Genomic DNA, 55,340 nt, shown 5'->3' on the forward strand with positions numbered 1-55,340 from the left:
TGACAGTGAGTGACTGGCGGTTACTGTATGGGATCGTGTGTGATAAATTTGTTATAATAAATATAATGTTAGTTGTTTGCAGTTTTAAACATGTTTATTAAATTTATTACATAATATACGTATATTATGTAATAAATTTAATAAACACATTTAAAATTGCGAACACCTAATATCAAATTTATTACAACTCAAATTTATCATACACGATCTCATACAGTAACCGCCAGTCATTCACTGTCTCGTCTATTATAAATCGTTCCGAAATTCAAACGCGTCCCGGATATCCGGCACTCGTTTTAGTACCGGCCCTTATCACTAATGGCGCTGCAAATCGACCAAGAAAAACCTCTGAGTTGTACACCCGTGGATTGGATAGGATAGAGTGGAAACAGCCACGGATCTGTATAACTGAATACGGTATATCACCATTGGCTGCTTCAGAAGACACACCGTTGCATAACCGTTGAGTGATTTCACTAGATTTGCTTCCGCTCATCCAATAGGGTGTAGCGTTCAGAGTGAAATCTAGTGAAATCACTCAACGGTTGCGCAACGGTGTGTCTTCTGAACACAGCCAATTTATCAATTTCTTCAGCATTAAAGTCACCTTGTTCTAGATTTTCTAAAAACAATAAAACAACTATAATTTTAATAATTTCACATATTTTGTAGACAGAACATAAAAATTCTTTGCATAGGTGAGATGGAATTTTTATACCTCCTTGTCAATAATTATATATAGGTAATTTATAGTCACTGATATGTATAAACACATGGATACGGGATGGGGTATATGGAGTTGCTGCATTTTGAAGGTACGGTGTGAGGAGTGTGAGGACTTGCTCACAAAAAGAGGCCACGGCGCCCCAAGACCTCTCGTCGCGAACCATGGCTTCCACCACGGCCGCGGCGAGAGATCCCATTCACCACCATTCACTCGCTTCATCTCTACCATAAGACCGCGTAGTCTATTATATGTATATGTCTATGGCTCAGAAGTCCCCATCCCGTATCCATATATACAGACACCGATCAGTGTTTATAGTAAATTAAAAATATTATTACCTTCCATTGTTTGTTATTATAGTTGCAACATAAAATATTCAATGATAATAACTTTAATGCTTAACAATAGAAAACAACTCAAAACCATCTAAAAATTCACTTTAAATAATTCTTTTCAAATTTATTTTCTTTTATGTTACAATACTTTATTTAGGTTATGATCGAATAGATTTATTTTATGACTTTGGTTATGTTAAAATTACGTTACTTATGTAATTTACATGTAATTTACGTGTAATTTACACATAACGTAAATAACTTGGTTTTATGGGGATTTACCCATCACTGGCCCGGGGTGATCTTCAGGCAGAGATGGATAAAAAGTGTAAAATCATAGCGACTTTGATTCGTTGATTCTTATATAGCTGCCGAATCTACCTTCACTTTGTAAGAATCACCAATCAAAGTCTTGTATGATAATTTTGTTGCGGTCCCCGCTCATGTCACGTAGCGGTGTATGTCATAAGCTTCACAGGCGCGAAGTTTGAATCGAATAACACATGTAATAGGAAAGGAGGGTAAAGGTGAAGTTGACACTGATTTGAAGAAGTGTGAAATCTGTTAGAGATCCTTTTAATAAATGCATTTCAAGATTATAACATACTCAATATTCACTTAGAAACGAATGTTTAAACATTTGCCAGTTGCCTTCGCCTCCTATCTTAACGCTCAGAATCATTGCAAATACGTAAATCGCTCGTTATCAATAACCGGGAAGAAACGCATCAACGAATCAGGTTAAATCTTAGAAATTAATAATTATAGGATTGGTCAGTAGTAACTAAGGACATTTTGTAATTAAACAAAATGATATACGAAGGGAAATGAAAAGACATTCCATCCCACCGCTGTCACCAATTTTGTTGCGTGGGCCCTCAGGAAATCCTGAGTCTCAAAGTAATTAAAGTTTGAAACACGTTAGTTTTATAGATACTTTTGAATAAAAAGGAAATTATAACGATAATAATAAAGAACAATAAAGATTTAAATTAAAACTTTGAAAACTATATTTAAACTATTTAAATAAACGATTTTTAACTAATTTTAAAGGAAAACAAATTTAATTGATAAAGTAATTTTTATACGTCCTTTCTATTACAACGTTGTCGGTGGAATGGAATGTCTTTTCATTTCCCTTCGTATATCATTTTGTTTAATTACAAAATGTCCTTAGTTACTACTGACCAATCTTATAATTATTAATTTCTAAGATTTAACCTGATTCGTTGATGCGTTTCTTCCCGGTTATTGATAACGAGCGATTTACGTATTTGCAATGATTCTGAGCGTTAGGATAGGAGGCGAAGGCAACTGGCAAATGTTTAAACATTCGTTTCTAAGTGAATATTGATTATTTTATAATCTTGAAATGCATTTATTAAAAGGATCTCTAACAGATTTCACACTTCTTCAAATCAGTGTCAACTTCACCTTTACCCTCCTTTCCTATTACATGTGTTATTCGATTCAAACTTCGCGCCTGTAAAGCTTATGACATACACCGCTACGTGACATGAGCGGGGACCGCAACAATATCTATCCATCTCTGCCCTCAGGTGGTCAAATAAGGTAGACTGCTATTTCGACTACATGTAACATGTGATTCTTACGTTTATATATGCAATTTTTCCCGTGGACTACCTAGTACTTCATTATTTTTAAGATCTATGCTTTGAAGATGGGAATGAGTCGTGGTTTCAACGGTGTTGAAAATATCGAATTGTGATATGTTAATGTGACGTAACAAAGTGGTGAGCAAAGTGTGCGTTTTACTAATCCAATTAATAGTTTTCACATGTAATGAATAGTCTACATGAAAATTCATGGACGTGGATAGAGTATTTGATGGAGACAATCAATAAACTGACATATGGCTTAGTGGATTTAGTATCTAACACTTTTGGGTTAACGTTTGATTCTACTAATTTTGTTGTTACCGATGAACTCCGAAAAAAGTTCTCTGATTGTTTTCATGAATTTGTAGCCTTGTTAGCGTTCGACGATTTTCAATTACAATTATTAAAAGTTTTTTCGTTCACATTTATTAGTACGGTGGCCCTGATTTTCATCGCTTGGCATATATACGGTCCAAGAATTTCTGAACAATTTATGGAACCATGTAAGATACTTTACATTGTTTCTTTTCATGTGTATGTATGTGTATGCTGCTGCGTTGCGTGTATTATTACAGTAAATTGTGAAAATTATTTTTATTGTTATTATACTGATAATACGTTTTGTGAGATTTATTTTACATTTACTATTACTTCTTTCATTCATTCTCATTAAATACCAAGTTTTTAGTAGAAAAATTAATCATCTTGATTAAAATTAATCATATTGATTATTTGTAATTAATTAATTAGCTAAATTATTTTCTTTTTACATTGAATTTTATCTTAAATGAAACTTAGCCTGTTTGATTAATCGGTCACTTAATATTTCTGTTAGAGTGATAAAACAAAATCTTTTGAAAGAATACATTTTGAACAGTATTTACTTACTTTACTTACTTTATCGAAATATAATGATATATTAGCATTTATTTAAAATGTACAAAATGACTGATGTATTTTGAAATATTTTAAATATTGTTATAAAAGCTTAAGTAGAATAAAAAATGTTCACATTGCATTAATAATGCTTTAACATTAGTGGTATAATCTTGGAACAGAGAATGTTTTTATCAGAAACAATTACATTCAAGTAATGTGACTCGATGCAATGTAAGAGTCTTATAGATATGTGTGGTAACTGTCGGGTCAGGGTTTCTCACGAAGTAATAATATAAAATTAACCAAAGACAAGTGGCTTGTCATGTAATACAAAACATTTCCTATATTGTTTTGGAAGGGTTTAAGGCTAAGCCAATGCTAAATGGTATATTATCATAAATTGCTCTTTTAGGTGCTAGTTGGTTATTGGGCCATTTAGAACAGCAGATTACAATGAAGTCTCTTGGACTGTATTGTATCTATGCACATCTCAGAACTTTTCTACAATTGTCTCAAGGTTGCCATGCTTTTGACACTATTAAGTATTATAGTACATTCGATTAAATTTTGTCATTTAAGCTTTGTCCTGAATAAACAGCTGTCTCGATTAACCAATAGCCCAAATAAACAAAATCCATTGTATTAACAGTATATCATAGATAAATGGTATTAAATTTAAGTAAAATCAAGAATAGAAATCAGTTATTTTGTCTATTATTGTTTAATCTGACTCAAATATTTCCATTTTTTTATGTATAGCAAACAATACTTTGTGTGAAGATTAAAGAAAATACCATAATTTATTTTATTTTAGGCATTGTATCTGAAGATTGTGACTCTTCATCAGAAGAATGATTTATTTTATGTGAGCAATTTATTGAAATAAAATTATATCATGAGTAAACTAATTATAATTATATTTACTTTTATTACAATGAAAATGCATAAAATTTGTTTTCTTGTAGGTTTCATTAGAAAAAAGAAAGGATTATTTAACAGAATTATTAAATAATCAACAAGTATGGCAGATAAAATAAAATCATTTCTTCAAAAGAAGGTGTTGAATGCAAAATTTGCGAATGCTGGAAAAGGATACAAGTAAAGCTTGTTATATTATTCTTATTGTAATTGTTGCACATCTGTTTTTACTTTTATTGTTAAAATAAATGTAGTGAAGTACAATAAGCCTTGTGGTACTACAATAATTTTTTTTAAAACTTTCTACAGTATCTAATACAAATTGTTTGATGACATTAAACCTGCCTATTAACTAAAATCCACAAGGGTTTATCAAAAACAGCCCCAAGGTAATTACACTTATAACTATGTAGATTGTGGTGACACCCGGATACATTAGAATAAAGTTCTATTTGTATTCATGTCCGCACATGCATTCTTGATTCTTCTAGCCTCATATTGGCTCTCATTTCCTCCTCCATAGGCAATAACATGTTCGCCATATGAAAAAAAATAAAATCTTCCATCTTCTAACATAGAAGTACTTTTGTATATAGAATCATCTCCTTTGGGCTGTAACATCAGTTTAGGGACACCCTGTGTATGACTATCTATGAATTGGTATCACTTTAGTTTCATTAAAGATATTGAAATTTGAAAATCTTAGGTAACAAAAATGACATTTTATATTGTATCAATACTATGGTATAATTGTATTAAGTTAGCTACCATAGTCATTTAAAAAGTTGAAAAATGAAGGAAATTAGGTGTGTCCTAATTTTGATTAAGTAAATTTTATTTCGATCCTCAGGGTCATAGTGATGCTAAGGTGATAATAATTATAAAATTTTTCAGTAGTAACTTGTCTATATAATAGAAATTACATATTTTTATTTAATACAAAATTATGTGCAGACTAACGGAATCAACAAACAGTGGTGTATCTACTTCAAGAGTAGAACCAGTAGAAAGAGTAGAACCTACAGTAGAAGCTAAAACAGCTGGCCAAGCTGCATTGGCAAGATTAGAAACAAAAACAAATAATAGAAGTAAATATAAAAAGTAAGTTGTATATTATATAGGTATTCATTGTTTTCATTATTGTCCTACGAAATTATGTTTCTTGTAGATCGTACGAAGCTATAAAAGCACAAGTAAAACTTGAGTTGGAACAGGAAAAGAAGGCACAACAGAATGATACAGAATTAAAACACGAAACTGAAGATAAAGTCAGAGACAATTCATTGCTAGCTGTAACCGATGTATATTTTCGTTGTCCATACTTATCTAATGAAATATTACCAAGAGATGAATGGAAGAAAAAGATAAAGGAATTTTTGTATGACCAGTTAAAAGGAGAAGAAGCTGGTCTAACAGCATGTTTAGTTATACAAAATTGTAATTCTGGAAGAGAAAAAATTAACAACTGTGTTGAAACACTTGGAAAATATTTAGAAAATATCATAAATAATCCAGAGGCAGAGAAATATAGAAAAATCAGAATGCATAATAAAATATTTCAAGTAAGATTCATCTTTTACCAGCAAATTTGAAAGGAAAGAGTACTTAATGAAAGTCTTTTATTTTCTTGAGCTCCTTGCTCTGTACGCATAAAAATGGTTTAATATCTTTCTTTAAAACTTTTATAAGTACCACAAATTAAATTAAAGCAAGTGAAAATGCAAGTGAAGTGTCTAGTATGATATTTTGTTAATTAATTATTAACTATACTCTCACTTTTATTTTAATTTAAGTGATTAAAATATACAATATATATTTCATTTGTTTTAATTTTGCACAAAAAGAAATTGAAGATTTTCATTAGGTTTCCTTTGTTATAGATACCTACAGGTAATTAACAAAATGATGTATTTAATATTTTAAAGGAGAAAGTGCTCCCTGTAGAAGGCGCGTTGGACTTTTTACATGCTGCTGGCTTTCGTCAAACAAAGTTGCTGCATAATGATGTAGTAGAAGATTTCTTAGTTTGGGATCCAGAGAACTGTGATATTGTGAACCTTACCATGCTATCGGAAGCATTAATATCTGCAGAAGTTATCCCACTTGAATTAGATAGAAACCTCCAAGTATTGTTGCCTATGCAAGCAAGTCAGAGAAGTGAATTGCCGCCAAGCTTTTTTAATTTAACACCGGAGGAATTACGAAGAGAACAACAACTACGGTAATAATATTTATTTAAATGAAATATAAAATGTAGTCAATCAGTCTTGACTTCAAAAAACTTCTTTTCTATTAACATTTACAGAACTCAAAACGTTGAAAAAAGTCAAATGCTGAGAACAAGAGCTATGAGAGAAACAGAGGAGAAACAACAGCGACTTAGAAAATATAAATACGCTTTGATTCGTATCAGATTTCCAGATGATATTATTCTACAGGGAACATTTTCTGTACATGAAAAGTTTCAAAATGTAGTCGATTTTGTTAGTGAAAACATAGTAAACAGTGAGACGTCTTTTATGTTAAAAGGTTTAATTGGAGAAACATTTAACAAAAAATGTTTAGATAAAACTTTACTTGAACTGGAATTGTTTCCTGCTGCTCTTTTAATATTTGCTGTTAAGGACGAGTCGAAGAAACCGAATGATTCTACAGGGTATTTGAAAGAAGAAATACTCTCTTATGTTCAGTCCATTTAAAATTATGTTTATTGTAACTATTAATCATTGTGTATTCTAAGTCTATTACAATGTAAAAACGGTAAACAGTTTATGGCCAGGCCTACATTTTTCTAACATAACGGAAATATTATTCAAATTGTATAGTGTTATCAGAATAATTTGTAATCATTCCAATTATCAGACACACATAAAATTTCTAAAATTGGTTGCAGTAGTTTTATATGTAAATTTATTAGATGAAATTTTTTTAAAATACTTCCAATACTTATGCATGTTGTATCTCTTATTTGAAAATTTTTGTTTATTTATATTGCATATATAGCATTGTATGTAAAATTTTATTTATTCATAGTAAAATTTCAATGTATCCAATGATTTCTTTTACAATTTCCTTATATGCAATACAGTTTGCTACTTTGAGTTACGAGTATAAAATAAAATAAAATAAAATAAAAAAGATTATACTTACAAATTGATATTACTTTTTTATTGTACAAATATAGAGTTATTGAGGATACATTACAATCAAATAAAAATCAAATGGGTCCTTTGAAGTAATATTCTTTACCTTCGTCTGTATTGAAATAGTAAAATTAATGTTCTTTATGTTACATGCCCAATCATCTATGTAACATTAAAACACGCAAGTGAGATTATAATTCACCATGCAAGTATATTAATTTTGCATATTTGTATATCTTGGCACTTTGGTTGTCCTATTAATATTTTATATCAGTCTTTTTACATTCTTATGTACTTTTTAAAATCTACTCTGGAAATTTATATTTAACAGAAATACTGTAAGAATATAGTATACATGTATCGAATAATGTATGTGATATGTATAGTGTATCCAATCAATTCACGAGGTAAAATACGAAAATAAATCACGAGGTACATAAAAGTTAATTATGTGTACACGTAGTATTTACTATACAATTGTGAAAAACTGAAACAAATGAATATTAATAAATACGAACGAGCTATTTTCATTGTAAAAAGATTGCTAGTTCAATAGTTATGAGATAATAAAATAATATATCAACAAGAATATATTTCAAGTCTAGATAAAATCTTTTTTATAATGCCAACGACGCCGTAAATTGTAAACGAATTCATCTTGTTTCCTGAGACGAATCGTTCGAAGAATGACTTTTTGTTTCGACAGGTAAAGCGAGTGTAGCTGCAGCAGCACATAATGCTGTCACAGCGTATACCGTCATTGCTCCAGTTATAGACCATTGGAGAAATACTTGTGCTATGTATGGCGTGATCATCGCACCAATTCTAGCCATGGCACTACAAGTACTAACTCCAATACTACGCAAATGTGTTGGATATACTTCCGGTGTATATACATAAGCTGCTTGAAAGACACCAGCAATTAGGCCTCTGGCTAGAAAAATTGCGAGCGTCAAAGCTATTCTGTTCAACAAGCAGGCTCTACCTAACAAACAGATTAGCATGGCAAACATTACTAGTTGAAAAGCCATTGTTTTTCGTCTGCCAATTTTTTCGATCGCGAAAATTGTGGAAAAAATTCCCGGAAATTCCGCTAGTGTTGTCCAAAGAAGATCAATGTAATCGCTACGTTCTAAGCGACAATCTAATTGACATGTATCTTCTTTTTTATTTTCCCACGAGCTACATTGCTCCGATGATGTATGAAACAGTTCTGTTGTCATTAGTACTACACCATAATAACAGAATGCTGTGCTCATCCTAAAAGTATTATAATGTATGTATATTGTTCTTGAAATGTGTAATTTTCATGCTTCAAGGACACAAAGTAAACTGAAATATTTACCATACAAGCCAAAGTAAAGTAGATGTTCTGCACATTTCTTTGTTTAGTATATCTTTCAATTTACCACGATTCACTTGATAAAAACGATCCATAACTAATCTTCCTGGAGGCAAGGGTTTTTTATTTTCTCTTGCTACTCGTTCTAACGTGGAAACAGCTTTATCCATCCTTCCCATTGACAGATCAAATATCATGGACTCTGGTAACCACTATCGGAATATATGATAAAGGCCATATACAACTTTCATAATATTTTCATCTATATTTTACTCACTGGAGTGATAATAGCAAATACAAGAAGCGGTATTGTTGACAGAATAAGGAGCCACCTCCAACCAAAGTTTGGCATTATTGCCAATGCTATTGCGACCTCGAAGCAAGCACCAAGTGCCCAAAAGCACTGTTAAACAAACAATTTTATGTATGGTCAAGTAACAAATATCAACTTTATTAATGTTTATTCATTTATACTTACATCCAATAAAATAACACATTTTGCTCTTTGTTTTGCTGGAAGAAACTCTGCATACAGCGTTACTCTGAAATAATAATGAATTAGTATTACTTCGAATGTATGTGTAAAATGTTGCTTTCATTTACAAAACTTACCAAATACTTACGATTGCGGTACACACCCAATAGCAAAGCCAACTAATCCTCTAAGTAACAAAATCCATAGGAAATTTGGTGCGAAAGAACTCAAGAAAGCATAGTAAAATAATAAAATTGCACATAGCGTTAGGGATTGCTTACTACCATATCTGTCGCTCAAATTACTCCAGAATGTAGAACTCAGCATCATACCTAGAAAGACAACCTACAAACGATCATTGTAACATATACATATGTGCATTTATATATTATCTATAATACATATTAAAATTATTCTAACAACTGTATTAAGTATAAATGTTTTACTGAATAATGAATACTACCGTGGTTGCCAAAGCTTGTTGATATCTAGTGATACCCCAGTCGCAATGCAAAGATGGACTTAAAATACTTAATATTGTTATTTCCATACTGTCTACCATCCAACAAAGACCCGTAAATAAGGATAATTTAACTTGAAATTTTCCAAATCCTAATGCATTGATAGCTTGGATTACTGTAAACGTATCTGTCAATGAATATTAACATAAATATCATATTGTAATAACATGTATTACTATGTAAGCAACCAAATTATATTAAAAAGAAAACAATATTGTCAACGATTTATTAGCATTATATATGATTGTAATGAAAAAGAAAGTAAAATAGAAAGTAGTTGTATAATCTTATATATATACTGCACTTTTTTATAAAATGATTTTATCTAGAAAAATACAATTTCATGTTTCTGTTGTACATGGAACTACATTATTTAAATATATTTACAATCTATATACACTATGTATTTCTGGTGAAAAGAATATAGTTGGTATTAAATTTGTCAATGTCAGTTCAATATGTATCTCAGAGAAACAAACGAATTACAATGTTTCAACTCTTGATTTAATTATCTTATTGGTTTTCTTTAGATTCTAATTATTGCAAAAATTCATTACATGTGATAGTTCTGCCTCTGATAAATATGTGGCATATTATAAAAGGTGATTCTGGAAAGGAACAATGGATACAGCTCTAGACCTGTTGCATCAATAGGTACTAAACTTTCAATGTCAAATTTATACTGCATCATATCTTTTTCATTAAGAGTACCAAATGTAAACAATACCTGACATTTTCTATCAAACATTTATTAAGAACAGTTTAACCATTCTAGTTTAATTTAGTGTTTTTATTACTTTTAAATATATAATACATATATTTAAACTTTGTTAATATATTTTCATAAATTATAGTTCAACATACAAATAAGAGATCCGCAATGTTCATAACTAATATGAGAATTCAAACAGATTTTAAATACATATTGTTTGAATATTTCAATAACTTTCGCTCAGAGAATTTAAAAAAATGTAGATATATTTTTAAAGGTATAATTACATTTTATAGACAAAATAAGACAATAAAAATTTAATTAAAGGAACAATTTTTTCCTTCTGTATTTAATTTACCATATGTATATTTACAATATTTGTTAATTGATCTTAAATCATTCAGATAACAGTACACACATTCAGCCTTAAAATGTTAACTACAATATAATATGTACATTACAAAATGATAGAATAATTTATTAATTAGAATTAGTTTTGTAAAAGTAGAAAGAAATATTTTAATTACCCTGATAACCAGTTGTGTACAAGTTTCGTGCAAATTGCCAACAATAAATGACAAAAGTTGTATAAAAAACCATAGCTATCTGTTTCCATATTTGACTTAGGTTTTGTAGGCAATGCCAGCTAACAAAGTGGTAAAGCAAATTGGCAGAAAGTCTTGCAACATGACCTATGCCAAATCAGTGGCAAAACTGCAACAAGGTTTGTGCAAGCCAATTTACTGCATATGCTGTTGTCAATGTGCGCGCAAGTTGTTTATAGTAAATCTTGCATCAAATTTGTAGCCATAAATTTATAAGAGGCATTGGACAAAATTTAGCTTTGCAAGTTTGACTGACTGGATACTTAAATAATATAATTAATATTCTTATTCCATTGTATTGCTAATATGAATTGTTAGTAAATTTCAAATTCATACCCAGGTAGAAACAAAGTACATTGCATTAAGAACCTTGTAGATAGTTGGTTTCATTCATAACACATATTAATTAAAACAACCCCCTTAAATCCGAGTTATATTTTCATGCATAGTAAGATATTTACACAACTTATAGTTACCCACTCCTCTATAAAATAGAGTTAAGCAGATCACCCTGCACATAAAAAACTGTCAGTAACATTATAAAGAGACATTAGAATAATTTGCATATTCGGATAATTTCAATATTTTTATATGAACTGTATCTGCATATATTTTATAAAACTGATATACCATCTGGAATTACTACGACAGAAGACAATTCCATAGAACGTTCGACATTGTTTCCTAAATTTCTGCTACATCTTGAAATATTGCCTGGATAAACATTTAATTCGGAACTACGTAACTCTAATTCACGATACGGTTCGTTAGATTTTTGACACTGATCAGACGACATGATTGTTTACTTATCATTTACATACACAAGACACAATTTCAAAAAAAGGAAACGTTTCAAGTACTTAAATATGTCACTAACAACACAATTAATTAATATAAGAAGTTAAATAGAACGAGTAACTGATGTGTATATAAATTTTGATTAGTATATATTTAGAGTGTGACAGTTCTATAATCGAAGTAAGGTTAGTTTCAGTTAGGTCTTAATCACGGTCGTATAAACAGGCCCAGAAATTCCCGTGGTGGGGGTGATTCTTTAATGAAGACCAAAAGTTTCATGAATCTTCCGCTAGCCACATAGCGCTGCAATCGATGCGTCCGTACAAAAACGCATGCTGATGCAGTGCACGGTCGTATACACCGTGCGCATGCGGAACACAACTTGTGCGCGCTGCCAGTAGAGAGCGTGCCACGTAAGTAGCATTCGTTTCCTGCACTAGTCTGGGCTGTAGAGAGCCAGAATTCCAGGAATCGTACAGGAATCGGTCACCAATTACCCGAGCGCTTTCCCCACCACTCGGCCGTTCAGTCGTGCGACACAGCTGCATATAGGGTGGGCCGGATATGCGCACTTTACGATTAAATTAATTGTCTCCGTTATTTTTAGAGATATCAGAAAAGTTTATTCACAGAAGTTATTCAGTATGAAGAGGGCTATTACTTAGCAGTAACAAGTTTTTCGTAGGTGGAGTATCTTCTAAATTCTAAGTTTTCAAAATTAATTATGTTATTTTTATTAATGATATTGAAATATGATGAAATAAAATACTTTTATTACATAAATCGATTCTTCCAAATATTCTGCGTGATAGAGTATTAAGATATTATGTGAAAAAGGTAATAATTCGTGACATATTTTAGTAACAAATGTCTAGCATGGTTAGCATCTTTCACCCATTACGTGTGATCCACGAGACAAGAAGCAATCAAATTACCACCAATATTCATTCCACCAATAAAAACATTATTAAAACAGTATTATATACATTTCACTTTCTGTGATGAGATATGCGTGTTAAACGCGACACCGTATGTGTTTCGGCCTGGGCGTGCTGGACGACAGATAGGGTTCATTCAAAATACAGTAGACATTTGTTTATTGTCGACCCTTTTATTGTAGCATGGGAACGCCCTTCGCTCACACGTATTTCTCACAAAAGTGCGCACACATAGTATATATAGACAGAGCATGAACTAAGCGGGGGAGTAAGATTCGCGGTAGGTGGGTGGTTAGTTATAAATCGGGTAACTTCGTTTCTTTTCGGTGCTATTCGGGTATACAATCACGTTACATATATGTAAGCTATGAGAGATGAAAAGAATATGCTTGTTAAAAATTCCGTATTTCATGTAGTTTGTATAGATATATGTATTTCCACGAGAGTTTCTGGACCTATATATATATACGACTGTGGGTTGTAATAAGAAGAAAGTGTATTGTTTTAGAAAAGACAGCATATTTTTTTATTTCTGTGTGAGTAACACTGATCTGTATATATGGATACGGGATGGGGGCTTCTGTATTTATTTGTTGTATATAAAGAACATGAAGTGTGAACGATAAATCAGTGAGAAACTGGTTGAGACAAGTACTAATAGTATATAGTATACTATAATAGTATATGTGAATAGGTATACATGGAATGGAAAGCGTTAGTTACCATTAATCTATGTAGGCGGCGCAGTTGCTTTATTCTCAAAGATGGCGTACTTTCAAAATACAGCAACCCCATATACCCCATCCCGTTATGGGATTCCCGTATCCATATGTAGGTATAAGCCTACCAGAGGGACAGGAACAAGACTGGAATACGTAGTTATAGTTGTAATACTGTTTTATTGCGTACGTGCGTTACGCTCGTGTGACTACACTGACTGACTCGTGGTTCGGTCAGGACGCCAAGAGTGCCTCGGGTAAAATCCCCTAGGTCATCTCGTCGCCTAATTGCTGTCAGTTGGCAGCGGTGCCCCTGCGCCATCTGCGGGAGTGCTAGGGAGTTATACTTTGCTCCCTACACATTATATAAATCAGTGGTGGGTAAATAGTAGAGTAGTTTCTCTACAATTGCATATAGTTTCAGGATATTTACGTTACGATTGATATTTTGACGCGACGCATTAATGATTGTTGAAGTACGAGGAAGTGCCTGTAAGTTTGCACAATGAAGATGACATCGGATGGATAAACAACTTCGCAAATAGGAATATCATACAAAAAAATTAATAACGAAGAATGTGAAAAATCTCGATGATATTCGATGAGCATCATCTCACGTATGTTACATCGGAATAACTGTACGTGATATTTACACTTGAATGTTAAATGAATGGTCTGTTTATGGTCTAATTACTCTTAAAATATGAGCGTCGATAGTGAAAATAAATCAAACGAAGCTATAGTTCCATTTACACCGTCGATAGACCAAGAAAATACTGATAATGGAAATATTGAAAGAACCCCTGTAACCCCAGAAATGGTGCTGCGTTTATCTACAATTACCGATAGTAAGACAATTAACTTTTACTACGATATATATACATTGATAATAAACAAAAAATCAGACAGCAGGTTATTATTCTTTTTATTACTATTGTGTATCATATAAAATGATAATTCATTTTGTTTCAGAATATTTATGTTCTCCAGAAGCAAATATTTATAACATTGATTTTACAAGATTTCAAATTAGAGATCTAGAAACAGGAGCAATATTGTTTGAAATAACCAAACCACCTGCTATTGGTTAGTAGTAGTTAAAATATATTCTATTACCTTACGTAAACATTATAATTTAACATATAACAGAAATGTTTTATTTATATACTTTAGAAGGTGATTCTGCTCAAGATGTTGAACCAGATTGCGAAGAATCTGGTTGCGAGGATGCAAATACTGGCCGTTGTGTACGATATCAATTTACACCTCAATTTCTTAAGCTGAAGACTGTTGGAGCAACATTAGAATTTCTCGTGGGTTCCAAGCCAGTAAATAATTTTCGTATGATTGAACGTTACTTCTTTCGAGACAGGTTGCTAAAAACCTTTGATTTTCAATTTGGGTTTTGTATACCGAACAGCAAGAATACTTGTGAACATATTTACGAGTTTCCTACCTTGCCTGCTGATCTGGGTAAGTGATAAAACCGACTATTGAATTAATCTTGTATTACATCTTTATTAAAAATGACCTTACAGTTTCTGAAATGATTGCAAACCCATTTGAAACACGCTCAGATTCATTTTATTTTGTGGACAATCAATTGGTAATGCACAATAAAGCAGACTATGCATACAATGGTGGACATACACATGATGTACTTTAGTATGCGATTTGTCGAATAGAACATGAACAGAAATTAGAAAGGAATTTGCACTTTGCAAAGATCATTGTGATAATTGTAACACACACTTAGCTAATTTTAAATTGTACCTTTATTTCTTGTACACGAAATTGCAATTTTAAATTTTTACATTAATTCTTAAATACAAAATTTATACATAGTTCCCTTAATCTGTTTGAATTGAATTTATATATCTTGTTGAACACTTTTGCATCGAAATCATAGTTGATTAAGCACATGATGTTTTAATAATATCTAAAAGTGTTATTAGAATTTCATTTCATGGATAACTATTCTTTATTCAAGCATGGCCTTGTACAAAACTATTTTTTAGTTATGGTTTTCAAGCTGAAAAATATTAAATATACAGTTTATGAAAATGTAACGAATAAGGAGCAAGTATAAAATGTTTAAATTTCGTAAGTTCTTACCTGACACAGAATTCACAATGTGTTTACACTGTATACAATTATATTTTACCTTGCTATTTTTCACTTATGATCTGTAATGTTACAAATTTCACATAAATACATATATATGTTTACAAAGTGCATTGTGTTTTTCTTATACTAGTATAATAATTACAATTATGTTTGATTAATGAAATTAATAACAATCTTCAAGAATTCAGTTGGTTTATCTGCATGAACCCAATGATTAGCACCATTTATATAGAGGAATTCCGCAGAAGGAAATAATTCTTTAATTTTATTATGATCTTCTACTTTTATGTAATCACTTAATGCACCTCCTACAAATAATGTTGGTCCCTTATAAACCTGTGATTCTATATGTGGGAAAACTGCTATTTGTGTTGTAAAATTTTCCGCGAGTACAGGTAAATTAACTCGCCATTTATATTTTCCAACATCAGCTTCCACTAGGTTCATTATTAAAAACTGCAATGCAATTTAATTTTAATATGTGCAAAAAATCACTAAATAAATTAGAGAAAAGGGAAAAGATAATTATTTACCTGACGGAAAGTCAGAGATTTAATAGTATCTGCAAGCTGTTCCTCTGCCATTCTACGCGCCTTTGTTAATGTTGGGCTTCCAGTCAATTTTACCATACGCATAGCATTAAATATTTTTTCTATCTCCATGAGTTGAGGACTGGTCCTCACTGGAGACATATCTACTACTATTAATTTTTCTACTAATTCTGGATAATGTAAAGCTATATACATCATCGTTGATCCTCCCATACTATGTCCAAGTAATACAGATTTCTCAAACCCCAAATCATGCATAAGCTGAGTTATATCTTTCGCCATATGTCTATATGTCATATGTGTAGAATGTGGAGAATCTCCATGGTTCCTTGCATCTACACTTATTACCTATAAACACATTCCAAGTATTCTTCATATTATATAAATTCCATGTATCTACCTTACGATCTGTTTGCTGATGTATTGTTTTTGATAAGGTGTTCCAGTTATTCTTTGAACCAAAAAGACCGTGCATTATAATAATAGGATACTTAGAAGCATCTTTATTTCCCTTCATTGATTCGTAAGATGCATATGCAAGTTTTACTGTTGGTATACTTGAGTGAAAATATATAAAGATAATACCTGACAAGTAATAAATAAGGTCACTGTGCATATATAGTCAAATTCAAACTTACGAAGTGGAATTAATATGTATGTATTTGGATGATAGGGACGAGGTGATAAAATCTTGTCTCCAATGTTGCACAAAAATATTTCGTGATATACAATAATGAAATCGTATACCACACATCTTTTTTTGTTTTTTTGGTTGCAGGAGCAATCTACGAGAATTCTTATTTATGTATCAAAAATTTTCTTAACATTTCCACTGTTTAAGAGGATAAGTATTTCACGTTATTTTTTGATAACGTACAATTATGAAATAGTGTCTGATAATGATTGATTGCAAAATAATATTATAAGTCAGAACACAAATACTGATCGTCTTATTGTATAAGAACGTCACTTCGACCTAATTCAAATACACGGTCATCCAATAATATTGCAACTGCATGTATCCGGGTCTGGACTACTTTGGACACAATGTATTATTTTGTTAACGCGAACAGTACCCTCTAGCGGATTGATTTAGCAACTAAATTGCTATAGGCGGGGAATTTGAAACGTAGGTTTAGTACTCCAGTTAAAGTCATTAAAGTTCAGCAACGACTGAGATAAAATTTCTACATAACTAAAGGACAGTGTCTTGTTCTGCGAGGTTGTGCCGAAAAACGGAAGGGGAATCGATCGTCAGCCATCTTGTGAGGCTAAATTTATAGTGCACTCTGCAGGCAAGTTTAATTATTTATTAATACTAACGTGGTTTGGTGTTACTTGGCGTGTTTTAGAGTACACTTGATTTATTTATAAATCTAATTATAAAAATGGCATCTTGCATTGTAAAATAACTGTATAATTATAAAATACACCTCAGAAAATGCATCATACAACATTATATGTTAAAGTAAGATATGACCATATGTCTAAATAAAGTGAACATACTTCACACACTAAAAGATCCTATTTTAATAAACTTATCTTGTTTTCTGGTCACTAAATTTCTTGTGTTATTATTGACCGTATATATTAAAACTTTAGAGATGTATATATTATTATAAAAATAAATATATATTATTTATAAAAATATTTGTGACTTTCTAAAACATATCCTTGATGATAAAACTTAACACGTAAAGATAAAATTATTATCTAATTTACAGTTACATAACTTAAAGCATATTGCCGCGACATGATCTAGGTGGCAACACTTAGTTAGCGGCACAATATGGCTGAACATGGAGTACCCATAGACATATATAATAGATGCGCGGTCTTATGGTAGGGATGAGTTTGGTTTGCCCTGCGGGGGGCGCGATTTATAGGGGTCACAGCCGCGATGACTCCTTGCGTCGCCCGCAGGGCAACCGGGCCTAGGGGGTGGTACTGGGGGTACCACCTCCTTTCGCAACCGGTCCACGAGAAGACAGTGTCGAGGGGTCACTTAGTCACTTCTCGACGCTGTAGGTAGGAGTTGAAGGGACGGCACAATAGCCGTCCCGAGGGGAGGGGAGCAATCGCTACCCGCCCCCCAGAGAAGGGCTTTCCTTTAAATATTCATAGGGAGGTCATGGGCGGTACTGGTCGCGGTGCATGCCGAATGTACCTGTTGCCAGCCCCTACGCCTGAGGGTCACCGGAGAGTTTTTAGTGGGTGAAATCCCACATTGGCCGTCTCCACCCCCAACGAAAACGGTGCACCTTTTTCAAGGTTTTCCCCCGTGTTAAAAAAAAAGGGATCAGGTGGGCAGTAGAGTGAGAGGATAATACATGGAGTCACAGACTTTTCTTTCTAATGGGGCTGTTGATGGGGAATCTCCTATGCTGTGTGGAGGCATTACATGCGTGCAGCATTCCTTCTTCTCATCGCCCACCAGTCGCTTTCTCCCCTCTCTCTGCGATGTGCGAGCGAGAGAGGAATGACTCCATCGCTACTTCTGTACTTCGGTCTTGCTTCATCCCTACCATATCACCGCGCAGTCTACTATATATGTCCATGTACCACAGCCGATTCTGCGGTGTGATAATAGACTGCGCGTCGTATGGTAGGGATGAAGCGAGACCGAAGGACAGAAGTATCCTGATAACCAGTTGTGTGCAAGTCTCGGGCAAGTTGCCAGCAATAATGTACAACTGTTGTCTACAAAACTGTAGCCATCTATTTTCGAATTTGACTACGGTTTTGTAGACAACGCTTGATGTCAACACATTTACACAAGTTGCACGCAACTGTTGTAGGTAGGATAGTTGAGATTGCGGTAGATCTGTAGATTATGGACATAGTAATAAAAGGAGGGAGTATAAGCTGAATGGTTGCAAAGCGTCTTCCGGGGAGCGGGGAACATGGTCACGTGGTATTCTGAGCCATATTGGCGATTGGTTATGATCGCGCAAGCGCATGGTGCAATCTTGTTTTCATCGAGTAAAAGTGTACCCAGTGTAACCAGTTGAGGTGAGGTAATTATTTTGGACAAAAATATTTATATCTCTAATACAGACGAAGTATAGGGGTAGACATTTCATCTAATTTATTTTTTTGGTCCACTTTTCTGGGGCGACGTCGCCCCCTTTCAATTTTAGTGTCACTACCCACGACAGATTCACCGTTCTCATGATGTAGAGGTCGCTAAAATCACAGGCTGTTTAAGGTGTCGGTATTACAGTTTAGGTGGATCACCTACTCTCATAAGATGAAAAGTCTATTCTTATACCTTGTTATACTTATTGTTGTATTAATCGCTTTTGCTTCATTAAGCGAGGAAATTAAGGTTCAAAGAACACAAATTGAATCCTAATTGTTCTTATACATTCCTAAGTATGTATCCGTGCATACATACAAAGTTCGATGATAACGCGTTTGATAGTAATTTTTAGATAGCGGAGACAGTCGACACATGCCTATTATCAGTATATTGTAAATTTCGTAATGATTAAAATATATTTAATATCATCGTCTAATACTTAAACAACTGCTGAGATTAAAAAGAATTAAAAGAAATTGGTAAAAATGGTAACTATAGTGGCCAACATAGACGACATCAAATTAAAGGCTTTGGAAGCGTTCAAGAAAGAATTCGCTGAAAATGCAGATATTTGTGTATGTGCACCGGGTCGCGTGAATTTAATCGGAGAACACACTGACTACAACGAGGGTTTTGTATTGCCGATGGTAAAATTCCGAATATTTAAATAAATGTTGCACTTAATGTTATATAGAAATGAAACCATAGAGTTTCTAATTTTTTTCACTTTTTCAGTGGAAAGTGGAAAATGTACTTTATAAACATAATATTAAAGGAACTATTTTCAGTTACTATTTTGATCAATAGCTGTATTGCATCATCGTTTAAATCCGTGATGATTAACCTTTTTTTGCAGTAGGCCACAAAAAATTGAAAACTTAATACAGAGTAATCAGTAAGGGCCGTTGTAACGGCAACCTTAAGAAATTTAACTTATTAATTTATTGTAACTTTTACTTAATGGTTTTCACTTTAGCTGATTGAAGTGGGCCTAGTGATGGGCACCATTGACTAATGACTATTAGTCGATAGTTTTTAGTCGACTGAAATTTTGCTTTATAGGTTATGTATAGATTATATCATCAACTTTTCAGCACCATTGGTGTATTTACCTTTTGGAACTGTATTAGTTCATAGATAGAATTACAAAAATATAAGTGGTAAACAAGTTTTTTTAAACAATTACTAATATTCGATTTTTTGTAAGCTATTTAATATTGGCACTTAAAAAATTAAGTGCTCTAAATTTTTTATGAAAATCAATTAGGTTATAAGCAATAATTTAGCAAAAAAAATATATGGAAAAATTACAATTAGTTCGCATCGCGAAGAAAATAATCAAGATCCAGTTAATAGCGATCAATAGCTCGATAGTTCAAACGACTAAATGTAGTCGACTGAAGGTAGTCGTTGATTACTATCGACTTAGTCGATAGTTTTTAGTCGATGGTGCACAAAGAATTTGGGCAGATCGCGGGTTCATCATTCGTTTGAATTATTAATTAACATTTTTTGGAACAATATCATACTGTTTCGTTATTAATTTATAGATTATTACTATGTAATTTTGTTATTTTATTTAACGTTTCAATAATAGCCGTACTATTATTGGAACATTAAATTAACGTTAAATTAACCAATTGAAATTATTGATGGTGAAGTAAATGGAAAATAACGTATCATATTTTTTCTAGAATAGTATTTCACTTACTCATACAACATATATTTGGTAATTATTTAGAAGTTTGACTTCTTCACAGATTTCAATGATCTTGAAATTTGTTGTGAAGGTCATCATTCTAAACACCTTTTTCCTATCTGATAACGAGTTGTGTACATGTTTCGAGCAAATTGCCAGCAAATAATGACAAAAATTGTCTAAAAAAACCATAACCATCTGTTTCTGTATTTGGTTTGGGTTTTGCAGGCAACGCCAGCTGACAAAATGGTAAAGCATATTGGCAGCAAGTCTCGCAACATAATCTGTGTCAAATTGTGGGCAAAAACGGAACAGAATCTGCGCGAGCCAATTTGCTGCATATGTTGCTGCCAATGTGCGCGCAAGTTGTTTATACCAAATCTTGCATCAAACTTGTAGTTATAACTTTATAACAGGCATTGAACAACATTTGGCTTTGCAGGTTTTGCTGACTGGAAATTATTTTATGATAGATTTCTCAACAGTAAATAATTGTAATAATAACATGAATTTATAATGAATTGAATAAATACTAAAGAAATAAATTATATAAAGTCAAAAAGTAAAAAAAAGCGGCACAAGTGTATAAAATTAGTTCTTTCATGTCTATATATATGATCAACAACAATAAACTAACAAGGGAACCCCGCGGTGACTGATACACGCCGATACTGATCCAACTTTGTACACATGTTCATTAGATGTACCTAAAAATTTAGCCGTAAATTGTTCATACGCGTTTTTTACGCTAAGGGAGAAATCAACCCTTGTATGTAAGTGTTTATAAATCTTAAACCACAAAAAATATAGAAAAAACTGTTTAAATAAGAGTTAGACTATTTCTTGATGCCTATAAATCTGTGCGAAAAATTTGTTGAAAAATTAATTTTTTTATGAAAATCAAATTGACCCCTCTTTTCTTGTGAAATTTTCGGCACAGATTTATAGGCATTAAGAAACGATATAACTTTTATTTTAACAATTTTTTATATCTTTTGTGGTTGAAGATTTATAAGCACTTACATAGAAGGGTTGTATTCTTTCTTAACGTAAAAAACGGGTGCAAACGATTTGCAGCTAAATTCTTAGGTAAGTCTAATGAACATTTGTACAAAGTTGCATCAAAGTCTGGAAAATATCCAAAATTATTTCTCTCCATTGGAACACGAATTGTTTAATAGAAACAAATAAAAATATATTATCAAATGAACCGATTACTTTTTTAGGCACTACCTATGGTCACAGTGGTAGCTGGAAAACGAAGTAACACAAAAAAATGCAAGATTATCTCCCTCAGTGAGACACTAGGTTCTGAAAATTGGGTTGAATTTGAACTCATCACCAGAGAAAGTATAAAACCAGGTGAACCAAAGTGGGCTAATTATGTGAAAGGATGTATAGCACACTTTGTTTGTGAGTTTAACCCATATATTTTCATTATATTCCCATTATATTTTATTGAAAAATAATTAATTATATGTGATTGAATTATAATAAATACTATTTCTAGGTGATATACCAGCTTTTAATGCTGTAGTTGTATCCTCTGTACCCGTTGGAGCTGGACTAAGCAGTTCAGCTGCTCTAGAAGTGGCTACATATACCTTTTTAGAAGTGTTAACTGGACTGCAGTCAAAGCCAGAAGACAAGGTATATCAGTTGCAATTTATTTATTTTATACTATTTCATTGAAAAGAGGTAGAAGTTAGCACATAGTACGTTTCAGGCCTTGGCATGTCAGCGTGCTGAGCATGACTTTGCCAAAGTTCCATGTGGCATAATGGATCAATTCATTTCTGTGATGGGTAAAGTAGGGTATGCTCTGCTCCTAGATTGCAGAGATTTAACTACCAAGCAGATACCTATGTCACAAGCAGAAGACTATGTCTTTCTTATCACTAATTCAAATACTCCCCACAAGTTAAGCTCCAGTGCCTACTGTGAACGAAGAGAGAGCTGTTACCAAGCTGCACATAGGCTTAACAAAAAGAGTTTGCGTGAACTATCTGTAGATGACATTCAAGGTAAGAAAGTAACTTAAATAAGAAGATATTGCTTTATTAAATTGTTGTAATAATTGTAATCTATCATTTTCAGTGTTGCAATCACAGAATGTGTCTGAGGACATGATAAAAAGGACTCGCCATGTAGTTACAGAGATTCAGCGGACGATTGATGCAGCAGTGGCACTTGAAAAGGGAGACTTTGACATGTTTGGGAAATTAATGAATGAAAGTCATGATTCACTGCGAGATGATTATGAGGTTTCTTCTGTCGAACTTGACACCTTGGTGTCAGCAGCAAGGGAGATGAAAGGTGTTTTGGGTAGTCGTTTAATTGGTGCTGGTTTTGGGGGCTGTACAGTAACCTTGCTACAAAAAAATGTGACCAATGAAGTCATTAGTCATATAAAGTCTAAGTAAAATGCTGTTCCCTTTTTAACACTGTTAGCTTTACTGACTGATGATGTTCTGAAAAACATATTGTTTTTGTACAGGTATCCTGGACAAGCAACATTTTACATCGCACAGCCTACAACAGGAGCAAGAATACTGTACAGAGCTTGAATGATATACTACTAAAATAAAAAAAAATGAAAAGTAAAGGATCCTTCAGACATATGTAACATTGATACAATGTAAAGAAACGAAATAATAATAGAGAAATGATTTATTTATGTAATAATTTTGGTAATCGAAGTAATAAGTTTGTCGCAATATAATATACGTATATGTACGTATTATTTGTATTAGTATAGTAATCAAGAATGCTCTGAATACACACTCAAGTATTGTATAAAAGAAAATTAACACTCATAGTATTTTTAACAAATCGCAAAATAAGTGTATAATTTCACTGAAAATTTAATTTTTATTGTCTAGAATTTATATTACATATGAAGTAAAATAAATGAAAATGTAGTGCCTTGTATATGTGACAAAAATATATAGTTATAACTGGACACTATTGCCACATACACGTGTGTATATCTGGGATATGAAACAGGTATTCGTACCTGTGCAATGCCAGTTGTACATTATACAAATTACTTAAGATGTAGTTTTCCTACTTTGTTGAGTATCTTGATGCTTCCAATTTAAGAACTCATCTAAAAATGCTATTAACAAAGGGTTCCCCCCCAATCGTTGAATCTCGTTCCTCGCTTTCTTATCCAATTCTTCGAACACTGCTCTTGTATAAGCGAAGGAACCAAATTTTTCTAACAAGTTAACACAGTATCGTTTCACTTCGATATCCTTGGTTCGTTGTCGCAAAATGTCTTTATATCTGTTCATTAAGGAATAATGCTTCTGTTTATCGAAATACCCTGGAAGAATATATGGGCAAAGGATACTCATCAGCTGTCGGTCCTCTGGATGGCTCCGTATAGCATGAATGATGGGAAAACTAAATTTCCCTTCCGACAGATCCTCGCAGAAACTTTTGTTCTCAAAGTACTGTAAAGATCGCTACAGTATACTAAAACATTAAGACTCATATTAAACTACACTTACATCCTTGAGGCAAAGATTACAATAATCGTCACGAATCTGAAAGTAGAGCCCTAAGATTCCAGCTAGAGGTGTATAGTCCTCTTTGCAATCTGAAAACAACTGCATTAAACGGACAGCCAAATTGAAGAGTCCACCCGTTTCTGTAACACATTTATTAGTTATAATGTTCATGCCTGTTACAAAGAAGTGAGATACTCAAAATCATTTTTAGAATATTGTTACTTCTTACTCTGAATAGTCATCTGCTTGTAGGCAGTTTCAGATGGACAAATGTAGTTGTCTCTCCAGTAAATTTCCATACCCTGACCTCTATGAAGTTCCAACAACTGTTCTAAATACACTTGTGTAGCCTGACAAGACAGAGAGTATTAAACTGAAAGTTTTTATAGGAGAAAGGATTGTATTGATGCTATTTACCTCTGGATGATTCAAAGCAATAACTCTTTCCAATGCAATAAAAATCGCATAATTCGCAGCATTTATTGTACTAGCTATCCCATAAATATTATGGGTTACAGGAATACCTCTCCTTAGAACTGAATTGTCTTGAATGTCGTCAAGTCTGTAAAAGTGATACCAATTTTAATTGAACAGTAATCAAGTGAGAACAAATGGTATCTTATCAACTTACAAGAGGCTAGAAGTGTGAAGCATCTGTATTATATCTCCAACTGCTTGTAGCTTATCCTGTGGTATCTTTAACCAGTAATTTAAAGCATGTGCTAGCTTTGCCCTGATATCTTTACCAGGAACTTGTAGAATATAACTGATAGGTTCCAGTAATATCTACAAAACATAAAATTCTAAGTGCTGAAGCACGAAATCGTGTTAACATGAAATTTTTATTCCCCAATGATAAGTCCCATCTATGTTTGTTACAATAACTTAAAACATTATTCAAAATGCATAGAAAGAAAAGGCAAATGAAAGTAATGTAGACATTTTTATCTCAAATCTTATTCAATGAAATAACTACTTATCTGAATACATTAAATAAATGTTATATTTTATGTATGTTTAAAATAAGTAGTACTTCATCTATTATCAAGTATTTCATCTGGATTATGAAGCTTCTATGGAAAACTCAAGTGAGTCTGAAATTTGATGCGACCACACTTAGACTTCTTTGTTTTTCAATTTTACCAACTGAACATAAAGGAAAACTACCTTGAATACAGATCTTATATGGACAATAATACTGTGAGAATGTATTAATGAATACTCTACTACTCTTATAATAAAATTTACTTAAAAAGAACTTGTTTTCCTTACAATAAACGTTATAAAATATATAAAATTCATAATCAGTAATTCAGAATTGTCAAAGTAAAACTTAAAATAAAAACAGTAAATGTCTCTTTTATGCAAGGGCAAATTGATTGATAAATCATTGATCAAAATAAGCTTTTGTAACACAGATCAAGGTTTAAGCCTCAGAAGGCTAATGTAATGAATATGACATGGTGAACATACCCTGATAACCACTTGTATGCAAGTTTGGAGCAAATTGCCAGCAAATAATGACAAAAGTTGTCTAAAAAATCATAGCCATCTGTTTCCGCATTTGACTTGGGCTTTGCAGGCAAAACCTGCTGACAAAATGGTAAAGCAAATTGGCAGCAAATTAGCAGCAAGTCTTGCAATACAACCCAGGCTAACTAAAGTATGTCAATTTATAACCTAGGCTATATTGCAAGACTTTCTCCTAATTTGCTGCCAATTTCCGTGCAAGTTTTTGATAGCAGATCTTGCATGAAACTTGTAGGCATGTTGAGTACGTAACATTATATCAGGCATTGGACAAAATCTGGCGTTATAAGTTTGGCTGCCTGGGTAGATTCATTTTGATCCATAGCAAAAATTTCATCGTGTATCATTCATTTTGGAAATGAAATTATGCACAAAATTGATATACAACTAATATATATTCTATATATATAATATACATATACCATGTAGCGTTTATTTATTTTTTTGGTATAATAGATGTTTACATTTTCAGTGTATAATTATAAGATAGTAAGTATAATAAAAATCTAGAATTAATAGAATAAGAAACATATATAATAATATTTCATTATCCGTTTGTTTGTTTCCAATAATCTTTTCATACTTTATAACAAAGAATATAATGATAATCATTGCCATTAGGTTCAAATAACGCTGCACCTGATAGGCAATGTTTAATTTAAACGAGAAGAGATGATCGTAAAAGTTAATAACTGTTATTTGTAGATGTTAACAATTTCGTGTCGTCTCTGTTATTAATTTTCCTTCAAAATTTCGTTTTACGGATTTTCATATTAATGCAGGCCATAAACTGAGTCTGATGGTATTGCTTGGAAAAAGAGCAACTAAAATAATTTAAGAATGAAAAGATAGTTTCGTTTGTTGTCACTTTGACAGGTTGCTTTTGACCCAGTTTTTAGGGAAATACTAACCTCATCTTCCTCCTTGTCGCCGGTCTTGGAATACGGAATATTTCTTTTCTGCTCCATGTTCCGGTTTGAACCAAACTAGCAAATTTGTAGCCACTGTTGTTATATATGAAATAGATCAATTATTAGTGCTTGCGAAAAACAAAGTTTTTGTCGTATTTTAATCACTCGATATAAATGACGGCCGTCGTCTGCTAGGCGGTCACGTTGCTGCAAGGTTCGATCATCGATGTTGATCGATGTTAAGGTGGTTTCTTAGACTCAGTGCCCCGAATTAATAATCGTACTAGGTAGTGTGATATATTTATTCATGAATAGATTGTGAATATTTACATAAATGCAGATTTTTATAGACTAGTTTATAGGAACTGAAATCAAGTAAAAATTGATTTACTGTATTACATAGGAGTTTCGTAAGGTTTTAACCTTACGGCTGCTGTCGTCGGGCGCGTCGCACAGTGGGAAAAAGTGCGATTGTAGCTAGACATAAGTGACAAAAGTCATTTTTTCTCAGGTATCCCACATAGGCATATGCCATATGTAATAGACTGCGCGTGCTAGAATAAGTGGATTTTACAACAAGACTGGGTTCCGGCGCATTCGGCCCAATTGACAATGAGAATGTGCAAAGTTCTGTTTTCGGAGGTCTGGGATAGAACGATATGGCCATCAAATTCACCCGATCTCAACGCAACGGATTATTCAGTTTGGTCAATTTTGGAGCGAAAAATGTCCTCTAAAAAATACACCACCGTAGAACAGTTAAAGTCTGCTTTAGAAAGAGCCTGAAATCAAATTATTACTGAAGAGTGTGCTAGCATAGCAAATAATTTTAAGAAGCGTCTCAGAGCTTGTGTGAAGGCTAAAGGAGGACATTTTGCGTACTTATTGTAAAATTTTATTTAGCGTTTTGTATTCTTTAAAATAAAATAAAAATTGTTTTAATTCGATGGGTTTTCATAGAGTTATCGTTCTTCGAAAGTATTGCGGGTATTTCATTGTCACCCTTTACACTTAAAAAATTAATTATTTCTTAAGCTACAATAGTTGTAGAATTATAGACAGGTTGAATTTTTTAAATATTTCATATATGTAATATTTATAGGAATAATCATTTAAAACAGTATTATTGGTTCACTTTTACTTTGTACTATATTAATAAGTTATGTATTATTACACCCTAGACATGATACGAAGTGTAGTTGATTATGACTGAAAATATCTATGTAAAAATATTGAAACATTTTATGAAAACGATATTCTATACACCACACATTCTGTGATGAAATATGCGAGTTAAACGCAACACCGTATGTATTTCATCCTGGCGACAGAGTGGGGTACGGGCACGTGTGTGGGGAAACGTGAGAGTGAGGGGCGTTACCAATATACAACAAGAGGGAGTCCGATTAACGAGCGGCCACTGTAAATATTGTTATCTAATAAAACTATATATCCGCTAAATTTTTCGATCGGTGGCGCTACCCGTGGTAATTTGCTAAAACAGCTAGCCAAATATACCGACAAGTGAGTGAAAATTCCTATGTACAGTGGCCGCTCGTTTATTGTATATTTCGGGGCTGTAGAGGGCCAGAATTCCAGGAATTATACAATAAACGTGCGCCAATTATCCGAACGCTTTCCCCACCACTCGGCCATGAAGTTGCGCAACGCAGCTACACATGTATAGGGTGGGCTTGGTATACGCAGTTTACGATTATGTTAATTATCTCCGTTATTTTTAGAGATATCAGGAAAGTGTATTCACAGAAGTTTTTTAGTGTGGGGAGGGCTATTACTTACCAGTCACAGTTTTTTTAGTAGGTGAAGGATCTTTTGAGTTCTCAAAGTTAATTATGTTCTTTTATTAATGATATTGAAATACTATAGAATAAAAATACTTTCTTTTTTACATAAATCGATTCTTCTAAACATGCTGCGTAATAAAGTATGAAGGTATTATGTGAAAAAATTAATAATTCGTGACATACTTTAGCGGCAATTGCGTGTGATCCGCGAGATAAGAAGCAATGAAATTGCCGCCAATATTCATTTCACCAATTCATTGTACCAATAAAAACATTATTAAAACAGTATTATATACATTTCACTTTCTGTGATGAGATATGCGTGTTAAACGCGACACCGTAATGTTCCGGCCTGGGTCCTGGGTGTGCTGGGCAACAAAGTAGGGTACGCGCACGTGTGTGAGAAATACGGCTGAGCAAGGAGCGTCGCTTCCGTACAGATAATGGTAGCGCGGGAATTGAATGTCTACTACACTAGGAATTTTCATTCACTTGTCGGTATGATTGGGTAGCAGTTTGAGCGAATTGCCACGGGTGATGCCACCGGTCGAAAAAATAGTGGTATTCCGCGTTAAATACGATTTTAACAGTGTTCTGGTCGTTTATTGTCATGATCAATGACAGAGGATTAATCTACGTTCTTTCAGCTATAAATCCAGTGCTTTATCTAGAATCTAGACGAATGCTATCCGTATAACAGTGTAAGAGCTGTCCGAAGTGAACTAAACGAGCAGCGTATCACGGGAAGCAGTGACTATATGTATATGTATGCAGAATGCAGGCAGATACATAACATATATGTACAGATAAAAATCACTGATCACAATTTTTCACCGCTGAGATTAAGTACATTGTAGTATGAGTGATCAGGGAACCTGTCCAATTCAATGTAATCAATTTCATCGAGTAGAAGACCTTCTGCCAAGCCAACGAGTTCCCCGAAAGATGGCCTGCATGCTGGATCTTTGTCCCAACAGTAGTACATTATGTTGTACAGTTCTCTCTTACAGTGTTCTGGTCTGTCCAACCTATAACCTTCTTTGATTCTTCTCATTACCTACAAGAGAAACATTATTTTACTTTAACAAATTTTACTTGTACAATTATTCTGACTATGTTAACATTGAGAACTGCACCTCAGCGGCTGCCAGGCCAGGATAAGGTGTGGATCCCAAAGTTACAATTTCCCATATCAGTATGCCAAAACTCCATATATCCGATTTAACGGAAAATATATTGTCGTACAGACTTTCCGGCGCCATCCATCGAATAGGCAACCGGCCTTCGGACTTTCTTTCGTATATTTGATTGGCAGCTATGTCTCGAGCAAATCCAAAGTCCGCTACCTTGCACACACGATTTTCATCGATCAGTATATTCCTGGCAGCTAAATCTCTGTGTATAATTCCTTTAGACGCCAGATACTCCATACCTTTGGCAATCTACGAAATATAAACTATTGAGATTTTGAGATTCGCAGAGGCTCAGAAACTGAGTCGTGGTAGGAGATGACATAATTTATGGTACAAGTTGTATTATTTTGTTTGATACACTGAAACATTACACCCATACCTGATAAACAAATCCAGTTAGATCTCTGGATGTCAGTCCAGGCCCTCCATGATTCCGTTCTTCTCTGGATATCCTCAAAAAGCTTTGCAATTTTCCTCCGCTGATATATTCTAAGATAACGAACATGGGTTCGCGTTCTGTACAGCAACCTAGTAATCTGACGACGTTAGGATGAGGTTCCATATTTTTCATGACTCTTAGCTCCTGTGCTAGATCCAAACGGTCTCTTTCTGTGGCATTTTCTTTAAGAGTTTTCACAGCGACTATCTTCGTTCCAGACTTCTCGTCGATGTCCAAGGCTTCGCATTTCCAAACTTGACCGAAGCAGCCTTCTCCAAGAATATTGAAGACCTGTGATAAATTAACACGGTAGCTGTTTAGCGGTTGTTATTTTGTTTCAATACTTATCGTTAATAACAATGAAAATATGTAAATTTCACCAGCCTTCAGTCGATGTCGAGGAAATTCCCACTTATTTTCTGGTTTGTTCTTTATGCCAATGTGACTGTCCTTTTCCCAAGTTTCATATCGGTTGGTGTTAGCTTTTGGACCACGCCATCTTTTCAGAACAAGGGATGGGTCGTCCGATATGTTCGAGACTTTGACCGAAGCGTGTTCTTTCTGTAAGGAAAAAGTGACTCTTTGAATGTTACTGGGGACGTCCTTTTAATGTGGCAGACAGAATGTGGCTGGCTTTTGCTTCCATACTTTGTAAATTTTATAAAGAATAAAAAGAAATCCTTTCCATTGTAAATCTTCCTTTCTGCATAGTAGCTTGCATAAACTTATCGATGAACTACTTCTTTACTGATTTTAATGTCCTTAAAATAAATCGTTCAACATTCTGAGCACTTTTTCTTGTACATACAACTGGCGTACGAGTTTGGTTTCAGAGATACAGATGTATGGGAAAAAAATACTCAGAATATTGACCTTGATGTAGCTTATCGACAAGGTTACCGTAACCCGTACCAATACTGTCATCGTAAACTTATCATACCATGTCCTTTTTGGACCTCCTATGTCCACAGAATTTATTTCGCAGAGACCAGGCGCCCATCCCAAGAACCACCACAAGTACACAGACTGCAATGACGGGCACCAAAATCATGGCGATATCTTGAGAAGGCGGTGCCTCGGTAGGTGTAATTTTCGAGCTGAAAGGCGGTCCCTCAATCTCATTCTGCTCCTTTGATGCTTCAGATAGTTTGATAGTACTAGTGTTATCCTCGCTCGGTTTCACCTCTTCTGGCTGTAACTTGGTTGTTTTCGGTATACTGACCGGCGACGAAGGTACCATTGGTTTATAAGGTAATCCCGGCCTGGGATACCTCTGCAGATTAGGTAAGGCCAACAGAGACGGTCGTATTCTGTCGGCAGATACATGTTGGCCAGGAAACGGGTTCCTACAGAGGGAAAATCAACAGAATTAAGCAATGTTCGGTAGTAACGAATTTGATAAAAACTTGTCCCACCCTTCAGCCGGTTGTGAATCGATTTATCCAAATTCCGTAAGTTTGCTCTCAAGGCTGTCGGATTGTTTCGTATAAAAAGTACACAAACCAGATCTTGCCGAAGCTGTGTTCAACTGGGTTTGATTAATTCTATCCCAACCTCCGGTTATTCTATTACAATCAGATTTGACCGGAGCCAGAGTGAAAAACTACGCTATCAGAAAACCATAAAGGTGATTCGACCGCTCGATATTATTACTACACGTTATACAGGATATACAATATTTCTGCCAAAAATAATGTTTGCTATTATTAAATTAGTTCAATGAGTTTTTCCAACGAATCAGTTCAGCTCGATTGTCCCACTCTGATGTCCTCTATGGATAATTTGGATAACCCACCTAGTTTGTCCACCATTGGGATCCGAAGTATTTTTTATAGTGACGTAGACCTCGGTCTTTGTTGTGAGTTGACCGTCGGAAACGGTTACGTAAAGGAACAGGCTCTGCCCTCCCTGGAAACAAGAAATAGGAAACGTCGTTCAATCTCAAAACACTGACCATACGCGGCTCATATTACGTTCTCGTCATCCCAAAAGGAATGCGCGTACTTTGTCCCCGTGTTACGACCAAAACTCGTACGCTTATATGTATACATTATACCTTTCTAAAAATGCGATTCAAGGGACCCTGTAGATTTTGACGAACGGCGAATACTAGTATTATTGTATTAGACGCGAAATAATAGACTCTTTAATAATGTTACTTTCATCATTCAGTTTTAAACTGTTATTGTCAATTACAATACAATAATATTTTTACGAATACGTAAAAAAGTCACACACCGTTATATGTATCGTATCGTATCAGTGAATAATACCGATAGATGATATGATTCGAGGATACACGACACGTGGATACCCACCTTTTGTAACCATTAAATCGTGGATTTTCATTTTTTAGGAAAATTTCAAACTACATTGTATTTATCAGTTGACTTTAAACAAATGTTGTCAATCACAATAATTTTTGTAATTAACTGCAATTAGTGTCTTTAGTTACGCTCTTGTTCAAAGCGAAATAGACCAACGAGAGTCACGTAAATCGATCTCCTAACGAATCAAGTATTTTTATAAGGACCGTCAACATAAATAATTAATCGACAACTGGGATTAAAATAATGCCTACCCGGTCCTTGAGTGTGTCATTAACGTAAATAATGCCGGTACTATTGTCAATGAAAAAAGGAAGCGGTGACTGCTGTTTGTCGTCACCATTGAAGTTGTGCCCAATGAGTTCCAGACCGTAGGTTAACCGGTCCTGTTCGTTATCCTCGGCGCGGGCTCTAGTTACCACACTTCTCAACGGCTCAGTATCCCAAATCAGAAGGTTTCGATCAATGTACATTACAGGTGGCGTGTTGTCACTGAATTGATTTTCTGAAATGTAAATTACCAATTATGACTGTATTTCCATTACGTCAGAATGAAAATGGCAAAGCTGCTGTTTATGGGTCCCACCCGCAATGACCTTGACCTTGACACAGGTTATCAAGATCACCCTTCTCAGTGAAGGGCATTCAGATGAGAATCAACTACCACTAATTTTCCAGATGAAATTTTGAAAATACGTACTTTTATGTCGTTTTTTTTACGCTGAATTCAATTATGTATATAATGTAATTCTTTCCAAAGTTTAAAAAAAATTTGTTGAAAAAATTATGGGATCGTAAAATTCATACTCTTATCTGTGTAATACTACTTACATACATTATAAACAAAATTTCAAGCCAAAATCTTCATTTTCATCGAGCTTATAACGTTTTTCATTTTTATGTTAGGTGGAAATGGTAGTGAAAGTAGGCGCATGAGGGCTCCTACGCTAGACAGCACTAGTCTAACCATTATGTATTGTATGTACACAGTTAGATTTGTATAGGTACTATACACACACCAGTCTGGGTTTACTATGCCAATACAGAAACATGAGTTTGTGGTCTAATAAATGTAGAAATACAAGTCTGGGTTAGGTCTGGACAACATACAGATAACGTATTATATATTAAAAATACCTATTATATTGACAATATTCACGATGTATTATCAATATCTTCTCACGTATTAATAATATACATATATCAAAATAAATTAATAATTATATAATATATACCTATATTAAAATAAATTTTCTCCGAGTTATTTCAATCAGAACTGATTGATTCTAAGCCGTATGCTTTTAAAAAATGGCCATTTTACATCGAGTACTTCGAATTGAACCGACTCAACTGTACTTTCGAATCGAATTGTTTCCAAGGATTATGTAGGTCATCAGAAAACTCTTGATAAATCTGCACTTTGTTTTTTTTTTGTTGTAACGGAATACGCGTTCAAAGTGTTGGATGTATTAAGAAACTATTTTCCGTAACATTGACAAAATTGTGTGGATACTTATTGTTTCTCCAAGTAAATATAATTTCATATGTCTGTTATTAAATAATAATTCATGACTAAATTTCTATATTTATGTATAAACATTTCCGATAACTTGTGCCAATTTCATTATCTCTCCGTTTTATCTTTTTCGTGATGCAATATTAAAATATCTCATTGTTACTATTTATTAGCTCAAAGCAGGGGTTCTCAACCTGGGGCCATATGGCTCCCACGTGGCCCCAGGATATTACTGGATTCCAATTACTGTATTTTGTAGAAATTATAAAAATTGTAATACAAATGTTCTATTTCCAAACAGAACATTTGAATAGCTACGGTTCTACCGATAGGACAGGGGGCCACAGGAAGGAAACAAGGTCGAAAGGGGGTCACAGTCAGAAAACGGTTGAGAAACACTAGTTTAAAGAATCATGAAAGGTCTTACCGACAGTAGTCCACAGGCAAAGCGCCGTAATAATAATGGTCAGCCTGCCGAACATCACGCTACATCAGTTTAGAACACGTTAAATAGGAACACAGCACTTTTAAAACCACCTGGACAATAAATTCCTATCGAAATCTCAAAAATTCATCGTTTCCTCTACACAACCGCACATTAATCACTGGTCCAGTGTTAGGTACCTGATGATAAAGCCTCAAGCTTCCCATGTCCGAGCTCTGAACTGAAATCCTCGAATTTCAATCTCCCAGTTACGTTTTGAAGGATCTTAAAACCAATCATTACAGATCGCTGATCTTTTTACTCGGCAATTTAAGCTCACAAACGATCAGATAGGACAACGCTCGAGCTATCGCTTTCTCTCGGTTCGGATGATCGAACGGTGTAAGTTTGTAGAGCGATAATCCATACCGTACTGGAGGATTTATAGCATGAGAATATTCCCAGTAAAAGTGCTAATATTTTTCATTCAGGTAACTAAGATATCACCGATCCTGTGATTGAGAATTATGGAGATTCGGATTCGTCTCTTGGCTTGGCATTCGATTTTTTTCACTGACTAGGAAAGTCAGGTTTACGTAGTCGTTTCTAGAACTTTAAGATCAGATCCTATGAACAGGATTTTTCAAATCAGGTCCATTACAGATACTGCTAAATTCTTTCACTGGTTTAGAAATCTGACAATTTAATCGTCGATCACTTTCTCACTCAGCTTCAGAGCATTAAAACTCATCCCATATCCCAGTTTAGCCACCGGGTGACCCTGACGTTATTAAATCTTCTTACTGCTTTATCGTAGATACTTTCTTCGATGAATCACGGATTACATCGTCGATCGAAACCTGGTTGACTTTCGGACACCTTGAAGATCGAGCACTGACTTTATCTGCGTCGCGACACGATCTGGTACCGAGCACGGTGGTAGCCAAGACGATCGAACCTGTATCATTGGCGTAGAAGGTGTATCTTATAGATTACTTTCACATACAATTAAATCATTCACTGAATGAGTCAGGTGAAGAAAATGTCTCATCAGTGCACTTATTAAATTCTATTACTTTTTTTTATAGTTGTTTCTGAGGTTGTATCTCTATATGTATACGTTTTTTAAATACTACAGTTAAATATATAGTTAGAATGATATATTCTCACATGCATCATCGATGAAATCAAATTAAAACTGATTTTTCATCCGATGAATTAGTAAACATTGATTGAAGCTTGTCATTTTTTGTAATTATTATCGAGTTTGTTTTTCTTGTATGTACTATCCCAGATAGCACATGACGCCTTCAAGACGCCTATTTTACGGCTATTTTAGGGCTAAAGCGTCTTCAAGTCGTCTTCAAGGCGTCATGTGCCATCTGGGTATATTTCATAAATGTATCCAGGAAGATTTATCTTTAATTGCATTATTATTATAGAGACCAACAGACAAATTAGTACACACTGACAGAAATGGTCTATTTTGTTATAAGTATTAGTGTTACTAAGTTTGTGTTTTGTATCTAAATACTCGTTACAAGTATTTCGCATGACTTGTTTTCATTTGGATCGTCGATGGAAAGTTGTTTCGTTCGTCATAACGCTGACTGAAATTTCTTTCTTTCTATAATTGTTTCTGATTTGAATTTTCTGTATGCAGATATTATTCTAGGCTACCAATCGTAGCGTTTAACCAACGTTACCGCGGGAACTCAGCCAGCAGACTCGCGCTCTGATTGGTCGGGGTTTTTTGTTAATATCTCGTTACCAAAGCCTAGGATAACATTTTTGCTAAGGAAAAACGTGTTTGAAATCACCTCACGAGTCTCCCATTTCCGGGTCCTCCAACATTTTTGTTACATCCTGTATATATACGCGGGACCATAGACATAGTAGCATAGTTAGTATTGTAGCTCATTGTTGAGAATCAACTGGTCTCTGCAACCCCTTCGAAACGATGAGGCAACGTCAGAAGAGCCCGCCAGAGGCGCGCAGCGAGCACGGAACCAATCAGCACGCAAGTGCGCGCAAACTTGAGGTTTCCAACTTTGTTGGTAGTCTGGTAGTCAGTCGGCACAGAATACGCGACGTAGAAGTTTTGGTGCTTCAAAGGTGAATGATTTCATGCAAACCCGCGCCTTCTATACGTGTCAATCGTTGTCGGATATGAGACCTGCGATATGAATTTGGTGAAAATAAACGTTGCATCGCCCGCGTGAATGGCGAATAGTTGCGCGGGTGAGTGTTTTGCGTTCGTAGAGTGTCATTAACCTCGCGAGGCTTAGAGAACCGAGGTCTCCCTGCTGGAAATCGCGCGCAGATCCCAACGGAGCTGTCAGACTTGCGAACTTCGATGTATTACGATCGCTCAATTAGAATGTCGACGTTGACCGCGTCTTCAACGGCGTTGCAATAGTGAGATCCACGCGTACGCGATATTGAGCAGAGTGTCGTCGAGAAAACAGCTCCAGGGTGAGCCGTATTCAGATCGAGAAATTTAGCGACTACCGAGGAAAATGGCGGATCTCGAGGCGGTGCTGGCCGACGTCAGCTACCTGATGGCCATGGAGAACAGCAAGGACACGCCGGCTGCTCGTGCCAGCAAGAAAATTGTCCTGCCAGATCCCAGGTATAACGATACTCGGGGTTTCGTGCTTTTTCTAGATTCGACTGTTCCAGTAACTCCTTGCATTTAGTGATGGGAACGATGCACTCGTAACACAGTGGCCCTAGTTTTCCACAACACAAACGTTCATAGACATTTATTTACCATTTTCCCAATTGTACGATCTTATCGACCAGCATCTATCCTATGAATAGGTTGACGAATCAGTTTCTTTAACTCGATGTTGTGTTTTAATACACATTAGCTTAGCAGATGGTAATATGACAAGATTTTCATTAATCGCGGTACTAACAGTCAATGAGATGTATAGAACTTTTTAGTATTTCGTTTCTTTATATAATTCTTCTATTCAGATAACAGAGTTCCATGTATCTACAGTAATGCTTTTGGAACATAGAATGGTGTGTTCGCTCTGTGACAATTTGTATACAATGATTGCCGTATTATTTACATTATTATATGCATTCATTGTAATGCGAATGATTTTCTCCTTTGATTCTTCTTCGACAGTATCGAGCAATCTCTAACGCCTATGTACACTGATTGTTTGCACCGAAATGGTGATCGGATTAGGCCCATCACTACGTCTCACCACGTTTCCTGCCCCTCCCTTCTTCTGCCTCTACCCTTCCTTATCTACCACGAGTTCGCTCGCCTTGTTCTTCTCTCTCTTACTCTGTGTATACGTCGTATACATATCATATGTATACCTTACCGTTGCTTCGACACCTCGCTTGGTTCATCTCTGTGAGGGTGCGCCATTTCGGAAAATGTTTACAAACAGTCAGCTAAGTCGATCGAACTCACGTACGGTTCCGATTGATGTTCGAAAATACGGATCATTTTATGAAACGTATGTCGATCTGTTAAATAATTGTTAACTTTTTATAATCAAGCGATCATACACTGATTGTGAGTACTTACGATATAAAGTCCTGCTACTGAGAATAGCGTAAAAGACCTAATTACTGACGCTTTAAGGAATGACACTGACATTATTGCATAATTTTGGTATTAGTTGACCAAAAACATAAGCTTTTATTTGTATTTATCATTATTTAATGTGTTTAGTGGAAGAAAAGATTTGTTGTAAATGTTGTAATTGTCCAAACCTCTTCTTTTGTTTATAAATTTATTAGTTTCAAAGACATATGTCGAAACCTATTACTGCCACCCCAATTACTACCACCTAATCAAATGCTATCACCTCATATACCTAAATATTGTCAGTTTTACAAAAAATTAGATTTTTGTACCTTAATTAAGTTTTAAAGTATTTTTATATTACATGTTTTTATAAATAAAAGAATGTTTTAATTAAATTATTAAAGCTATTTTAAATTGTTTATTGTTACTTTACGTATTCTCTTTGATTTAATTGCCTTATTTCTCTCTCCCTCTTCCACTTTTTCCTTTGTTTCTATCTCAATTTTCTTGCCAGTATCAGTTTTTTAAAAATTTATTTTACTTCTCCAATTCAGTTTTTTCTTATTTATTTCAGCTTTAGCTAATCTAAGTTTCTTTCTTTGTTCTTTCTTTTTCCTCTTTAGACTTTCTAATCTTTTCATCCTTGTCATTTTGGTATTTTAATCAAAGGTCTGGTATGACAATGGATAAATGGAGAAGGTACCCTTGAGTGAATGTTGCTAGAATGTACAATATTCTTTTCCTAGAGACAATTTAAATTTGAAGCATCCTACAGCAGATCACACACTGAGGGGAACAAACAACTATCTTTTGCATTTTCAGTGCATTTTATGGAGTGTGAAGTGGTTTCTGAATGGACAAAGGGCGATACAATTGTTGTACTTGTACCAGGATTTAATTCATGTGATGAGTTTTCCAATATTTCATTCACCACCATTTTGTACCACTTTTGATTTTAAATTGTTTCTTTTGTTGGAACCATTCTGTAAAATTTGTTTCGCATTCAAGTTATTTATTCTCCTTTTGACTACAAGTGCAAAATCTGCCTTTTGTACACTTAATTGGTCATGTTCTATGAGATAATTTTCAATAACTTTCCCATACTCGTTTTGAATGGCCTAAACATTCAATCATCCGTTGGCTGTAAGATGTAAGTGGAATTAGGGTGCAATACAATTAGCACAGTTTGATGTTGCAAACAAAAAACACTTGTAGATTGTGTTAGACGTGAAACATGACCATCAATCAACAAAATCACTGGTAATCGTATACAAATCTCAAGTAGCCATGGATGAAAAATATTGACGATATATTCAAAAAACTTTTTCCCTAGTCATCCAGCCATTATCAGAAAGATCAATACCCTATACTTTTGACAATTTTCTCACAATGTGTGAAGGAACTCCTTGATATGCAAATAATGTAGGGATCGTTGTTTTAGAGGGAATGGTTGAAATCCATTTATACATAAAATAATATATACAGTAGACTCACGTTAAAGTAGCGATGCGGGGCTCTTGAGGTGGGTTTTTCTTTTAACGTGAGCCAATGGGCACACAGAATCTCGTGGCATCTCGGTCGATCCGCCAATTGGATCAAAACTGTCGTTAAAGATGGCGACCGATAGTGGGGTGCGCGCACGTGTGTGACTTGGGACGTTCTTACCGCTACTTTAACGCGAGTCTACTGTATTTAATTATAAGTAAAGTAACTTTATAACAGGCCGACACTACACACTCTCGTTTTCTACCTTTCTTCAAACTTTGCAATGTTCCGCACTTCTCTTTCAGACCACAATATATACATTCTCGCGACATTTTGTCTCCCCCTCTCACCCTAGTTGTTGGTCGCAAGCTGACGATAGACTGCAGTTACTGACCTAAGTCGTGGGCCACTGGTCGTTTGTTTCTTTCGCGATCTATTCGTCAGCTGTCGACCCAACACGCAGTCACACGCTCACGCACACGACACATATACTGGTGACTTGGGTGCCGACCGCCCGAATGTTGTTATCTGGGGTTCTTGACGCGCGCCGCCCGGTCACCTACTCTTCGTACCTTTGTCATCCATTCCTACAATAATACCAGAGGTGATACCAATTGACCTGCTGCATTACCCATTATAAGAACAGTTCAACTTTCATTTTCATTATACTCCACAGTATTGTAAACAATTTAGCTACCTATCTTAACAATAGCTGGACTTTTCTTCGGGTTTAACAATAAAGCTGTCTCGTCAGCATTCAAAATTTTTGATGGTTCACAATACTTTTCAGATTGTTCGACATTAAATATCTGTCTATTTCAATAAACTGTTCTTTAATATTGCTTTCAGTCACATGAGCACGACTAGATATTAAATTTTCTGCGACTCTTTCACTGATAAGGAGAGTATCTCAGGTGTTCGTCTCCAATTGCTTTGATTTTCAGGTATGTTTTGGAGGACCGAAAAATAAGAGATACTTACTTTTTCATATCGACCCGTTTTCATATTTAGGAGTGAAATCACCCCTTAAAGTTTCGACCCAGGCGTACTATCTCGAACACCAGAGGAGATGCACAAGAATTTTCAATGGGCCAGTTTCATGGTTTTTTATGTACACTAATATGGTGCTAACAAATTGTCAAGAATACAATTTGTCATAACAAAAATGTCTTTACAATATCTACAACGTTTGGGGCTTCATTTCGTGGTCCATGATTTTTATTGAAATCTTCTTGTTTTCCATTATATCCGTCTATAGTTTTCCAAACAAAGTCATTAGCTTCTACCAATAAAGATCTTTCTGTATCTTCAATTTCAAAATTGACAATTTCATTATTGTTGTACTGGCTTTCACTATCATACGAAGTGTTACTACCTTCAGATTTATTCGCGGACACAGTTCGACTTATCGAAGCGATGGCTTGATTAGGCTTAGATTGAACTAAAAGGCACATTGTTGTCGAAATCAAGAGCTGTGTCTACAGCGATAAACAAAGCATTGTAGTCTGTTTAGACTAACTAATGTCTCTCGGTTCTGGAGATACTGCAGAGACAGTTTGGGAGATATAGTGGACCTCCACTATATTGCCATGGTCGAGGCTGTAGTGGAGTAAAATGGCAATGAGTTCAGAGCCCCCTCCATGCTAAGTTCTATCGTCGTAGAAACTTTTGAAACGTTCCCGAGTTTTAAATTCTTATGGAGCTTTTACTGTAATGTCGGCGAATTAAAAGGAGAATACAAGAGTTTATAAAATCTTGTAAGTAATTTCCTAAAAAAATATCGAAGATAGGGCAAACTTATTTTCTATGGTATACATAATATGATTAATTACATTGCATAAAAAAAGAAACGAAGATTTTGTTTAATTTTTGTCAATACACGTCAATATTAAAATACTTAGCTTAGAGATATGTAAGTTTTCGTAGATTATTTTGTTATGTAGAGTATTAATTTATTATATGGTAATTAATTTATCGTTGATTTCTACTGTTCAGGTTGTATGTCACCTACAACCGTGGCAATTATAGTAACTATTTTACATTATTTCACTTACTTCGCTCATCAGAATTAATTAGCACTAGTTAGTAAACTAATTAGCAAATTAGTTTAATTTCGTAGTTACATAGATGTATGTGCAAAAAACATTTCTGCTTCTAATTCCAGCCTTACAGTCCAGCAGATAGCGGCGGAATTTTATTTTCCAGCAGGATAACGCAAATGTACACACAGCAAAGCACGCAAACAATTTTCTTTTTTATGAATTAAATAACTATTAGCATTACTGGTAGACTATCTGGTTCTCAGACTTCAGTATTATTAAAAACTATTAAATATTGATTATTATGAAACTTAGACTAATGGCAAGTATCTCATGACGTAAGAAAACTAAGAATTACTATGGGTGACGGCTAGAAGTTTTTAACATGTTCGCTACTATATTGGACGGTCCCATAAGTCCTTGCTGGGTTCGTTGTTTTTCGAACATTTTCGTTTTTAAATCGACGCAGGCTCGAGAAGTTTCCAGAATGTGCGAGTGTGTGCGCGAACCTTCCGCGTAATGGGTATAAATTGGCGCGAGCGTAACAGGGAGATTAATAGAGAACGAACATGGAGCAACGTGAACTGCGAGCTATTATGTTGCATGAGCACTGGCTTAACACCTCTTCAACGGAGACAGCTAAGAAGATCAACGCTGCATTTGGGCCAGGTACTAGTAGCGATCGGACGGTATACTTCTGGTATAAGTGCCTCGATGAGGTGCCACTGGACAAAGTTGACGCGTGAACAGCTCGAGGACCTTGGGTATGTGTACCAATTACGGAGCCTATCCCAATTACGGAGCATCTATATTAAAATCATCATTAAAAAGAAATATATGTATAAATAATCATAAACAAAATTCTTTTAATTTAATTAAATTAAATTATTAACAAATAAGATTCAACGTAAAAAACAACAATTTTAACATGTCATAATGATTTAAGTGTTCATTAAAATATGTGTATTATGCTTTCGGTGATTTCATAGACGTTCTTAGCCAAAACCTCAAGAAATGCATACTGAACTATTTCATATAAATTAATTATAAACAGCATCTTCACCGTATGAAATGCATATTATATCCTAAAAAGGTTTAATGTAATTAAAAAAAATACATTCAGCAACTACAAACTTTTTAATTTTTATTTTTAAGTAAATTCCGTAATACCGCGTGATTTTCAGTCTTGTCTGTAATACGGAGTCCCCAAGCGTAGGTCTTCCCCATAACCTTACGTTCGTTAAACCAAAAGTGAAGCGCGTGTCGGTCGTTGTATATGTATAAATAGGTAAGACCTAATCTGTAACAACATGAGTCAAGCTCCAAGTAAAAAACGTTTCTTCTATAATAAAGAGGACAAAAATTTTCCCTACTTCATAAAAGTTAGGTTAGAAGCGACATTCAAGACACCGTAATACAGGGCACTGAAACAAGGACAGGCTCCGAAAGGAGGGGCACCGAAATACATCTGCAGCTACTGAAAGGGCTCCGTAATACAGACGAAAACATCTGTTTTTATTTAATCAAATACATTACAAAGATTTAATTTTGGCTATTTAAAAAAAATTCCTTTATCCGTTTGAGCGCGATTTGTCGATATAGCGACGATCACTAATTACTCCAAATGTGCGGCGCGTCGCTATATTGACGATTTTTCTTAGTCCAAATTTTGCTTATCAATCTTCGCATGTATTAAAAAAAATCGCTTAGCACTCAAACGGTTATAAGAGGGAATTGTTTAGCAACTGATGATTTTCATAATATGAAATGTATGTAGCACTATTTTTTAATAAATACTTGATTGCGCAAACTGGTTGAAAGCCTCCGTCATTGGTACACATACCTTAGGATGCTCTACTGTACCCCATCCATTCGAACTTTCATTTGTTCCGAGCATAGACATACAGTGGACTCTAGTATAGTTATTGCCATGATCGGGGCTGTAGGGGAGTAATGTGGTAATAAGTTCAGAGCCCCCTCCATGCTAAGTTCAGTCGTCGTAGCTTCGGCGTCTGCGCAAAAGCTGGATCATACTAGTGCGCCGGCATACGCAACGTAGTGGGAGAGCGAATTTGTATGCGCGAAAGTACGTGTGAAGGGGAAGTGCCTCGCGTGGCAATATGTTTAGTGGCTATATAGTTAGAGTCCACTGTATATGTATCATAGACGGTGCGGTCTTACGGTAGGGATGGAGTCGGCACTAGAAAGAGAGGACAATAACGGGAGTAACTTTCCTCTCTTTCATAAATACAAAAAAATAGAACTTGTTGAAAATGGCAAGGACTTATGGGACAGCTCGATACATGTGTGACGCTCTAATCTCTAAATCAGCGCACTCTACTTAATAAAAGCAGAATGTGTTTTGCAATATTCATCTATATTTCATGTTATTTGTTATTTCTGTTATGTTTTCTTAATACGTAATCCACAAGATATAAAAGGACACTGCACTGAATAGAGTGATGAAAATCTAGCCCTGCCTGTAACGAACGTTTCCGAAATAATATGATGGTAGCGAACGTGTTAAATAAAAAATTTACCGAACCTTTGTATTAATTTTTACCATGCAATATTAATAAATAAACAAAGTTAATTTTCCATAAATTGTTTTAATTTATTTTTAGAAAATACCCTCTGTTTTATGGTTATGTTGTACTGCATTCCTTGTAATACCTAGATAAATTGCAATTTTCGGAGTTATTACAATTCGTATATACGCTGTGTTTCTTATAATTGGAAACACGGAAATATCTCGTAGACTCCTTGGGCTCTTATTAATTTATGACCTACTACACTGATTGACCGTATCTGGCACACATAAATTTTATGTAAAATGTAACACTTTATTTTCATTTATGGTAAACAGTATACATGTTTACAGTTTTTCCATAGTAATTTTTGTTACATGAAGGTATAAAACTAATACACTCATATTTTGTCCACTTGCTTTTATTGCCTGTTACTACTTTTAGTCTCTTTTAATATACTTTCTATTAGATTATAGATTATTTCCGTTTTAATATTATACCATACCTATTGTGCCCTTGTGCAGAATTAGCGCATGCGTAATAGTGGCTTTCGTATGTTGACAACCTCCTTTTTACAATCGACCATAAATTCTCGATTAGGTCTAGACCAGGGCTGGCCATTCCAATAAACAAAATTTCTGGTGTCCAAGTTAGTTTCTTTTTACTAATTTTGCGGTGTGTATTGGATCTCCGTCTTGTTGCAATATAATTTCTTCCTGATACTCACTAGACCGCATAACAGATGGTACATTCCTTTATACGATACTGAAATGTTGTTCTTTATGCATAATACACATCAATTCTAACTAAAGGGTCAATTTTATTACATGTTAGACTGGGCTAGAACATGATTTAGCTATCTCTAAATAGCATTGTTTAAGTTCAAATAGACGGTGTAGATCTAACTGAATTCTATTTATTTTAATCTCATCAGACCATACAATTTGTTTCCAGTCAACCGTAAGCCATTCTTTGTACATACAGGGTGTCTGGGGTAACTTAATCGACTCGGACTCGATTTCTTTCTCTGGGATTATTTAAAAGGGCGGGTGGTATACCAATAAGATGCGCTCCATTCAGGCGCTAAAAAAAATATCGAAGAAGGAATAGATTTTATCACAGGGAAGACACTAGGACTAGTCTTCGATAATTTGAAAAAAAAAGAGCTCGGATGTGCGCAGAAAACGGAGGGAGCTACTTTCAACATTTATTATAACAGGGGATGGAGATCGTGGAGGTTTTAGTGTGTAAAAATCCCACACTACTCCGAAAATTTTCGAAGATTTCCTCCACATTTAAAAAAAAGAAAACAGAAACAAAAAAAAATACAGGTACGTAGATGAAAAAATTCATCGTCAGTTTTTCCACTATCGCGCCGAAACATATCGAGAATGCGAAGAAGGACGTAGGCGTAGTGCCATAACAGCGATCCTTAGTTAGAAGGAACAAGTGGATGCAGAGAAACTTCGGCGAGAGTTTTCGTTCTGCCTCACAGATATCAGATCACAGTTTATGATCACGGCAGTTAAACGACTAAGCAGGCGGCTTGCCTCTCGACCCTAGCAGCGAGCGATTCACTTTGTATACAGGGTGTCCCAAAATAACTTCGACTCCCGGAATTGAGGGGTTCCTCGGATGATTTGAAACACCTTTTTCCTTAGTAAAAATGTTATCCGAGGCTTTGTTAACGAGATATTGACGAAAAACTCCGACCAATCAGAGCGCGAGTCTGCTGGCAGAGCTTCCGCGGTAGCGTTGGCTACGCTCTGCAATTGGTAGCCTTATGACTCTAGTATACTTTGCTAATGAGTCCAATAATTCCACCTTAGCTTTAGTGATGGGTGTAATTCGATGTGCTTGTTAAAATGTTATTTTGTGATAGTCAAAATGTGATTTTGCATAAAAATTCGCTGTCTAGTTATCACTTTAATCGTGTAATTAAAAAAAAAGAGTGCTAGAATCCCTGAAAAGTGACAAGGTACCACATTCTCATAAGTAATGCACACAGTCTTTACCCTAGAACAGATTTTTAAACAATTTACTATATTTTATGTTTGTCGTGGAACAGTTGTTTCGAGAATAGGTACATCTTATTTTGCATTGTTCAGTGCTAATAATTTATTACCCATTTTCATAAAAATGAAATCTAATCAAACTGTGATTTACGCAAGTAAAGTAGTGATCAAAGGAGATATGTCAAACATAAATAGCTTGTATGTTTTTCGTTAGTTTTCACTGTTGCATACAATTAAATTTTTGTAGTAGAGTATGTTTTTCTGCGAGTTATTTTGTATACTTATTAACTATAATACAATAGGAGCTCAATAATTGATCATTTCGGAATTGGTAAATTAACAGACTTGAATCATTCGCGCGCTTTCCCCACCGATCGACCGTTCACTTCTGCGAAATAATTAAATATAGGGTGAGCTGGATGTATGCACTTTTTGACCGCCCTGCGATTTCCGTTATTTTTAGAGATATCAAAAAAGTTGATTTACAAAAGATACTTAATATTGAAACATTTCATTAAAACAATATTATATACATCGCACTTTCTGTGATAAATACGCGCACACATGTAAGAGAAATACAGTGGACTCTAACTTTATTGCCACTCAACATATTGCCACGCGAGGCACTTCCTCTTCACGCGTACTTTCGACCACACAAATTCGCTCTCCCACCACGTTGCGTACGCCGGCGCAACAGCACGATCCAGTTTTTACGCAGGCGCCGAGACCGCGGCTACCAGGACAGAAATTAGGATGAAAGAGGCTCTGAAATTATTGTCATTTTACTCCTCTACAGCCCCGAACATGGCAATATACAGGGCTCTAGCGATTATTGACTCTTTGTTGATATGCGATTCTTGTCCATGGGTCATCCCCACCATTGACGATTCACGTTGAGAGCCCACAAAAAGGTTACATTCCCGGGTGTCGGTGAGACTATACTAATGCAACGATAAAACTTTTTTATTTTGGGTACATAATTAATGAAACTTTTATGAACATATTGGTCAGATTTTTCTGATTAAAATGATACCAAGCATGACAATTTGGATGATATTTACTTATGATTTATCAGAAGCGATACTGAACGAATATGAACTATTGAAACTTTCTACATGAGTAAATATGATCCAAATTATGTCGTGTTTGGTATCATTTTAATCAGACAAATCTCACCAATGTACTAGTAAACGTTTCATTAACAACGAATCAAAAATAAAAAAGTTTCATTGTTGCATTAGCGTTGTCTCACCGATACCCGGGAATGTAATTTTTTTTGGCTCGAGAATGGGAAACCGTCTCGGCGCGCCGTGCAACAATGTATGCGCTCGATGGACTCGAAGGACGGAGCGGCGGAATGTACGACGATTAGTCGAAGCGTTCAATCGTCAGCGACTGCCCAGAGACTGCAGAGAGCTGCCGACGAATTAAATGTAGCTGAATCACCTCCAGTCACACGTATTTTTATTATTGGCCGAAACAGTACACACACAATCGGAGTGTGTGGTCAGCTATAATGTAACCATTGGTCGACGAGAGCGTCGCAGGCGGGCCACGTAGCCGAGTTGAGTAGGAAACGAAACTTTCTCTCTGTTTTACACTGGCTTGTCCTTTTCTATCTACGGAATGCTACAATGGCGAGTTGCCGAGGCTCGAGCTTCGGGAAAAAAACGTATTCACGAGGCTCAGAAGCGTTTTGCGTAGTCTACGATTATCGTCCCCTCGCGGACCCGAGTTCGGGACCATAATCGCGAGAGTCATGTAGTTAGAGGCCACTGTACGTGTGAGCGAGGGGTGTTCCCAGTGATCAATTAACGGACTCTCAATTATTGGGCTTCTACTCTACTGCTGTTATCGTTAATGTCTCAAAACTACAGTATTCCTTTTCTATAGTCGCGTTGTTTGGGACGATCAATACGGTTATAAAAAACATGGACCATCCTTTTGCAATCATCTGATTACCTTGCGGTTCGCTTTTGTCTTGTTTTCTTACATTTACTTATTGTTATATACGTATCTGTCTTTTACTATCAACAGTAATGAAGCAACGTACGCCTACTGTCAACAAACAGTCCCGTCATATGGCGAATGTGGCAATATGTCAATATGGAGGTGTATAAATACGTGATTATAGGGTGGGAATACTGTATTCGTTATGTGTGCTAATTGAGGTCATATAAACACTTGTATAGCTATCACATACATTAGTTAACAGTCAGAATTTAATTGTTACATTCGCGTACTTCTTTCTGTTGCAGTGTCAAAAGCGTAATGCACAAATATCTGGAAAAGAAGAAAGAAGTAACCTTCGATAAAATATTCAATCAAATGTTTGGTGAGAAATTTTTAAGTATACTTATTTTTTACGTATTAAGAATGAAGAGGGAATGCCCTTATTCGAGCATGCAAAAGAAATTGGAAGTTCTTATCACAATCTTTATCAAAAACTTGGAACAACCGCAGTAGATTAGTCTTTCGGAGACTTGTTTCAAATATTGTTGAAGTAATATTTAGTATTGTTATTAGGTTGTGTAATAAGTGTTTTTTCTAACTGTTGATTGTTTTGTTACAATGTTTATGCGTATTAAATTGCGTATAATCTGGGTGTGTTTTATCGGTGGGCATCACTCAGTTTCCTTTCTGTCGTGGTCAAGTAAAATGCATCTTTGAGATGAGCGAATAGAATATTCATTTTTATCACTTAGTTTTTTTTTTTACTTTCGAAGGCAAAAAAATGCGAAAGAGAAAAAGAAATGTTTTAGTATTTATGGGGATACTGCAATCAATAAACGGACCGAAAGTGGATCTAAAGGTTTAAAACGATGGAAATTTCAACTTTAGACTGATTGTGGATGAAATTGCGCATTTAATCCAACAAAATCTAAGATATACGACAATGAAAATTGCCAGCGTACTACACATATCACACAAATCCGTTCCATTACATTTAAGAAAACTTGACATGACAAACAAATACGACTTTTGGGTTCCGTACGAATTAACGGAAAAATATTTAATCGATCGCATTTCAATTTAGCTACATCTAATAGTGATGATGTCTAACATGTAACAAAGAACGTGTTGACAAACAAGAAGTAAACGAAGTCGTCTTCCACGTTGACTGAGCATTATGAAATATTTTCTAATAGAAGATTATTAATTTGAGAATATCTCAGTAATTAATAATATTAAGCTCTCTTTGGTATAAAACTTTTTTATGCAGAATGTGGTGCTTTATCCGAATTCGGGGCAAAATATTGGGCATTCCATTTAAAAAAACTGAAGGTGACCCTCATATCTCGATAAAAAAGCAAAGTAACAAAAAACAGATTACAGCACTGTATGTTCACTGATTTGTCGTTGAAGACAATATACTTGCAATATACAGTGGATTCTAACTATATTACTATTCTAACTAAAATGGCAATAAGTTCAGAGGTCCCTTCATGCTAAGTTTCATCGTCATAGCCTCGACCTCGACGCCTGCGCAACAGCGGGATCGTGCTGGTGTGCCGGCGTACGCAATTGTGTGCGTGAAAGTACGTGTGAAGGGGAGAGGCCTCGCGTGGCAATATGTTTAGTGGCAACATAGTTAGAGTCCACTCTACTCACAATATAGAACGAACAGAGAGACACTAAGAACTATAAATGTGAATGTAACTGTACAGAATATAAACACAGGTAAGGCACTGAAGCAAGAAAGAAAGCTCAATGCGAACTGTCATATGGTCGGAATGCCTGAACGCGTTGAATTCTACAGGGTGAATCTCTCGTTGCTAGGGTACAAAAGGCAAGCCGCCTGCTTCGTCGTTTAAAATACAGTTGGCTATTATTTAGAAAAAGAATTATTTAAATAACGATTCGAATAAAAGATACTTTATCTTTATTCGTCATTCAAAGGTTGTTTCGGAAGGTGGTTTCACTCGTTAAACTTGAGTTACCACCGCTGAAAAAACACGTATCTGCTATTTTTGGCTGTTCGTCAAGTCTACAAAGTTGCATTCAAATCGGGGTCGAACTGTTTGCAACATTTACTTGTCAGTTGCGTAATTTGGATCGCAAGTGGAAATAATGCCTTACTTTCAGTACTGTATTTCCACTGCAAGTGCTCTAACTCTTAAGCTTTGAAAGAAAAAATGTCATGTAGCCATTAACATGTTTCACACATACAATATGGTAAAATAATTTGTTTAATATGCTCATAAAGAAACTTTTTGCGAACACGTATTAACAGATAATAATAAAATAAAAGTGATAAACAAATTAATCCAACAACTAGAATTGTCTCCATATCCGTGACCTGTACTACATTTGGAGAGTTTTGGGACACTACAGTTGGGTACTAGGTAGTGATGGGTAACCGAGCAATTCGAGCTACTCGAACGAGCTCGGGTGACAGGTTTATGATCTCAGCGGAGACCCGAGGCTCTGGCACGTGAAGGCGAAGGATGTTATCTGGCCGCCGGCAACCGACCCTCGGGTTACAATGTAACATACGGAACGAATCACCCATGAAAAAAAATGTAAACTTTTACTCCTTTCAGTGTACTTTCTTAAAAATGTTATGAATAAATGCAGGAGATTCTCTTGATGAAAATAAATCCAAACCCGACATAAATCGGACTATATTTAATAACGTACTTTTTTATGTCGCGATACGAATTCTATGTTATTAAATATATACTCCTTCGAGTAGTTCGAAATGCTCGGTTACCCATCACTAGTACTAGGTAACCAACGTAAATATTTAGGGTACACTAACTAGCTACGTAACACTACGTACTTTGGGATACTACTTTTTGGGACAGAACAGAGGAAAACCCAACACGAAGACTCGAAAACATGCATTACTTTTGTCTCTCATTTTGTTCTTTCAGGATATCTTCTATTCAAAGACTTCTGCGAAAATGTGGCGGAGGAACCAGTTCCGCAACTTAGGTTTTACGAAGAGGTTCGTGTTAGCCTGCACACACATACACACTAGTTAAGTCTCACGTCAGTAGCGTGGTGACAGGCATTGCCATCCAACTCCATAAGGAATTTCTCATTTGTGCATTGTAGATTAAGGCGTACGAGAAGCTCGAATGCCCTGAAGAAAGGAAAAAGCTGGCCAAAGAAATCTATGATAATTTCATCATGAAGGAGCTGCTATCGCATACGCACGTGAGTGACTCTTATCAAGGTTCATACTTAACGATTTTTTGTAAAAATAACTGATTGATCATTACATGAATAAATAACAACGCCTATCGGAAAGTTTCTACACATAGTTCTCGCGGTAAATATCTTTTTTTTTCTTTTCAACACAATGTCTGAAATGAAAATATTGTGAAATCGGAACATCGCTGTACTCAAATACATATTTACTGAAACAGGTTTATATTGAGTCTCCATTAAAAAGAAGAAAAACAGTTCTTCAAAGCTGCACCATTTTAGTTTTTAACACGTGAAAAAGCGCCGAAAATCGCTTCTGAACCATGAAAACCCGTATGAAAGCACGAACCCTTCCTTGCCTTTAACTTCTCCATGAATGCTTGAATAGGGCCTGGAATAGGTCTTTTCGTAACGTACGAGGAGAGCTTCTAATCTCTAGCCCTCGACGTTCTCAGAAAAGAAACTATTTCCGCGGTCTTTTTCACACGACTTTTTCCCTGCTTGGTTCACCCCTAATTTTAGCTTTGCTTTAAATCGTCCCCTATCTACAGTTTTCCGCTTCAACACGGTTAAGTCGTCTTCTTTGTTAGTACAATTGTATGTGACAATAAATCGGAGAAAACGCAAGCTGTTCTGTATGTGAGCCGCTATATTTGCAACTGTAAAATACTATTATTTGCATTATATATAAGTTCACCACGAACAGATCAAGAAACGTTTTGGGAAGCATAATGAATAAAATATGCGTAAAAGTTCTGAATATTATTCATCTTTAATTGAAATATAAATTCCAATTCGGTATTAGTCTCGTTTTGGAGAATTTATTATCGTTGACAGTGGTAGCAGTCCATTTCCGATTAATAGAAACACTGTTTCGCTTAAAAACTGCCAACAATTGTATTTCACAATGACACATAATAGTTAACAGTGTTAATAATAATTCTTAAAAATATTAATTTCAAAATGAAAGAAAAATTTTGACACTTTTCTATTTGAATGGTAATTAAAGCATATAGTAAATTAAAACTTAGTCTTAAAAATTTATATAAAATATTAATTTAGAACCGTATGCAAACGAAACGTGCTTAAGTTTTCGATTATTTTTCAGGAATACTCCATGGAAGCGGTGTCCACCGTTCAGGACTACCTCATAAAAAACGAAGTTCCCGTTAATTTATTCGAGGTTGGTCCTTCACGATCTGATATCGCTTAATTCTAATAACGTTAACAACTTGGTCAATCTGCGTCGATCCAATTAAATCGCAACGATTACCTTTGCAGCCATATATCGAAGAAATTTTTAATCACTTAAGAGGAGAGCCATTCAAGAAGTTTTTGGAGAGGTATGTTCAAAGACATATTTCATTAGCCCATTCATGTCTTGAATAAGTTTTAAGAAATATTGTTGTATGTTTCCAGTGAAAAGTACACCCGATTTTGTCAGTGGAAGAATTTAGAATTAAATATGCAGGTAAATTTACAATATCTACTTACGGTATATTTTAGTGATACGCTTTATAGTGGACGCAAATTCAACAGTCGTCTCCGAAACAAATTCTCATTCTTTTCATGTTCTAGATATTGGTACATGTAGTCAGATTTAAAGGATACAGATTTCAGGCAGTTGAATTTGCATGTACTACATATTAGGAATTCAAGTGTTATAAGAAGTTGCATATACATATAATCAATGCATATAGAGGCCAATTCATGAAACTTGTATACACGCTCATAGCATCAAAAGGGTTAAAAAAAAAATTTGTGGCAGAAAATAGTACTTGAGTTAAAATGTATATGTTATTGAATATATTTCTTCATCACGGTTCACTATTTTCTGAACAGGCTAATTTAAAATTTTTTGAAATTTATGATTTAAAGTAAGTAAAAATAGCGACATAATCAAACGAATTCGTACATTTTTATTATCATCACTCAATTGTGTCTATAATATTATGTTTAATTTATGACACTGGCCAGATTTTGCGTGAAATTATCGAAATTATCACTTTCGCTGAATGAGTCATATGGTAAATATTTGACGAAAATCTCTAGACGTCTGCGTTCAGTACAAAAACTTCGCATTAGCAGGTGTTTCGTTTAACAGGAACACTTCAACATAATTTTTCAAGAGAACGGTTGAGTTCCGATCTATGGTTCTTTTTAGACTTTTCATCCTCACCATGTGTAGAACATAAGGCAACGATAAAAAGGAAGTTGATCTTCAAGGTGAAGGTCAATTTTGCGGCAACGTTCTTAGCTCAATCTCCCCCCAACCGAAGGTGACGTGTAATTTCTTGACACCCTGTACATACAACTGAAAATGTAACAGGTGTTGCGACACTATTCAGACCGATGTGCTACGCTATGTCGTGTACGATACATTTGATAACGATTACCTGAATCTGCGCCATTAAACTTATTGTAAAATAAACCACTTATATTCACACTGTGCGAGTAATCTCATATTCGCATACGTAACGTGAAGACAATGTGTCCTCGGTGTAAAGAAAAAATATAAGTGTATAAATTCGTTAACAGAATGTAAAATTGTATAATTTACAAATTGCTTGGTTGAATTATTGTTCCAGTTGACAATGAATGACTTCAGTGTACATCGAATAATAGGCAGAGGTGGATTCGGCGAAGTTTATGGCTGTCGGAAAGCGGACACAGGGAAAATGTACGCCATGAAGTGCCTCGACAAGAAGCGAATAAAAATGAAACAGGGCGAAACGTTAGCACTCAACGAAAGGATAATGCTTTCGGCAGTCAGTACAGGAGTAAGCCTTTTTTAAATAATTTCAACATTATTTTATACGGTAGAGATTACAAAATAGAATAGTAAGTGGGACCAACTTTCGAAAGAATTCTACATAAATTGTAAAATTGGATTTGTGTTTTCGAGCAAAGCATTATCAGCACACTTTATTGAAGTAGCTAGCCAAAGCAGTTAGTCAGTTACATTATTCGAGAAATAAAACGTATTATATAGGGTGGGACAATAACTATGTCCACTTTGAATATTGCCGTTATTTGTAATAATATGAAAAAATGTTATATACAAAACTTACACGGTATAGAGGGGGGCATATTGTGACACAAACATTTTCTGCGTGGGTGAAGGCATAGAGGAGATTTCAAGGTCACCTCTCTTTTTTGTAATGGAATGCTATGTTTTTTTTATCGCAATGTGATAGCCGGTGTTGAGATGACTTCAGCGAGCTATCATTGAAGGTCATGCAAGGTCAAATGTGGTAGTAACATAAACTTTCTTACATTACAGGAGATGCTCGAAGTGGAGATCGTTTGCGTCAATGTAAAGTTGCAATCTTCGTATCGCTGCATCACGTGCATGTCTTATCGTTTCTGAACTTATTCTAGCACATGCTGTATTATTTCATAAGGGACTTTATTAGAAAATATACCACTAAACGTTCGCCAAATGATGTGGTTACAGCATGACGAGTGTCCAGCACATTATATTCAGAAATAAATGGATAGGACGTGGAGGATTAGTTTCTTGACTACTTCGTTCTCCAGATTTAACCTCATGAGATTTTTTACTCTGGGGAGCATTGAAAAATGCTGTTTATCAAGAAGTACCCACTACACCAGAAAATATGAAACAACGGATACTTGCATAAGTTGTGATGTGCTAGAATAAGTTCAGAAACGATAAGACATGCACGTGATGCAGCGATACGAAGATTGCA

At 34.9% G+C, this 55,340-nt stretch overlaps 8 protein-coding genes across 8 annotated transcripts; 4 read left to right on the forward strand and 4 right to left on the reverse strand.

Moving 5' to 3' along the window:
- The first annotated feature begins 4,542 nt into the window (after positions 1 to 4,542).
- Positions 4,543 to 7,336, forward strand: LOC107186732 (UBX domain-containing protein 6-like). Its single transcript, XM_015574668.1, has 5 exons — positions 4,543 to 4,658; positions 5,433 to 5,579; positions 5,647 to 6,040; positions 6,404 to 6,699; positions 6,784 to 7,336. Exons 1-5 carry the CDS (start codon positions 4,582 to 4,584, stop codon positions 7,175 to 7,177), a joined length of 1,308 nt encoding a protein of 435 aa, XP_015430154.1. The 5' UTR covers positions 4,543 to 4,581; the 3' UTR covers positions 7,178 to 7,336.
- Positions 7,337 to 8,274: 938 nt separating this feature from the next.
- On the reverse strand, positions 8,275 to 12,073 carry LOC107186741 (synaptic vesicle 2-related protein). The gene is made up of 7 exons (XM_015574677.1): positions 11,907 to 12,073; positions 9,902 to 10,086; positions 9,587 to 9,783; positions 9,442 to 9,505; positions 9,241 to 9,366; positions 8,967 to 9,175; positions 8,275 to 8,881 (listed from the first exon to the last, which is right to left on the reverse strand). The coding sequence occupies exons 1-7, from the start codon at positions 12,070 to 12,072 to the stop codon at positions 8,275 to 8,277; spliced, it is 1,554 nt and encodes a 517-aa protein (XP_015430163.1). The 5' UTR covers position 12,073.
- A 2,290-nt stretch (positions 12,074 to 14,363) lies between these two features.
- Positions 14,364 to 15,477, forward strand: LOC107186739 (protein unc-119 homolog). Its single transcript, XM_015574675.1, has 4 exons — positions 14,364 to 14,579; positions 14,704 to 14,817; positions 14,905 to 15,204; positions 15,270 to 15,477. Exons 1-4 carry the CDS (start codon positions 14,435 to 14,437, stop codon positions 15,395 to 15,397), a joined length of 687 nt encoding a protein of 228 aa, XP_015430161.1. The 5' UTR covers positions 14,364 to 14,434; the 3' UTR covers positions 15,398 to 15,477.
- Positions 15,478 to 15,904: 427 nt separating this feature from the next.
- LOC107186743 (alpha/beta hydrolase domain-containing protein 11) lies at positions 15,905 to 17,153 on the reverse strand. Its single transcript, XM_015574679.1, has 5 exons — positions 17,048 to 17,153; positions 16,810 to 16,966; positions 16,392 to 16,757; positions 16,001 to 16,314; positions 15,905 to 15,917 (listed from the first exon to the last, which is right to left on the reverse strand). Exons 2-4 carry the CDS (start codon positions 16,924 to 16,926, stop codon positions 16,003 to 16,005), a joined length of 795 nt encoding a protein of 264 aa, XP_015430165.1. The 5' UTR covers positions 16,927 to 16,966; positions 17,048 to 17,153; the 3' UTR covers positions 15,905 to 15,917; positions 16,001 to 16,002.
- Positions 17,154 to 19,920: 2,767 nt separating this feature from the next.
- Positions 19,921 to 23,757, forward strand: LOC107186717 (galactokinase-like). Its single transcript, XM_015574651.1, has 6 exons — positions 19,921 to 20,138; positions 22,417 to 22,603; positions 22,701 to 22,840; positions 22,917 to 23,214; positions 23,288 to 23,609; positions 23,688 to 23,757. Exons 1-6 carry the CDS (start codon positions 19,977 to 19,979, stop codon positions 23,755 to 23,757), a joined length of 1,179 nt encoding a protein of 392 aa, XP_015430137.1. The 5' UTR covers positions 19,921 to 19,976.
- A 483-nt stretch (positions 23,758 to 24,240) lies between these two features.
- LOC107186718 (geranylgeranyl pyrophosphate synthase) lies at positions 24,241 to 27,584 on the reverse strand. The gene is made up of 7 exons (XM_015574652.1): positions 27,147 to 27,584; positions 25,337 to 25,491; positions 25,123 to 25,267; positions 24,935 to 25,055; positions 24,706 to 24,845; positions 24,546 to 24,648; positions 24,241 to 24,470 (listed from the first exon to the last, which is right to left on the reverse strand). Exons 1-7 carry the CDS (start codon positions 27,201 to 27,203, stop codon positions 24,241 to 24,243), a joined length of 951 nt encoding a protein of 316 aa, XP_015430138.1. The 5' UTR covers positions 27,204 to 27,584.
- A 2,187-nt stretch (positions 27,585 to 29,771) lies between these two features.
- LOC107186740 (tyrosine kinase receptor Cad96Ca) lies at positions 29,772 to 34,926 on the reverse strand. The gene is made up of 8 exons (XM_015574676.1): positions 34,854 to 34,926; positions 33,165 to 33,415; positions 32,379 to 32,491; positions 31,524 to 31,929; positions 30,968 to 31,144; positions 30,524 to 30,874; positions 30,088 to 30,393; positions 29,772 to 30,008 (listed from the first exon to the last, which is right to left on the reverse strand). Exons 1-8 carry the CDS (start codon positions 34,906 to 34,908, stop codon positions 29,772 to 29,774), a joined length of 1,896 nt encoding a protein of 631 aa, XP_015430162.1. The 5' UTR covers positions 34,909 to 34,926.
- Positions 34,927 to 37,369: 2,443 nt separating this feature from the next.
- LOC107186719 (G protein-coupled receptor kinase 1-like) lies at positions 37,370 to 54,407 on the forward strand (the record flags this gene model as incomplete). Its single annotated transcript, XM_015574653.1, has 8 exons — positions 37,370 to 37,482; positions 48,732 to 48,808; positions 51,351 to 51,424; positions 51,535 to 51,636; positions 52,736 to 52,810; positions 52,909 to 52,970; positions 53,047 to 53,098; positions 54,216 to 54,407. Coding segments are annotated over exons 1-8 (747 nt in total), but the record flags the coding sequence as incomplete, so codon positions are not given.
- Between the last annotated feature and the right edge of the window lie 933 nt (positions 54,408 to 55,340).

The sequence above is a fragment of the Dufourea novaeangliae genome, unplaced genomic scaffold, assembly GCF_001272555.1.
Source record: "Dufourea novaeangliae isolate 0120121106 unplaced genomic scaffold, ASM127255v1 scaffold87, whole genome shotgun sequence".
Lineage (NCBI taxonomy): Eukaryota > Metazoa > Arthropoda > Insecta > Hymenoptera > Halictidae > Dufourea > Dufourea novaeangliae.

Bases quoted from the DNA above. Each gene is read 5' to 3' on its own strand.
- LOC107186732 (XM_015574668.1), top strand. From the start codon at position 4,582: ATGGCAGATAAAATAAAATCATTTCTTCAAAAGAAGGTGTTGAATGCA. The intron at 4,659-5,432 runs GTAAAGCTTGTT...AATTATGTGCAG, and splicing joins AATGCTGGAAAAGGATACAA to ACTAACGGAATCAACAAACA. The intron at 5,580-5,646 runs GTAAGTTGTATA...TGTTTCTTGTAG, and splicing joins AATAGAAGTAAATATAAAAA to ATCGTACGAAGCTATAAAAG.
- LOC107186741 (XM_015574677.1), bottom strand. From the start codon at position 12,072: ATGTCGTCTGATCAGTGTCAAAAATCTAACGAACCGTATCGTGAATTA. The intron at 9,506-9,586 runs GTAAGTATTTGG...TTATTATTTCAG, and splicing joins ATTGGGTGTGTACCGCAATC to AGTAACGCTGTATGCAGAGT. The intron at 8,882-8,966 runs GTAAATATTTCA...TAATACTTTTAG, and splicing joins ACTTTACTTTGGCTTGTATG to GATGAGCACAGCATTCTGTT.
- LOC107186717 (XM_015574651.1), top strand. From the start codon at position 19,977: ATGGTAACTATAGTGGCCAACATAGACGACATCAAATTAAAGGCTTTG. The intron at 23,215-23,287 runs GTAAGAAAGTAA...TATCATTTTCAG, and splicing joins ATCTGTAGATGACATTCAAG to TGTTGCAATCACAGAATGTG. The intron at 23,610-23,687 runs GTAAAATGCTGT...GTTTTTGTACAG, and splicing joins ATTAGTCATATAAAGTCTAA to GTATCCTGGACAAGCAACAT.
- LOC107186740 (XM_015574676.1), bottom strand. From the start codon at position 34,908: ATGTTCGGCAGGCTGACCATTATTATTACGGCGCTTTGCCTGTGGACT. The intron at 31,145-31,523 runs GTATGATAAGTT...TTTTCCTTACAG, and splicing joins GGAGGTCCAAAAAGGACATG to AAAGAACACGCTTCGGTCAA. The intron at 30,875-30,967 runs GCTGGTGAAATT...AATTTATCACAG, and splicing joins TTCCTCGACATCGACTGAAG to GTCTTCAATATTCTTGGAGA.
- LOC107186743 (XM_015574679.1), bottom strand. From the start codon at position 16,926: ATGAAGGGAAATAAAGATGCTTCTAAGTATCCTATTATTATAATGCAC. The intron at 16,758-16,809 runs GTAGATACATGG...ATGTGTTTATAG, and splicing joins ATCAGCAAACAGATCGTAAG to GTAATAAGTGTAGATGCAAG. The intron at 16,315-16,391 runs GTAAATAATTAT...ATTGCATTGCAG, and splicing joins AATCTCTGACTTTCCGTCAG to TTTTTAATAATGAACCTAGT.
- LOC107186739 (XM_015574675.1), top strand. From the start codon at position 14,435: ATGAGCGTCGATAGTGAAAATAAATCAAACGAAGCTATAGTTCCATTT. The intron at 14,580-14,703 runs GTAAGACAATTA...ATTTTGTTTCAG, and splicing joins TTTATCTACAATTACCGATA to AATATTTATGTTCTCCAGAA. The intron at 15,205-15,269 runs GTAAGTGATAAA...ATGACCTTACAG, and splicing joins TACCTTGCCTGCTGATCTGG to TTTCTGAAATGATTGCAAAC.
- LOC107186718 (XM_015574652.1), bottom strand. From the start codon at position 27,203: ATGGAGCAGAAAAGAAATATTCCGTATTCCAAGACCGGCGACAAGGAG. The intron at 25,056-25,122 runs GTAAATAGCATC...CTGTCTTGTCAG, and splicing joins TTGCTTTGAATCATCCAGAG to GCTACACAAGTGTATTTAGA. The intron at 24,471-24,545 runs GTATCCTTTGCC...ACAGATATAAAG, and splicing joins AGAGGACCGACAGCTGATGA to ACATTTTGCGACAACGAACC.